At 41.5% G+C, this 51,014-nt stretch overlaps 2 protein-coding genes across 2 annotated transcripts; one reads left to right on the top strand and one right to left on the bottom strand.

Moving 5' to 3' along the window:
• Window positions 1-7,337: 7,337 nt before the first annotated feature.
• Window positions 7,338-8,031, bottom strand: LOC131269305 (tigger transposable element-derived protein 2-like). Its single transcript, XM_058271655.1, has 2 exons — window positions 7,608-8,031; window positions 7,338-7,351 (listed from the first exon to the last, which is right to left on the bottom strand). The coding sequence occupies exons 1-2, from the start codon at window positions 8,029-8,031 to the stop codon at window positions 7,338-7,340; spliced, it is 438 nt and encodes a 145-aa protein (XP_058127638.1).
• Window positions 8,032-20,719: 12,688 nt separating this feature from the next.
• Window positions 20,720-48,689, top strand: LOC131269180 (cholecystokinin receptor type A-like). Its single transcript, XM_058271511.1, has 7 exons — window positions 20,720-21,171; window positions 21,334-21,448; window positions 32,349-33,148; window positions 40,701-40,772; window positions 48,111-48,280; window positions 48,383-48,570; window positions 48,655-48,689. The coding sequence occupies exons 1-7, from the start codon at window positions 20,731-20,733 to the stop codon at window positions 48,687-48,689; spliced, it is 1,821 nt and encodes a 606-aa protein (XP_058127494.1). The 5' UTR covers window positions 20,720-20,730.
• The last annotated feature ends 2,325 nt before the right edge of the window (window positions 48,690-51,014 follow it).

Raw genomic sequence — 51,014 nt, 5'->3', positions numbered from 1 at the left:
CAACATAAGGGTTTAAACGAGGGAAAACGTTCCATTTTTTTTCTTCCCTTCAAATGACCAAATGAAAACAACTTTTTAAAAATGAATACTAAAAAAACACTGCTAAAAAGCACAGATGAAATGATCCTTTTCGGATAAGCGTGACGTCTCGGCCATCATGGATGCTGTACTTACTTGACCCTAGATAGCACCGGATGGCGAATTAAGTGGTTTACGTTTCTTCGAAATCACATTTAGATTTGAAGCAAATATAATTATCTCGTACACAAAATACCCAAAAGAAACCGTCGCAAAAGAGGTAAATTCCACTAAAAACTTACCGTAAGGGGCTAACTTTAACAGTAAAACATCATTAAGAGCAATGTAATGACATCAAAATGTGAAAACAGAAAAAGAAAAGTGCTTTAGACAAACCTGTAAACGGTAAATTTTGCCCAAAGATCACTAGATGAGATGTACCGGTTGAATGTCAATGTGAAAAAAAATTGCTCAATGACTTAAATTGAAAAAACAAAATGATAAACCACAAGCTTAGGATCAATATCAACTATTTTGAGGTAAAAATCGACCAACAGGTGATCGCGAAGGCAAAGGCAGAACAGAAAAACATGCCAAAATGCATAATTTTGTTGGGATATTTTTCGATAAAGCTCCAAGCAACTGCCTTTAAACCACCTGGAAAGTCATTGATGCATTTTTTTTTGGAATTACTAAACTTATAAAACTTTGTTTCAAAATTATTATCGTTCAATTATTTAGTGTAGTTTTTCTCCAATCGTCGATGAAAGTTCGCTCAGTTAGTTTTTTGGAATGCTTACGGGCTGATAGTCGTACAGCAATCATGAGTACGCACTTCTGTTCCTTGAGCTCTGTGTAAGTTACAGATATTCTCCCCCCCCCCCCCCCGCCCCCTCCTTTCTATGAAGTGTGGGCGCCGAGCGCTGTCAGCATCTTGGACGACCGAGTGTCTCGTGTTTCCGTTCGACCGGAAATCGACGCGAGCCCTCCTGCCGGTAAGCCACAACGGAGGCAAACGGGGCCCCTAATTGGCTACTTGAAGCCCACCACCATCCCAGCATACTTACACGCAAACCCCTCCCCCTCCTACCCGCGACACCTTGCCCACTCGCTCACCTTACAATTTTATGTTCGCGTCGTAAAAAAACGGAACGAAATCCCGCTTCGCGCAAATAGCGCTACCTCGGAGGGCTCCGCGATAATGGGGATGGATGGAGGGGGAGAAGGGAGGGAGAGAGGTGGTTGTAAATTTCCCCGACACGTACCGCCGATCAAGGGTGTATCAAAATGTGCCAAGAAATAGTAATAATAGCGATCCTTCGTGCAGATCGATTGTAGGTGTATTGGAAGATGCGGTAAAGAGGCCTTGAGGGGGGGGGTGAAATGATGATGGAAAATGGAAGGAGGCTGCCCGACACTATAGCACTATCGTTGGAGAAACGCACCAACGGAGCTGCTCGTTAAGAAACGCTCGGAAAAGGAGAAAAAAAACAAACGCCATGACGAGTTTATTTTCTTTTACAACGAAAACTATAGAATCTTGCCCCCCCGCTCCCCACCTCCTACGCCTGTTGATGCATTTGACCTTTTCTCGTCCCGGGTGGGTGGCCACCCCAAGGTGACTTCTTCAGGCATGGAGCATGGGAGGGCTGGGAGTGGGAGCGGGAGCGTGGAAAACTCCTTTAAAACCGATGCAGGCGAGCACGCACGCACGAAGAAAACGTGTGCTCCGTGGCGGGCAAGAAGTTAACGCAGCCTCTAGGTACTCCACGGTGACCATCTATCAAACTGGCACACACGCACACACACACACACACACACCAGCATTTGCACGCACACGCTCCTCGGGTGAACACGCATCAATCAATCGTGCAGACCGTGAGTGGATCGAGTTCGGGTCAGTCCACTTTTCCACCAGGATTCCATTCTGCTGCAGCGCCCTCGCCCAGTCGGAAAATTCCCCCTCCCCCCCCCCCCCCCCCCCCCACATTCAAAGCATAACGAACGGCTTTATCGGGACCCTTTTTGTGCTTGCTGCCATCTTTCTCAAGAGCGCACAATTAAGATGAACAACGTCCAACAAACGTCGGTGGCCGAACAACAGGGAAGACCGTTCGTTCCAGCGTTTGCCAGCGAACGTGACAAATGATCGCCTCCCCTCGTGTGTACGTGCGTGCGTGTGTGCCTTCCTTCTGCCTGCTTACCGGAAGCAACCGAATGTCTGTCAAGCGAAGTAAGCCCGGACGGAGTGCTGTGTACTTCCCATCTGCGAGCTGCGAGAAAAGCAGTGAAAGCAAAACAATCAAACAAACCAACCGAAAACGTTTCTTGCATGTGTGTGTGTGTCTGTGTGTGGCCGTAAGATGATTAGTTTAGCGATTCTGCTCCACAAAAGTTTCAAATAAAGAAAACAATCAGTTACACTGCGCCTCCAACGCGTCGAGTCGAGTCCGGGGGGGGGGAGGGAGCCGGGGGTTGGATGGTGGAAAACCCGGAGGAAACACTCTGGCCCTTGGCCGGGAAAGCTTCGTCGGTTACAGCTTCCTTGAATGGAACTTGCAGTAAACTTTCCCGGCCCTGTGAAACCATCCTGGCTGGCGGTGCTGGAAGTAGCGATAGTCTTACGGGATTAATGCTTTTTCGCTACTAACACTAACTACACGACCCTAGGCTGGTAGTGAAGTAGCTTCTTCGTATCGTGTTACCAGAGAAGGGAAATCATTAAAAAGTTCAGTAAAACATCATCCACCTTTAAACAGTTTGTTTCGATGGCTTTGGTATTTCCGTACCTAACTGTTAGGTCGTTACTATATATAGCGCAACAATTGCCCCAGGCAGTACGAGAGATTGCACAGCCCGACGTGAAACTCCGTGTGAAAAAAAAAACTAAAGTTGTGCAATTTAGATTCAGAATTATGAATATGAATGGTTTTGTTTTTGTTTTAGAGATTCATGAATCATTCAATGAGAGATAGGTAAAGAGATCCATTTCGTTTGTGTTTTGGTCGCATGATCCAGGCTAATAAAACAATTATGGGGATTCGTGAAAGATCCATGAAAGATGCATGAAGATTCATAAGGATTTCAAAGATTCATTAAAAATAGTTTTTTTAAAGATTCATAAACGTTTGAAGATTCGAAACCCAAAAGATTCAAGAATCCATCTGAACGAATCTTAGGTAAAAGATTCATATGAATGAATCTCGCCAAAAGATTAAAGCACAACACTTGAAAACCCAGATTTTGTTCGCGCTGTGTTTATAAACTGTGGAATTACCACTTGTGCGCGAGCTAACAGAATTGCTAAATTTCAACCAAAGTTTTTATATCACCAATTATATATTTTGTTTTTTTTACTCGTTTTACTTGATCAAGAAGAAAATAGCATTTGTTAACTTTATATTTGACCCCTTCACTGTTGAGAAAATGGTTCAAAAAGTTATTACACTGTTCTTCTAGTTTTTTGTATGGTTTTAGGCATAGAACCGAAGAAAAAATTATATTTTTCCAAAAACTGTTGGAGTTTATTGATTAAATAATGGTCAGTTTGAAAATATATATTTTGGAATTATGATCATCAATAATATACTGATAATAAGCGAAAATTTGGTTCAATTGTATAATTAAGTGTAAAAAATGACTAAAAGTTTACAAACGCATTAGAACGTGTATTCGAAGCAGATGCTCTCGCACAACGAAAGTAGTAAAACACGCGGACAAAGTAGTACAAATTCCATCCGCTCAAACTGTGAAGGGGTTAATTCACAATTTCACTTTTACCTGCTGCCGATTTCAATCATAAGTTCGTTCGTACTTTTTTTCGTTCGCGTCGGGCGATTCTCGCGCTGTGTTTAGAGTCTTACACTATTTCTTTTTGATGCTTAAACATTCCTCTATTTTAAACACTCGAACACACAATTTATCCACCCGTTCTTAAATCGTTATAATTTGAGCACTGTTCACGGTTGTATTTTCAATGGCTCCCGTTTATTTATTTACGCTATCGTTTTGCATCTATTTGTGCTTTGTTTTTCTTTTGTGAAACTCCTTTCCACCGCTTCGTAAGCTTCGGTGAAAAGGGAAACAAATATCAAAGGGAATTAATAATGTGTTGCATTTCAATCGTTTTTCGATTTCGAATAAAAAGCGTCCGCTTTATGTTTGTGGAAACTAATAATTTCCCTGTCGGGATAGTAGCAAATGTAAGCAGAAATAAATAATTAAATAATTGCAGAAGCAAATAAATAATTAAAACCCCGGCAAGTGTTTGTAAAAGTATTATTCTGTTGTCTCGACGGTGCGAAGCGAATAAATAATTAAAACCCGGCAAATAAAGCCCCTCGAGTGGTTCAGTGTTCAATAGGTTGCATGTTTCAATGTTTAACATTAAAAATTAATCATTGACAGCTTAAAACTGTGTAAATAGATACGGAAAAAAAACAACAAAAGGCCTTGTTTGCTTCCACACATTTTGAAACATGTACACGTTTCTGTAGCGATCAAATACGCTTGTTATTGTCGACTTTGTTGAATAATACATGTGAACGACACTGTAACTACACAATAAGCTCCTTTTTATCGGCTTGCAGAGTTTTGGGTATATCATTTTAATTTGTTGTTCTTCGCTTGTTGTGCCGTGTGTAGAGCATCTCGATTATTTTGCACCACACAGCACCTTCCATCCATCCTCGCTTGCGAGCGGGGGCTGATTGTTTTCCATCGAGAGACTCAATATTGGTACAACCTGCCCCTGCAAACATAATTTTTGTGTCTATTTATTGTTAATTTCGATGAAACGGATGTTTTACGGTCGGGTTTTAATCCTTTCGCTTCCAGCGATGGCGGGGTGCGGACTCGAAATGACGTGAATATTGGTTCCTATGCATGAATAATCCTTGGTAAATGTGTGTATGTATGGGTTGGTGTGGTTTAGGTTGGGAAAATAGAAGCCACACCGTTAGCAGTTCGACATTGTTTTTCTTCGGGGTACAGCTGGGTCCAAATAATCCTGCGTCGAATTTCCCAACACACCACTAGCTCCGGTGTGTGTGTGTGTGTGTGAAATGCATATGGGATGCAACATTCGGGATGATTTACAGGGAAACTTTTCCTCGGTTTTTCCGCCTGGTCAGTGCAAATGCTAGCCGAGGATTAGATGAGCGTGCGGTAAATCTGGGTTTTCAATGACTCTATGAACGAACGATCGATAGGACAGTGTGTATCTACGATGTATCAGTGTTCCATTGCTTAGCCTCACCCGGCAGCAGGTGCCGCCGTCCAATCGACCATCTTCTATCAACGAGCGAGCGGCGCTTTCGCTTCTTCAATAAAACTCTACTCTCAAGCAGTCTGCTCAACCGTGATCAAAGGTCGGTAAATTTTTCATTTCGTTGACGATACCGTCGTTTAGCATTACCGGTTGCTACATCGAGGGCGGCCAAAGTTATTCGCATTGGCGTTCTAAACACCCCCCCCCCCCCCCCCCCCCCCCTGCCACCGTATCTTATGCAAATCAACAGTGGTTCCCGGTGACCGAATAAAAGAATGAATGAAACTAAACAAATTCAGCATTTGATTAACATTGTTTAATTGCTCACCCTGGACCAGGGTGTCGGCAATGATTACCCGCTTTTCTAATTGACAAATTGTGCCCCGATGGTATGGTATCGAGCCGGCAGAGGAGCTACTCATAAATTATTCATGTCCGTATTGCCATTCCGACCGGGCTAGGGTCGATAGTAATATGCTGGGGATTTTTTAATCTGTTTATTCGTGCGCCGACGTGACGCTGCGAAGGAATGGTTCGGCGTACCAAGTCAGACGGCGCACGTGAGGGTAGTCAACCTATTACTGAGTGTGTAGATTATTGAAGAACTCGAGCTGGATAACAATCCATGGGGGACGCTGAATTTTCGTAAGGATTTTCAATAATAATAAAACTGAGCTCACGTACCATAACCCTTTGAATGGATGGCATTTCCGGTAAATCTGGAATATGATTTCCATTGTCTAGAATAATAAAGATGATTTCTTACCTCCATGGCAGCCTGATACCATACCATTTTTGGAAGAGATTTTTCCACAGCACTAAAATCCAACTGCGGTAAATCGGACCACTTTTTAGTTTTCTTTTTTGAACATTTCGAAAAAAGCTAAATAGTTTTTAGCTTACATCAGATTATTCAAGGTGGAGGAGGACTAAATCCAATACTTTTCTCGAGACACAACCCTACCATGCCCGAATTTTATTTTTGATTTTATTTCTCTAATAATTTTCTTATTGGTAAATGGCTTCTGTTTAGTTTACACGGTGTCCAATATATTTTCATGCATATTCAAACATCAATTATTTAATAAAACTTAGTTTGATTTTCTTGGCATGTTTTTTAGTTGAAAGCTTTTATATATTATTTTATAGATAGATCAATCACAAAATATGCTTTAGAATAATATCTCTATCATTTGTTTTAATTAGCTTCAAATTTTTTTTCAAAACCTTATTTTCTCTCTAAGTCGAAGGATTGCGGCATTGAACAAGGCCACAGTTGACATGTTTTGTATGTTCATATTTGATAGTATATACAGGTGAACGTCGATTATCCGGGGGTGTCGGGACCGAGAGGTCCCCGGATAACCGAATTCCACGGATAATCGAACATATGTCAAAAAACGTTTATAATACCTGGTTTGAGTCTAGACTAAATTTCAACATTATCATCAGTCAAAAACACCCACTTTTAAAATTTAAAGTTACAGTTTATTATTATTTTTGTCAAAGAAATCAGTTATTTTTGACTGAACTTTAGATTTTTGAATCATATGATTGATTTCAGCTCGAATTTTTCTTACAGCTATTTTATCAGCATAATCAAACCCTTTTTGGTCCATAAAATTTAACAGACCATCAGCGTAGAGCTTTGCTGTTGTTAGCTCAATGCTATCGCCAACGGTGTCGGATTCGTCGGATGACGAATTGTCTATATCCTGCTCAATCAAACTGTTCAAAATCTCTTCCTCACTTTTTGATTCGAACCCATAAACTTCTTCGTCAGCTAGAAGCCACTCTTCTACGTCTGCTTGAGCTAAATCTTCAAAACATGATAATGTTTTGAATTCTACAAATAACTTCTCCACAACATTATCGTTTTCTTCCTCTGCATCAAGAATAGATATTATATTTGGTAGGATCTTTTGCCATGATCGCATCAAAGTCAAAGATTCTATTTTATCCCAGGAGCTAGATAAAGCATAAATAGCATCTAAAATTGTTATTTTTTTCCAAAAGTCCAAAACTTGGTCATCTTGATCCAAAAGAAGTTTTACAACAGTTGTTCTGTAATTCCGTTTGAGTAAACTAATTATACCTTGATCCATAGGTTGGATAAGACTGGTAACGTTGGGCGGCAAAAATTTGGGCACGAGCATGTTGTTTTCAGTCACGAGAAATGATTCGTGGGGATGTGATGGTGCATTATCTAATAGCAAAATGGCTTTGGGAGGAAGCCCTTTTGAGGTCAAAAATGATTTGACTTCCGGAGTCCATTTATTTAGAAACCAGTTAGTAAAAATGTCCTTATTCATCCACGCACTTTTTTGGCTGTAGTACACCACAGGCAAATCTCCAACAACAATGTTCTTGAATGCCCTGGGCTTCTTTGATTTTCCGATAACCACTGGTTTTAATTTGTGTATTCCAGATGCATTCGAACAACACATAACCGTTAGCCTTTCTTTAGGCTCTTTAAATCCCGGAGCTGATTTTTCATTTCCAGCTGCAAGGGTTTTCTTTGGTAGGCATTTCCAGTACAACCCTGTTTCGTCGGCATTGTAAATTTGGTCTAGCGAGAGATTTTCTTCCTGCACAAATTTTTGAAAGTACAGACAAAAGGCTTCAGCACTCTCTGTGCAACCACTCAAAATTTCTCCCTGTGTGGTCAGCATACGGATGCCATATCTTGTTTTGAACCGTTTCAGCCAACCTGTCGATGCTTTGAACTCTTCTTGCCCACCCATTCTACCGTGAAAATCTTTTGCTTTTTCACTAAGAATATTGCCACTGATCGGAACACCTTCAGTTCTTTTCTGGTTAAACCACGTTAGTAAGGCAGCATCTAAATTTTCGTACACTGAAGTTTTCATGGTTTTTCTGTTTGACGGTCCAGCCGAGCTATCGCAATCGCGCACAAAGCATTGAAGCTTTTCTTTTTGCCTTAAGATGTCTCGAACTGTCTGTTGACCTATTCCGTATTCTATAGAGAGGTTTGTAGTAGATGTACCTCTTTCAAACTTATCTATTAAACTTAATTTCTGATCGACGGACAGCACCGTTCTTTTTCTTTTCCCCTGCTGTTGATTTAGCATTCTGAGTCTGAAACAATAAAATCACAACAATGAGTAAATCATGGTTTTGTGAACATAATAAACTTAAGTTTTACATGAATATTACCAAACAAATTAGAGTTTTTGGTAAAAAGGTCACAGTGATTTGCCACAAAAACCGCGCCAAAAGATGAACTGCAGGAACTTTCCTTTGTGTCACTGATTACAATTGTAACGGACTTTGCGTTGGCGGACGTTTCCCGAAGGTTGGTTCATTTCACAAGTTATGACGTTACGTTACTCCTTCAATAAATTGGAATACAAATTTTCCAATACATACGGGAATTTGTGTTTCATTTAGTTATTTAATCATAAAAAAATGTTCCAATTATTTTTTAATGGTAATTTTTATTATTATTTTTAATCCGACCAGTTTTATTTGACATATAACTGATGAACACATTTGTGAACCAACCTGATATTCATATAAACATGTCAATACGACAACCGTGCAGCTGTCAGTGCCAGACCCCCGGATAATCCGCCCCCCGGTTAATCCGGCCCCGGATAATCGACGTCCGACTGTATTAACTAAAAACATTTCAACGTTGTCGTGTATGGGTCAAATCAGCAGTGTTAAAAGGTGATTACACAGCTTATCATACTTTAACGAAAATTGTGTTATGTTTGTCTTCTCGAAATGCTGTAAAAAACGCAGTGTAGAATTTAATGCGTTGACCGTTACCGTTTCAGGATAAAAATAAGTATTTATTTTTAGCTACTTTTTATAATCCTTCGCTAATTTTTATTTTTATATTTTTTTATTTTTCTTTTAATATACGGAATGTCCTTTAAAATACCAGTTTAATCTGTCAATTTAATCCTTCAATGTCATTCTCGGACTTTCATTGGAAAAAAATAACGCAGTGCCAGTGTTTTTCCGTTTTTTCCCGGAACAGTCCCATATTTTTATCACATATGAATAATGAATGCCAATAATCCAACAACATTTTTTATGTCTTATATAAGCATACTAGAATATTTGATTAATACGTAGGAATTGTATGAACTGTGACGCGAGCACTACGGCTCGATGAGAAAAGTGTATGGCATATATATTGGACACCGTGTACACCGTGTGTTTTTTTAATACCCGTTTCCAGCTCGGTGAGAAGGAAAACCGGTTGGGTGATGTTTTAACTATTTTTCATTTACAAATATTGTCAAAAGAAACAATGTCAAGTCAGGCAAACAAGTGTGCGATAGAAGGCAAACACAAAACCACATGTTTAGCATTTTTCATTTTCATATATTTTCATACGAAAATATGAAACTATTTTAATCATGCTCTACTGTTTTTCCTCTTTTGCTTATTTGCACACAATTTTGCTAGCCTAGGATTTGTTTTCTTTTTGCCAGTGTTTTTGTTTTCCCGTCCCGTTGCTCTGGGCTGACAGTTTTCGTTAGGAAATGTCAAACTTTCGAGTCGATTTATTTTTCTTTACACCGACGTAGTGATGCGATAGAGGGTTTGCTCCACAAACAAACCCAGAAACGACAGAAGATAGTCAACCAGCGTACCAAACAGCAGCTGTTTAGTAAAAACAAGTTATAGAATGAAGATGTTGTAGTGCTGAGATAAACAGCACATCTATGTATTCTAGAGTCAAACACAAGGGAGAATGGAATCGGATGTTGCTCGATGTTTGGTAAACAGTTGTTCTGCGTTTGTTTTTGATTGTTTCGATTGAAAGCTGTCAGGGAACACCTGTTAGGATCTTCCGTAAATTGGCGATTGATGCGTAAGGACGCAATAAACGTGTTTATTGTCCGCCCAACCGCTGGTGGAAGCGATTGCCTAACGATGAGAGCGGGAAGTCACGTCCGTCGGGTCGTTTTTCCCGGGAGATGGAACGCGGCAGACGGGAAATGAACATTACACACATGATGTCCATGTTTTACCCGTTCGTTCCATCGTGAATATTACATTCCAGATTTCGTCTCTGTGTGGGAGGAGGGAAGGATTGTAATGCAATGAGCTAACCCGCTACTACCCGAATCCACCCGTGCGGTATTCGGTGTGCCCTTGTCGTACCGTACGTGCTCGTGCCGGTCCTCCCCAAACCCAAACGCAAGCGAAACGGTTTTACACTCACGGGGTGCATGAAATCCCCATAAATGTGCCCGGGACAGCGCTCGTAGACATTCTATTTCATTAACAAATCCACCGCTCCGACCGCAAGCTGTGGCCGGTGGAGCGGCACAACGGTCGGGTGAACCCCGACACACCGCGCCACCGCATAATCGAAAGTGTCACTCGAGCAAACGGAGCGGTAAAATATGCTCGAAACGTATTTAATGGAACCTTGTTGCTCGGTGTCCTGCACGGCAACTCCGATCACTCCGGCACTCCCGACGTTGCCCGAGAATGGCTAAAAGCTTCGCCAAGAGGTTTTGTTACCCCTAACCCGGCTCGTAACGATCACGCCCGTCCAGCGTTCGTCAGGTTCGCGAGAGGCACACAAGATGGCGCTCGCTCGACATCGCTTCGGTACGGTAGCGGTTTGCACAGTGGAATTAGGTACCGGGCGTAGCTAAGGATTACACGAAATCGCAGACGGACACGGTGTGGTGTGGTGTCCATTTTTGATCGGCAAACCGCTTTCCCACAACCCGCCGAGGGTTTCCGAGCCGAGAAGTAGTCTGAAGGGTACTCATACGCTCGACGGGGCATTTGAACGGGTTTCGTGAACATTCCAGTCTCACTGCAACGAGCATGTAGGAATGCTGTATATGGGACGTTGTAAAAACGGCTTCGACCTGAGAGTAACACCCTTCGCGTGCCCGGACCAATCCAATCAGCTCGTGTTCGGGTGTAAACAACCGCTTCCTTTTTGCACCCAGCAGAAAGGGGGAAGAGGGTAAAAAAAAACCCCGGAGTATAGCGAACAGCATGCGAAAAGGGCAAGGTCTTCGGTCGCGCGGATTAAGCGAATGAGCTGGAAAAACACCGGGTTTAATTGCAACTCCAAACACTTGATGTGCGATGTGACACCTGCCAAAAATGCTACCTTGATTGTGCTCTTCGTTGTGACATCGTCGCGTGCACTCCCACGTCGCTGTTTCGTAGTTGATTAGAAACGCTGGCTGTTGGCGTATGTCATCCGCGTAGGTGGAAGCGATCCTGACACACCCGTCACACGGGAGTTTTTAATTTCTCAACAACGAACCGAAGGTGGGCATACCTTCAACGGGTTAGACTTTGGGATTTCTGGCATCGTACGCAGCTAATCTCCACTAAGCTAATTAGTACATTCTTTTGGAGCTCCGCTGGTACGAAATGATCCCTGATTCTGACGAAAGAATGAAGGGTCAACCGGAAGCAGAATCAAAAACTCCCCAGAGAGTTGGCGCCTTTCCGTTTTCCGGCTTTCCGATGTGTTAGCTTTTTCCCGAAGACCTATCTCGCCAACTCCGATGCCCTAACCTTGAAGCGAACGGCCGTATAATGAGCTCGACCTTTCGGCAACCTTCCTTTTGCCTCCAGGGAACTTTTTCGCCCACCGCTTGAACCTGACGAATGTTCACATCTGCGAATGGACGCTCTTTTGCCCCCTTCGGGCCTATGATTTCGGACTCGGTGCGTGTTAATTGCATGGTTCCGAGGAATACCCTACGCTCGTGGTGTCTAATGGTTGGGTAATTCATTTGGGGTAAGTTACAATTTTATTGATTACCGTTAGATTTTCCAAATCATCGCACACCGCCAGAAATGTGGTCGTTCGATTCAATTACCTCACTCAATCACTTCCGTGTGGAGCGTGACCTCTCACCCAAAACCGCTGGAGCGTGCTACATCCCGCTTTAAGGGGTTTTAATGCGAGTCGATGACAGCCGTTACCACCAGGTAATGTTTCATTCCAGCCGGAATCGACATTAAATGAGCCATGAACCCGAACGAACGACCCATCCTGTCGGCGACATGAAGAACAAGTGATTTAGGAAGCTTGCCTTTTTAATTTAAAATCTGGTTGCAGATGTCAAGTGAACTGGACTAGGCGTTTTGCTGTCTTTTTTCATCTGTAGAAATGTGCCAAAAAATGTTTATAGTATATATAAACAAATGACACGATATACATATAAATTTGACATTACTAAATGTTATCTAAATATTGTTTTTTTTGTTTAAATGAATATTGTATCATTTGTGTTAAGTATCAGAACAAATAACCAGAGATTACTTGAGCAAGCGGCCATTTTGTTTTGTTCCAATTATTGAATCATAAAGAATGTAGGAATGAACCGTATGCATGGTCTTGTTTATAAATGGAGTAAGTCTGTAAACAATTCCCTTCAACTTCGTAAAGTAGACGCCCCACAAGGTATCGTTAAACTTTGTTACCGAATCGATAACTTCGTTTGGGTATCTTTAAGCTTTAAACTAGAGGTCCGTATGTTTTAGGTTTTTTGTACATAATCTGTCTCTGTACAAATCAAAGCAAGTACAGATATCAATCCTTAAATTAGCCAAGGGAGATCAACAATACCCTTCCGAAGTTAATCGATTCGGAACCGAGGGTAAACAATGCCCCGATGGGTTTTAACGGTGCACTAATCAGGAGTAACAACTCTTTTCCGATGTTTAAGGGTACACTCATGTTGTTTGTACTTGCCCTATCCATTTAAAAAACCTATAAAACGTTCTTTCCAAGACTTTTATCGATCGAATAAAATTCTTTATACTTGTTCCGGAGCGAAACAAAATGACGGTGGACAACCGATGGCTCTCTCAGTTCAATATCGTTGCGTTCAGTACCACTGATTATTTTATCCGGTTACTTAACACAATAACCATTTCATTACAGCACAAACAAAACGAGCACAGCCGTTGCCACTGAACTTTGGCTCGAAAGCAGGTGGTGTTGTCACTAAGCTCTAACTTTGTCTCTAACTCATCAACTTTTGTCTCTTACCAAAAACACAATTCAAATAGATGAAAACAACATAAATGAGGATAAATAAAGGATAATTGTACTATAACAACACTAAAAATCAGTTAATTTAGGCTTTAAAACTAACTTGTACCTATTACCATGATGTTTTATCGATTTTTCGAGAGCAGTTTTGTTTGCAAATTTCGACATACGCACAGAAGCGTTGAATTGAGAATAAACCATTTTTTTCATAGCTGCTATACGTCATATGTTGGGTTTGTTTACAATCGCAATCGTATATTTTGTAAGTTTTGGTCAGTGAACATGTTGAAATTACTAACTTTTTCCTTTTTATAGGCAACATTAAAATCAAGAGACAAAATCAGATGAGCACGAGACAAACACTGTTGAGCTAGAGTCAAAGTCAGCTGCGTTAGCTTAGGGACAATAAAAGATAGGTGTCGACAGGCTGCATCGTGACGCAAAGTTGCAACGCAATTTATCCAAAGCTACTGCAAACATTCATCAGGCTTCCCGTATATTGAAGCATCTCGAAATATTCATCAACCTTTATGATTCGTCAACGGTACATGAACTCCAGGTATCTGAATATGAGTCCTAACCTTTTAACCTCTCATCTGCGTCTGAATAGAATCACCCAACCTCCCGTTGTCGTTGGGTAACTCCCCTTGGATCCGTGCATTCCATTTGATTCCCGACGCCCTCCAGTCACAAGAGTCTAGGTGCACATTACGGTGCACTAAATATCACGCCTAAGCCCACCCGAAGTATCGGTTTCTGCTGTGTCGTTAGGAAAGGCGGGAGCTTTCCATTCATAAAGTGCGCGCAGGCGGCTGATCTGCAGCTACAATAAAGTTCACAATAAACTCCAATCGAACGTAAAGTGATTTCCAAGAGGTTGCCACTTGGTTACAGCCGCTGTCGGGCAAAAGCGTCAACCGAGCCGCTCCCACGCCTAGATTAATAACAGTCCCACGGCTGCACGAGCCTGTCCCGGATTGGTAGCGTCGCGGGGTGCCGGAAACGAGCCCCACCGTTGGGGATTATTCGACGTCCCGGTTGGTGACGGTTCATTTTGGCAGCCGGGCTTGGTTTTGTAAGTGTCTCCGGTGCGTATGTGTGAATGTTTTCATAAAAGTTAATGCAGCAGCGCGTGTCTGCCGGCGGTGGGTTTTTCGTCGTCCGTTCCCCAAATCCCAAGGTAACCGTGGGCCCTCGGGGTGTCTGTGTGTGTGTGTGTGTGGGATGGCAGCACGGGCGTACCGCAATCACGTCCCGGGAAGCAGATGCCGGAGGCGTAATCTATGGCGTTTGAAATTTGCTGGTGCCTGTTTTTTTTTTTTTTTTGTTTGGTTTGTTTCCCTTCGCCTCGCTGCCTTCGTCCGTTCGACGCATGGATCGAAAATAAATAAACATGCAAGTCGTTCGAGCATTCGGAGTCGTATGGAAATTTGCACTGGCTTTGGAACGCGCGGTAGTCCCACAAAAAAAAAAATATGCCAAGTACACAATTTCGTTTGCCCACCACCACACATGCTGGCAGTTGATTGTCTGGCGTGCATAGCCGGTAATGGCAGGGAAGCTAACAGTAGAACCCCTTTTCATGCGTGCCTAAACTTGGAGCCCTTTGTCTGGGCTCTGGCTTATCGGGTAGGCTCCAGTTGAAGCTGGAATCCTAGATTACGGCTCCCTGTCGGCAGGCTTTGGCACAACGCACGCGAGGACTTTCCCCCATCTCACCGAAACGATACACTCCCCCCCTCCGATGCCAGTCCGATAAAGAAAATAGGATAACGAGAGCAGACGCCAACGCGATCCGCCTGCTTACGCTAGAGCCACCGGGGAACGAGGGAACCATTTTAAGTCCGGTGGATTTAAAATCTTCAAGGAATGAAAGACCACCGAAATCGATCTCCCGATGGAATCGATAAGCAATGGAAACAGACAGTTGCGATCTGACAGTCGCAATATCCGACCTGAAGCTCACTACCGAACTGTAATCGGATCAGACAACATCATCAATTCTTTCTCCGACTTCCCGTTCCTGCTACGGGGGGGGAGGGCAAACCCCCGCTCCATTATGGCCCCATTTAGAGCGAACTGACCGACTCCTGGGTTTTGGAGATTTGATCCACCAGCCGTCCGTAGACTGTGTATCATCGCTTTGGCAGCGCTTTGTTAGAGCTTTTGAACTCCCGAACTCGCGCACAAAGTCGAGACAGGTCGGTGCGTTTGCAAAGCCTCTAGAGGGCGGGCAATGTATAGTCCCAGCTACTCACCGGTACATCAAAGGCAACGATTTGCTAAGTCCAAACTTCTCCGATGCCGGCTGGTTTCCCACTGGAACAAGTGTGATAAGCATCTAGTTTTTAGCAAATTAAGACATCCTCTGCGAACCTCCCGACCCTGAAACCTTACGGCTCATTAACCCGTTGGTCCAACAATTTGATCTTATCTGCGTGGCTTTACTGATGGTTTCAGATGGGCCCAGCTTACGCTCATCGTAGTTCCTTGGAAGACCCCATCCATCCTCGGACATCTTCACGCCACTTCAGCACCGAAAGGTCGGCCTATTCGTCCATGTATCATGCTGTGCATGCGTGACGAAAGGACTCGTTCCGTTGTTATTTATTAGTATCATTTCACCTCGGCCCGCCCGACATTAAACCCGACCTCAGGTCAAAACCATACACTTGGGCTGACTTTCTTACAGGGTTTCGACCTGTATAATGGAAAGTATCAGGCTGGTGTAAAAGCTTTACCGTGTTAGGTTTTGAAAGACGAAAAAGTATGGGATTTGACAGCTGCCGTACGGTTTTATCCTACGATAAAATCGAACGATTTTGATTCTATCGGATGGTCGTATCCGATTTTATCTGTCAACAAAACTGGAGTTTCAAACCCAAAATTGAGGCTTTCATCTAGCAAAAATAATAAAACTCATTTAACTTTCGTACAAATTTTAAAAATAACAGAAACACTTATGATTCAGATGTCCGATAAAATATCGTGAGACAGTGCATTGACCCCAGCCTCGGATGATAGTGAACTCATATAAAGGAATAAGACAAATAACTAGCGGAATCTTGCAAACCAACCAAGGAACTTTGCTTTCGATCAGGGGAGCGACTTGCTCGTTTCTCGATCGTTTCTTGTTAATAAATGATGCTCCTATTGATAATAAACTGTTTAAAAACCGTCGTTTTCACCCAAGAAAGTTGTTTTCAACTAAAATACAGAAAAACTCTCCTATTTCACCTTAGTTGTTAAAGTTCTGTCAAACAACAGATCGGTCGTGGTAAACATGAAATGTCACGGCGATGGGTAAAATTCGAAGCGAGGTTCCTCACGTTCACCGTACCGAATTCGTTGATGAACAAACGAGTGTAAACAAGATGTAAAAATCGAAGTAAAAAATTCAATTGAATTAATATACGAGTAGAAAAAAACTGTCATTAATTCACTATTCGGAACAAAGTAAACAAACAAATGACAACAAACGAGAACTTCTGTAACGTTGACAACCTGCTCCCCGCAAAGGTCCCTGATTCGTATGCACATTTCCCTTAGCTGTCTTACACATTCCTCTATATGGTTGCTATGTTCTCTCTATCGATTGAAGTTATCCCCTATGGGTTTTAAGTGTTCACCCATTTGAAACATTCCATTATATTGATCGAAACCCTGTATCCCGGGCGGCGGAAGATGAAATGTGACACCGCTCCCGGGCACACCGCGAACACCCCGCCGTCCGCCAGTCGACCTAAACTATCACGAGCGCCACAAAGCATCCATTTCCCGCCCCCTATCTCGCCACGGTTCTTCCCTCCTCCCTCCCCGCCCCTCATTTAACTGCGAGTTCTTTTAAGAGCCATCATACTTTTTTTGCTGAATACCGGTTGGTTGGTGAAAAGTTTCATCGATAGCAAAAGTTTACTCCCCCCCCCCCAACCCTTTTTGCCGGCCCTCTCTCCCCCTTGTCCCCCTTGTACCCTTACCGGCAAACACACAAACAATCTGCCCGCCCCGGGACGGCGTGAAAAGGCCCGTAAAAATTCCGCCCAACATTTGATGACTTAATGGAACAGATTCCCGGAGTGCGCTTCCCGGGGCTTTCCCTAACACCGAGGTGGCATTAACAGGGGGACGAGCGGAGAGGCATCCGGGGAGCGGGAGCGTGATAGAACGCACCATCAAGCCGGAGGATCATTATTGTGTGGACATAAAATAAATATATTGGCAAAGATACGACATCGCACCGGGTTTCGTCCCCCCCTTTTTCTTTTGTGTGCGAGCAACCGAAGACTTATGAGATATGTGCGGTTCTGTAAGGGCCGATGTTGGTCTCTTGTGCCTGTCGAGGTGGGTCACATTAATCAATTAACTATAGATTTGCAGGGTGGAACAGGCGGGGGAAGCGCCAAGGTAGTAGAACTCAGACGAGCGGTAGCCAATCCTTTCTCTCGACCGCAACATAACGGTTTTACGTACGTGTGTGTGTGTGTGTGTGTCCGTTATTGTTTCGTATTGTTTCTTTTCTCCGGTGAAACCAAGACAAATCGAGATTCTTGTTCATGTCGACAGGCAACCGCAACACAGCTGGCTTCATTCATTTTCCACCCGGGAAAAAGGGTCCCACTTCCATCAAAGAGAGGGGCGGGGAGGGGGGACATTTCTTCCCCATGGATTGCGCTTCACAAAGCAGGTCGGTGGGGTTGGGGGTGTGTTGTGCCATGGGTTGAAAGATTAGTCCCTGGAATGAGCGAGTATAAAACAGATCGAACGCTACGATACGGGACCGGGCTCTAGCTTCGAACGCGCCGCTAGAACGTTCGTCTGTTTCGGTGATTTCCTACCACGATGATGCGTGCTTTTCTTTTCTTATCTCCCACCGACCCTCCCGCAATGGTATAGCATACGGCCGAGGGTACCGAGATCCACTTTCCCATTCCAAGACGCGGAAGCACGGAGAATTTCTTCCACAACGTCAACGAAAAATTTTTGCAGCTCTTCTTTTCAGGGGGAGGGAAAGGGGGGGGGGAGGGGGGGGGAAGGGATCACAAGGAAAACTTTTTGATCTCGGGCCCGAGTGGGAAATGAGAAATCGATGCCGACCGACTCTGCCGCTTGGCGACGCTGCGTCCGACTGTCCCTGCGCAGGACTTTTCGCAGAAAATACATTAATTAACATCGATGAGCAGTGGCTGATTGGTTTTCCTCCTGACGTCCGGTTTTCTTCGAACCAAATGGCTGGTTGTCTTGGAAAAAGAAACTTCTTCAATGATAAAAAAAGCCAAGCCCAAGGCCTATGAAAGAAAAAGGCCGGCAGGGGGTTCTGAGTTTACATTGGAAAGTGTTGCTTGATGTATCTACAAACCTATAGCAATATGCAAATTATTATAAACCGCGGTAAGTGTAGAAACAAGTTAATTCTGCAAACAAGAAACAAGACAAAAATATCTATCTATCTATCTATCTATAATATATAAAATTTTAGCAAAGTGAGCTTACAACTTGTAAGGCTTTACGTTGTACAAGCTCAGCTTGCGTTCAAGTTTCATATCCAACCAGTAACCTGCTGCTGGAATAGGAAAAAATCACAACGAACAGTCCAGCAACAGATGAACAGAATTTTCCCCTTCATTGTCGGTTACGTTGCGCTTTGTTCTCGCTTTGAAGTCACTAATTTGCGGATGATTATTATTTTCACTTTATTCACAATTATGAAACAGGAAGCAAATAGCTAAGGGCATTTACTTTTAGCAAAAATTATCAAACAGCCTTTCTCATCACATAACAATGATTGCTATAGCAACCAGCTTAATACTTGGATTACTAAAATACTTTACCTGTTAGAATTTACTTTTGAAACAATGTCAAATTTTCGAGCGCACCGGGCCAGAACCTTATGAAATACGTTCAAATGAGTCAAATGAAGGTTTTCCGTACAATTTAACAGAAAAAAATCAAAACATAATACAACACACACAATAGTGACAGTACCGAACTGGAGAATATTGGTTGAATGTTATTTTTTACTAAAATTTCATACATATTTCACTTCCTGGAAGATTCACATAAAAAAATACATAGAGTAGCATTTGCATCTTCATTGTCGGTTACGATGCGCTTTGTTCTCGCTTTGAAGTCATTAACTTGCGGATGATTATTATTTTCACTTTATCCACAATTATGAAACAGGAAGCAAATAGCTAAGGGCATTTACTTTTAGCAAAAACTATCAAACAGCTTTTCTCACCACATAGCATTGATTGCTATAGCAATCAGCTTCATTGGGGGAAAGTCACTTGGATTACTAAAATACTTTACCTGTTGGAATTTATTTTTGAAACTATTTAAAATTTTCGCCTTATGAAATACGTTCAAATGAGTCAAATGAAAAATAAATTGCTCGACACGGGGTTCTTCGTATAATTTAACAGAAAAAAAGGTAAAAGACAATTCAATATAAGCAGAAGTTCTTGAATTTCAAAGAGTTTCAAAACACGTACCAAACACCCATTTTACAAAGCACAGTCACACAGAAAGACATTTTTTTGCAACAAAATGGTTACAAAGTAACTTAAACTTCATATTTAACCTCCTAGATAGCTTTCACAAAAAATAAACATAGTACCACCCTTGTAATCGGGCAAATAAGCTAGTATTTATAAAAGAAACCACTGCCTTGACGTTCCGCAAGACGAAACCCGCCCGAAACGGGGATAAAACTTTGGGATGAAATGGTTTCGAGATAAAAATGTCGTGATAAACCCGACCACATCCTGTTTAAAAACTACGCTCGACGGATGTATCTGCGGGATGAAGCGGTACGAGCAAACTTTCACGAGCTTCCATTCCAAGCAAATCAGCTGCAACCTTCATCCGAGGAGGAGGATTATTTTCGGAACACTTTATCTCTATCATTGTGTTTTAGCACTTTACCGAAAAGCGGTTCGATTGCCGGTCGGGCGTGGGGTTGGCCCACCCTGCTCCTGGTTGTCGAAAGAATTTCCGCCATTTTCTCGTAACATTCTCAAATGTTTAATAATGCCTCGTCACATTGTTGAAGCTCATTTAAAACGCGCGGGAGACTAAGGGGTTTTGGGCGACGGGGCGGGTTTAAGAGATCGTCTGGCGGGGAATCTTAAACGGTTGTTACGAAGTTGTTGCCATAGCGCGCCAACGGGTGACAACGAATATTCTCAAGGGAGTGCGCCTAAATGTAGGCTTTTGATCGTCCAAGACAAACATGGAGGGTTCTCGCTTTTCGCTCGCCTGGCGCGAAGTAAAAGAAAAAAAGGTGGAAAGCACCCGGCTGGTCGTTCCGGAGGACGACTTCTCCATGAGCATGTTTTTCTTTTACCCCCTCCCACTGGCTTTGTGTGTTATGCTTCCTTCCCTTTTTTGCCTACCCTGCAGGTGCTGACGGTCGGAGATGACAGACAATCCGTGCGTGTACGGCGTGGAGCTGCGGGAGCCACCGGCAACCGGTGGCCCGTCCGCCACCAGCCAGTACGACCTGCTGTTCCACCCGCACCATCATCCGGCGCCGGTGACCTACTACTACGACCAGTACTACGCCGCGGATGGCGTGCAGTCCGGCAACCTGTCGACCGCCCTCGGCGACATCATCCGCGAGAACGTTTCGCTCATTGTCGACACGTACAACTACACGGCCGGCGGGGGCGGTGGTACCGCCACCGGTGGCGGTGGCACCCGCACCGGTGCCGGTGACAGCTCCTTCCAGAACCAGCTTATCATCCCACTGTACGCCGTCATCTTCCTGCTGTCGGTCGTCGGCAACCTGCTGGTGATACTGACGCTCGCCCAAAACAAGCGGATGCGTACCGTCACGAACGTCTACCTGCTGAATCTGGTGAGTACTCCCGGGGGGTCATCATGGTGTGCTCCTGGTGGCTGAAAGGTAAATAGATCGAGAGGCCACGATTAGGCACCCTGTCAGCTAATGCTTCCGGGAATCCAACTTCATCCGCTTACTTATTCATTCGCCGCCATTCTTCTGGGCTCTCACACTCAGGCCATCTCCGACCTGCTGCTGGGCGTCTTCTGCATGCCGTTTACACTCGCCGGTCAGGTGCTGCGGCGGTTTATCTTCGGCAGTGTCATGTGCAAATTAATACCGTACTTTCAGGGTAAGTAAGACCGGGCCGGGGCAGATTAGCGGTGTGGCGGATGCCTTATTTATTGATCACCCTTTGTTGAGCAAGTGGTGGGAGGAAGGGGAGGGGGGGGGGGGGGCGGTGATGAATCAATTTCCCTTTGACGCGAGCGAGAAGCCACCCCCGCGTCCCATCCGGTTCCGCGGCAGGTGTTGGGTTTCCCATCGCTAACAACAAGCTGGTTATTCCGTTTCTGTTGCTTCATCTTCATTCGTTCGTTGCTAACGTTCACTGTGGAAGTCAGTTTCGTGTGAGTTAGGATCTTAGAGGGGACGGCAGGGTGGAAAGAAGTTCGTTCAGACAGAAAACGAACGGAAGGCGAATTAAAAAAGAAAAAACGAATCGCGCTGGTTCGCATTCCAGCGGCAAATAAGAAAATAAATCACCTGATTAAGCGAACGCTCGCTCGGCACGACGCAGAAAAGAAGCACAAGTGGTCGTGATGTTTGCCCCTACCCCCCTACCCACCTTCCCCCCCCCCCCCCCCGGTTTCGTGATGGGTAAAAGTCGAGATAATCAGATATTTGTTGCGAAAACCCCAAGGTCCCGACGCTCGGCGCTCCAAGCGACGCCGGCCATATTGCCTTTTTTGGGTGGAACAAAACATTTACCGTAATTTGACTACCAGCTGCCAGTAATCACTGGGCGCCTTTGTGTGTGTGTGTGTGTGTGGGTGTTTTTTGTCTATAACGTAAAAAAAGGGGCCCTCGACAACAATCTGTTCTCGTCACGTCAACGAATCTAGATCACTCGCAAATCGATTCGTACCCCCAGGCAGGCGACGATGTTCGGCGTCGTTCGCAATCGAAAACAAAAACAACGTTTCCACCGTATCACTATGGGACGCAACGGGGTAAAGTGTTAGGATAAAAAGTTTACGACTGAGTTTATCACAATATAAACCTTATCGGTGTTAAAGATTTAAAAGGGAAACGGTTATAAATGTCCGTTTAAAGTTTGAATCTAGCTTAGCAACAACCTAAACCCAAGAACCCACCCTGCGACCCTTTGACAGTTTATTCCGCTTGTGTTCCGACATTGTGCTTAAGGACCGCTTTCCATCCGGTCTGTTTGTTGTGCCTGTTGTTCATAAGTTTTACCGTTTTAAGTTTGTTTGGAAGTTGGCATTTTCAATACTTCTCGGTAGTGTTCGTGCGTAGGAAATGGAGTACGGTATTCTTGAGGTTCGTAGTAGTGCAACCCGAATCAATCGCCAAACTCGATGCTGGCCCTTCCGAGGTATATTTAACCCCCTCAGCATATTTTGACAACATGGATGAATAGGTCTTCCGTTTGGCAGGTGCACAACTCCTTGATGGAGCCTTAGTGGGCGGATCATTGAGCCACCCATTCATCGGGTGCTTCGCAGTTTCTCTTGGTAGTGGTAGTGGAGGCCTTGTGCTTTTGAACAAACTTTTTACTTACATTTATTCTAGGCAGACCTAAATTTATTCGATATTTTAAGCAAAACTGAACTTGATTTTATCATTTAGTTAATGTATTCAGTCAGAATAAACGCAAAAACGTATATTAAATTAATTATGGAGGCGCCTGGTGGTAGTGGAGACGCCTGGTGGTAGTAACAGAACCAATTTGGAATTATTGTTTACATCCTTTTTTTTCATTGGATACGCAATACAAAAAGCTTCCGTAACTTTGCTCATTTAACATGCCTTTTTTCACGATAAGTGTAAGTTCAAATTAAGTGAGAAATGGAGGCGCCTAGTGGTAGCGGAGGCGCCTGGTGGTAGTGGAGGCGAGCTGTAATTCAGAACGAATTTGGTATTATTGTTTACATCAATTTTTATTGAATAAGTAAAATAAAAACAAGCATAAGTTTGTTCATTTAACTTGTTCTTTTCTGACAGAAAAAAAGTTTAATAAAAACTAAGTGTGTTATGCTTGATTGTAGTGAAAGCGTCCAGTGATTTTGCACGATTTTGGAATTATTATTTACGTTTAGTTTAGGTACAAGCAAATATATTCGATAACTCATACAAAAAAGTCTTTCAATATGTCCATTTAACTTGCTATTTTCAAAGAATGACAAAGTAAATGCAAACAAATTAAATATGGAGGCGCCTGGTGGTAGTGAAGGCGCTTTGTGATGCTGAACGATTGGTTTTGTATGTAAACAATATTTCAATTTTGGGCATATACAAATGTATTGGATAAACAAAATAAAACTATCGATTGGTTTAGTTAATTTACTGTTTTCATGTGGTATGCCTAACAGAATATATGAGGCAAAGAAAATATGAGGTGAGAAATGGAGGCGCCTGGTGGTAGTGAAGGTGCCTAGCAGTAGTGGAGACGCCCAGCGCTGCACGAACTTTGTTTTCCTGCGTATATCAATGTCGAAACGCCCTGCGTGTTGTATAGGTCCAAAAAATAAAACAGGTCCATGAAATTCTGGCTCAAAGAACCTCTTTGTCACCATCGTTGCTCTTGTACTTCCAAAAACTTTCAGTGTAAGCACTTGTGTTGCAGTGAAGTTTCTGATTTGGCTACGGAATGCTTTGAAAATCTGATACAAGAATATCAGTTTTAACACAAAGCATACCGATGTAAGGTGGATCATGGAGGCGCCTGATGGGTGATAAAAAAAATGCACCGGAAGTGGATAACAGAATACGTTTAAATTTGAACGAATGATAAATTTGGCATTTTAAAACGATAAATGTAAACTTGTTGATCAGTGGAAAAATAATAAAACATAAAAGGAAATGTTAGTAAAAAATATTTGTTTATTTGTATTAACACTCTTTAAATGATCATTTCTTTCTCATTTGTAAACTTGAACATTTTATGAAAATATGGGTTTGTTTTAAGTACTTACTTGTGTAATGTTTTAAGTATTTACTTGTGTCTTATACTTACAAAAATGTTTTAAGTACTTACTTTTATATTATTTTGGTCTATTTTAGACACGTGGAAGCATAGTTGAATCGATGCTACCGGGGCTATCCACTACAAAGTCAGCGTGCTGCCATTATTCCAATTCTTCCCGAGCTCCCAAAGCGCTACTCCCCGAACACATTTGCTAGCATCACCTCGGGGAGGGTTGCTTTCCCGCACGCCGTATCCCGGTTGCCACATCTTGATTTCGCCGCCAGAAAAGAACGTACCGCTTCACTCCTCGAGCCCGGCGTGTAATGCAATCACTAATGTAAGGATAATCGCCGGTTTTCGTTGCTTTCGCCTCGTCCTTCGTGCATCATGATCCGACAGTTAATTAGCATCCCGGCTCGGCTCGGCTAGGAGCAGGGAGCTTGGTTTGTGAGGGTTGAGTTATTTACATATCTCCCTCCACTTGGCGTAATCCACAGCTCGACGGCACGCATTCGTTGACTCGATCGGGGTTCCGAAATCCGATATCTTGGTCGGTTGGTTTACCCAACGCAACTCGACTTTCCACTGTTTGTGCATCAATCAAATGCCAGATTGTGTGCCACTTGCGCTCAATTGACATGAATGGTCGCCCACAGAGTTAAGTGGACGATACTGGACGTTGATCTGGCAAAAATAAACAAGTAAAAATAGGGTTTGACAAAAGATGATTTATAGTTTGGGCAATATATAAAAAAAAGCAAAATATTGTAGTGTTGTGCTTAATGAATCTTTTGGCGAGATTCATTCATATGAATCTTTCACCTATGATTCATTCAGATGGATTCATGAATCTTTGCGGATTAGAATCTTCAAAGCTTAATGAATCTTTCGAAACCTTAATGAATCTTCATGAATCTTTCACGGATCTGTCACGAATCTCCCCGATTCTTTCATAGACGTGGACAATGCAACCAAAAAAAAAAAAAAAAAAGGATCCCTCAGCCCATTTTTGGCTGGTGACTTTTCATTAGTTGGTGTGTCTTTAGGATTCATGAATCTCTCGACGAAAGATTCATGAATCCCTTATAAGGCAGAGATTCATTCAGATTCATGAATCTGAATCAGATTTACACAACTCTAAAATATTGTCCTCAACAGTAAAAGTAAATAAAAAGAGGATATCTCCTATCCCATTCTTTGAAATAGCTTATCAGTTTTTGCCTCTCAGGTATTTGAATTTGTCTCTAACTCATCAGCTTTGGTTTCGTGTTTATTTGGTCTACTGATTTTCCATTTAATCTCGGTCTAAAACATTGGTAATCCAGAATGAATGAGATTATTTTATAAAACTGTCTACAAAAAGAAAAGAGAACAAATTTATTAACAAATAGAGTGTTTTGTACTGATCAATATCTGAAAAGTATACGTAGCAATATGCAAACTAATTTGCATACACTAATATGCAAACAAATTATAAACAAGCAAAACAAGTCTCGTTTATCCGCTATACAAATGAGTTTATATTCCTGTATTCACCACATTTGTGATTATTTCTAAGAGGACAAACAAAACTGTAATAAAAACATCGGTAAAAAAAAAATTTTTCCACGATAGCTCTTGGTCACCATTTTCCAGTGTACGTTTTAAATTATTTCACGGATTACTTCTCCACATTATTAGCTCCACATCTATACGCTTCTCCATATCATTTCGTGGTATAATATTTACACATTCTTGTGGCATTCACCGGCATGGCGTCGAAATAAGTTGACGCAAACGTATTTTTAAAAGCGTGTTTTTGCAAAATAATTTCATGTATTCAAACGTAGTCTTACGTAGACTTCAAGCAACCTCATGGTCTAGCGAAAAGAAACACTGTTGCTGAACATCGACGAAGCGTTTGATTTGGGAGGCCAAATGAAGTTATGGTCGAAAATGGAAAAGTTTCGTCTCTACCGGCATTACCATTAACGATGTGAACGAGAAAAAAATGTCTGCAAAAGCGCTTGCTACCAGCTACAAGAAGTCATAACTCTCCGGCTCTGTTTTGGCTTGATTTGGCCTCTTGTCACTGTGCGAAATCCATCCTGGAATGGTAAAAGGTACTACAAGGCAATTAAGTGTCGAAAACAGTCGATTCTCCGAACTGTTTAGAACTTCGTGGGCTCTAGTTGGGCGGAAACTCTTAAGAAAAACCTAATGGTGCCGATGATTTCTAGAGAAGATAAAGAAATGGAACCAACGACTTTTCTGATGGTGGGTGTAGGACAGACAGGTCGAGAGTTACATAAAAAAAGGATTACCATCTTAATCATCTGTTTATCTTGTTTCTTTTTATTATTATTTGATCGGTTGGTCTAAAACAGAATTAATTACAAAGTACACTGTACATTAATATTACAGGGTTTACCAATAGCTTTCACACGCCGAAAGAATTTTTTTTGCGATGTTCAGTTTTGAGTTGGCTATCTACATAATGATAGGATTTTAGTTAAATTATGCACTTTCAATATTGTTTATATAACACTTTTTTTTATTACTTCAAATGTTGGAGACGTGTTTTGTGCAAAGAAATTGTTATTAATCGTATCTATTTGTACTTATTGGACTTATAGATTAGTGATTTGTTATCGGCTTTCAACAGAGCGACACTTAGTTCTTAGAAATTTCCAGATTTTACTATTGTTGTTGTTTAGTGAGTTTAAATTTTGAACCGTTTTTGACCACTTATCATTTCGTTCTTGTGAGATTCTTGTTTCTATTTCCTGTTTTAATGAGTGATACTGTTGCTTGACGATCCCGCTCGAACGGTTCCGTTGCCAATTCTTTCTAAACGTTATTTTAGGGATTGAATTGTTCTAAGCAGTTTGTATATGTTTGTTATATTGTTAATTATTTGATCAATATTGGTGGTTGAACTTATGTTGTTTGCAAGATCTATTTTGCTTTAATTTCACCACTGAATTCATTCCGATTTGCATTCTTGTAATACAAAATTTTTTATTTTTCTATAATTATTGTTACTTGCGTTTCCTATAGGCAAGATTACTGGTAGGAAGTCTGACGATAAATCTATGTATGTTTTGATAGTTGATACATATACTTTTTACTATGGAGCACTATGGTGTATTAGTGTCTGATATTTAACGTCATAGATGACAGAGACAACACCACTTGCTCTCTAAATAAAGTTTAGTGGCAACGGCTGTATTCGCCTCTGAGCAAAGTTCATTAAAGTAAACCTTGAAAATTATGACTTCCTGTAGGTAGATATATAAATAGACATTAAGTATTTTAGTCTACATAATATATTTCGCATTCACAAACGGTGCACCGGTAACTGAAAAGAAAAAATATCACTTTGCAGAACATACTTGAGATGTTTAACCGAGCCCGTCCCGCTAATCGAAATATTTACTCGGTGGAAAAGATTGTTTGAACCAAACGTGCCGTAAAGTATCGTTTGACGAGAAAATTTATTTATTAACCAGATTCTTCAAACTGTGCTCGAGCGCTTCTGTAGCGAAAAGGATCGCCATTTTCCACGGCCCCCCCCTTTCGTTTTTCGCGAATCCACTTGAGTGGCTCGAGTCGCAAACCATTGACAAAAAGAGATTGGCCATTGCAATCGGAACCGGCGCCTCCCGGGGTCCTCGTCCGGGTTCGCCCGGTCGGAATTCCGTTTATTGAAATACACAGAATTGATAACGACAGTCGCCAATCTGCATTAATTTGCCCAAAAACCAGCGCCGGTCTTAAAATGTTTTCCGTATTTTTTTTTTAAGCCTGGTTTTTTTTTTTGTATGCCGTAAACGACCGCCTCGAGGCCGAACCCTAAAGGCAAACAGCGCGTCTCAGAGCGATGTCGAAAGGAGTAGGAAATCTTGAAAAAAAAAATGGGAGGAAGGCAAAGAAAAGCAGCCGAAGAAAATAACCATCATTTCGCAGAAGCGACCAAATCACACGCCACGTCGGATGGTGGCCTTTGGAAAATGGAAGCGCTCACGGAAGGCATAAAGGGCTCCGTTTTCCGAACGCCGTACGCGTGGCGTTTTCGCGACTTTCACCCGACCGGAAGGAAATGGGTGAAAAAGCCAGATGTAAACGTACCCTATCGACGGGCACGTAAAACCATACTTGGGGCTTTGGGAGGTTTGGGGGTGCTCCATTTTGCACAAAGCATGTCATTTCCGCCGTGGGTGGAATATTGCGTACAGGCACTCACGGACTCCCTCCCGGGAAGGTGGGTTCGATTTGGTTTTTTTTTTCACGACCACCGGAGCAGTTGTTTTTCGACATCCTGAGCCCGAGTTTCGTACCTACCTTTCGTGTCGCGAGCAGCAGGTGCAGGTGGACCGTATGGGGGTATGGGACCTGTCAGAGGCCAATCCGGGGGCGCTATTTATCAAATCGCCCAAGAGGCAGAGTGGTGACAGCTCTCGCCGACAGCTTTTGGTCCTGCGTTTTTTTTGCCGATGGTAATTTGTTTTGTTGCGCCGCACCATCTGCAGGTTGCAGGATCTTCATTCATATTCCTCAGCGATAGTGCAATCGCACTCTAACCCCTCGAGCTGGGGGAGGGGCGAAAAGACATCCGTAAGAGCCACGGCGGTTTGAGCTGACTAATGCCAACCTTGTATGTCCTTTCGACGCGCGACGTCGCTGTGAGTAATAAGGGTGTCTTGCGCGATTGCTGGCGAAAGCGCAAAACCCGGCGCTCTTTCAAAAAGGAAACCGTGGTAATCCCGTAATCTATCTATCGCATGTGCCAACCAGTCGGTCGTGGCATCTTCCATGCATTGCCAGCCATTCGCGTGAGCGAGTTTTGATTTCACTGCCAAAGATAATAATATTGGATTGCAGGCTTAAAAGACCCGGAGGGCAAGAGGACGCAGCTTCAAAACATAAGATTTATTTACAATCCCCTTTGTTCGACCTACCTTCGAGTTCGTTACCTCTTAGGGGAACGACATCACCACACGCCATTCGGGGGTTCGAAACTTCCCGAACTTGGCGTCACCTGGTATTCTCAAAACTCAGAAGTCAGAAACTCCACTCGGAGAACGGGTCCCAAGAATGTTTTACTATGTCTTAAAGAAAAAAGAACTTAAGCCCCTTTCCGAAGCCTTGCGTCCAAAGCACCCCAAATCGCTAGTTCTCCAGTCAGTGAAAAGCTCGTCAGTGTACTTCAAACCAACTGTCACTCCTCAGTCATCTTGGTACGTCTCAGCTTAACATTGATTATCGACTGCTACTCGTACCGTTTGTCGGTCTTCAGGGATGGATTTTCGCACGACATTTTGATGATTCCCAGCTAAAAGTGTGAAGTATCCAATTTTCTTAGTAGTTTTGCACAAAAGATTGGAAGTCAAGTTGAGGATAAAATCCGTACCATCCATCATAATATTCCAATAATTGAACAAATTCAAATAAGATACCCTCGGATAGTCTCGTTATCAAGGTCTCTTATATTAACACCAATTTTGTGCACACACAGTTTTGGGATGAGTTTTGGAACATAAATTTTCCCACCCTAATCCATCATGTCCCACAGTGGGATTAACAAAAACCTTGTCAAGCTATCCTATATTAAACTGTAATGTTGAAAGATGTCATTCGAACTTATTTTGCATATAATATCAAAATATTATCTAACACTATTGTTCTCTTCAATACACTCTGCGAGTTACACTAAGACCACTTTGGTTTTCAAAACTTTCATTGAAATTTCATATTAACATTGAAATATTGATAAATAAGCTCAATCTTGATATTTTTTACAGGTAAATATGCTTAAACAAATACCGAAACTATTAGTATATCATTGGCTGCTAAACATATTGTGATAAAACATTGAAAGTCAATCAATTTAATCTCTGCTATTCATCGTAGATAAGATAATGGCCAGTTCGGGTGTGAACACTGAACAACAGCAGCAAACGTCTATTTGGAAATTAATTTTCTTTCCTCCTCAGACCTCATCAATATTCATTCAAACTATTAGGAAGCGGTCTAGTCCTATTGTTTTTTACCAAAGTTCTGTTTGTTTCTCATGCGTTACTGTGTCAGTAACGAACCGCAATAATGTTTCTCACCTGTACGGAAGGACAGTTGATTTACATTTGTGGGTTCGTTATTCAAAAAAGGTCTAACCCTTGTTTGCTACATTTGTTCTTTTCAAATACTCATGTGAAGTCTAAGTAACTTAACGTTGTTTCAAATAGAAAACTTTAATTGCGAACAATTTTTTTTACAGTTCGTTTTAGACACTTTACAAAACAATTCAGAACGCCTTGAATCGATCAACACAAAGAACAGCTTGCCATATCTTACATCTCAACATTTTTTGCTCAAAATGACACATTTTATGCTTTTACCAGCTCAATTTAGAAATTTTCTTTCATCACCAGTAGTTTTTATTGGACTGGACTATACTTGTTTAAGCAAATTTTTCCGAAACATATACATTCATCGATATTTTTTTGTTTTGAAAATTACGAAAATCAAGGAGGCTTTATAGTAACTGGACAGAGTGTATTGCTTCTACAATCACTAAAACATTGTCTCTTCTGCAAATCAAAATAAGCAACGTTATGTGATTGAGCTATTTCTTAGCTTTACCCAAGTATCACTCAATTGCTAACCACCATCAAGTGTTCGCGCGTGTTCCATTCGAATAGTTCCAGCATTTTCATCAATTTGTTCTAGCAAAGAGCGAATGTTACGGATTCATCTGCAATGCCAGTTTGTCGGTAGATTTGTCTTTGTTGCTCTGAATTACTGAGCCAAAATATATCCATCTTCAACTGGGATGCTTGCACTTACGAAAACGTGTATCATTTTGCTTGTTTGGTATTGAATTGATTGTGATTGCGCTGCAAATCACGTTTGCTATGCCAAGCAAATTGTATCTCTGCTGTGTATAATTTATCCCGTTTTTATGGCAGTTCGTGAAATAGAAATATTCAGAACTAATACTATACACTGAAGGAAACAAGAATAGCACCACCCCGTGTTGTGTCAATATTTTTTTAATTTCCATAAGTTAGTTTACATAAAAATGGCTTGGAAAAAAACTTTGGTTTTTTTTAGCAATTGAAGATATTCTAACAAAACAATTGACATAAAATTTAATGATGCGATTAGTAAGGATACGAGTCTATGTATCTAATCTTATAGCTGTAGTTTTTCCCACTTGTTCTATAATTTGCTGCAAATGACTTATTGACACCTTTTGTTAAATTTCGCATGATTTATCCATGCTGTTCTTTACTTGTTCACTACTTATTTGTCAATGATTCGCTTATTTATCACCGTAAGCTGGGTTTTATTCCCACGTATATGTACCGTAATACTACGATATGTAATTGAAAGATTTTTGAACCGGTTTTCAAGGGAACAAAGGGCTACATCATGATCAGTTTGCTTGTTTACCTTATTTTTGATGGAGCGATACTGTACCTGACCCATTTCTGCTAAATAATTTTGATAATCGAAGAACTCACAACTAATAAAATTTAATTTCTCAAGTTTGGGTTCTCTACTAACTACTGATATCTTTAGAAACCCATTTAACACGTTGACTGCTATGGCGATCATTTTTGATAGCAAGCTGTCATTAGTTCTAAAAAGTTTTTATCCCATAAATAAATGAAAATGAAAGATAAAAATTTTAGTAATATTTACTATCAATTCTTTGGGAAGCTAAGACTTTGCCTAGGCTTAAAAAACCATTGGTTTAATAAATGTTATAAATGAATTTTACTATAAAAGATTGTACTAAAAACATGTACAAAACGCATGACAGTCAACGTGTTAAAGGTATGATTGGTTAGAATACATTAAATTCCTGAACAAAACACCAAAGTGTTGCTAATAAAGTTTCAAACTGGAAAAAGAACAAGTTTGAAGGAAATGAAAATAAATGTTGGCAACAAACAGGATGGTGCTACCGTTGTTTCCTTCAGTGTAGATGTAGTGTGCTGCTGGAGCAAAACAGGAAATGCAACTGATTGTGCCTCTTTTGTCGACATCCCGACAGCGGTTTCCGTTTCGGTGGCGGTCTGGACGCTGGTCGCCATCTCGCTGGAGCGCTACTTCGCCATCTGCCGGCCGCTGTCGTCGCGCCGCTGGCAGACCCAGTTCCACGCCTACAAGATGATCGGCCTGGTGTGGACGGTGAGCTTCCTGGCCAACTCGCCGCTGTGCTACGTGCAGCGGCTGCAGCCGGTGCTGCGGGCGGGACGCAGCACCGGCCAGATGAAGTGCCGCGAGGTGTGGCCGGACCGGGTGTCGGAGAAGGCGTACGTGCTGTTCCACGACGTCGGCCTGCTGGTGCTGCCGCTGCTGACGATGGGCTTCGCCTACTCCATGATCGTGTCGAAGCTGTGGCGCGGTCTGCGTCACGAAATCAAGCACTCGTCGCTGTACCAGCAGTCGAGCAAGCTGTGTCAGGGTGCCGCGGCCGGCGTCCAGCAGTCCTCAGCGGTGTCCCAGAATGCCCCGGGGGGCGCCTACGGGGGCAACACAACGCCCACAGGTGGTGGAGTTAAGCGCCCCGATCCCGGCTCCTTCCTGCACCCGTCAAGCATGAAGAAGGGCATCTTCAAAGCGTCCCAGGGTGCGACGGTTAACTTTAGCAGCAACAGCTACCACAACAGTGGCTCCGGGAATGGACAAGGAGCGGGAGCTGGTAGCAGCGCGGCCCAGGGAAGTATTGGAGGGCCAGACATTTCCGGACACTTGCCCACCGTCGGCAACAGCGGAGACCAGATGGTGGAATGTGAATATTGCGACACCAGCGCCGGAAGACTTCGCAGCGTTCGACATTTCTTCGCCAAGGTAAGCAACCTACTCTCTAGCGATTCGTTCCCCTTCCCATATAGCAGAAGATGCTCAACTCTATAAAACATGTTTACGAACTTTTAGTAAAGGCTCTGGTATAATCTGGCTCTAGCTCTGGTCTGATAACCATAGTAGAGCGATACCTAGCTGAACTCGAGCAAGAAGTAATAGTTGCGGAAACTAAATTGTAATAGTAGTATGTCCATCCCAAGTAACATTTCCAATACCTAAAAGACTTAAACAGGTTTTAATAATGTTTTAACATGGGAGTACTAAATCCAACTGGTTTAATTGAGGCTTTTCATTATGCAAAACAGTATGAGTAATTTTAACACCTTTAAAACATTTGAAATTAATAGTAGTATGTCCATTCCAAGTAATTTCCAAGGCCTAAAAGACTTAAACAGGTTTTAACAATGTTTTAACATGGGAGTACAAAGTCCAATCGGTTTTATTAAGGCTTTTTATTATGCAAAACCCTTTCAAAATTAGTTATAAATTAAGTCTAAATTCTTTGTCACATCCTTCTTTCAACCTTCCCTAAGTACCATATCGACTTAACGAAGTCTTGTGGGAGAATCCTTAAGAGTACGAAGAGCTACGAATGTTATTGAAGTGTTATTTTGTTGGGGCAGTTTGTTTGTTTCTCTTTTGAGTCGTAAAGAAGTGGAACAAAACCAAATGTAGTGGACCGTTCAAATGAAAAACCATTGAAAACTGTTTTCAAAAGATATGAAACCACAACCTATCTAGATAATGGACGCAGAGGAACTGATGGATCATCCATTATCAGATGGAAAACCCATTACCGGTCTGATTGGTTCTGGAGGTAAATAGCAGATGTGAAGAAAATGTAGCTACGGATGACCAAATACCACAATCTCAAAAAGATGCTCATGATAATACACTGCATCCCATAATGATAGCCTCTCCTAGTTGTTTCATTCATATGCTAATTTATATAATCGTAAGGAAAAATAAACATCAAAAGCAAGGTGATTCAGTTCTGTTTTATCAGAAAAATATGTTAGAATATCATTAAGGTAAACATCAAATAACTTGAGTGTCCCATAATGATCAAAAATCATTCCAATTAACAATGCGACCCAGCTCCTAGCTACGTCACCTGTTGGCAAAATTAATTTGTATGTTCTCTTTCTTTCTTTTGTAATTTATCTTGAACATGGGCCGTGGAAAACAGCTCACGGAGGTCGCTGAGAAGGTCGCTGCTTATCGCTTTAATGCTGAATTGATGCTTATCGCTTTAATGGCAAGTCGAACCGTGAGATTGGTGAGCTGAAAAAAAAGCTTCACGAACGTAATTAATAATTATATGAAAGATCCCAGATCAAATGGGCCTCAGAAGTCTCCCGGACGTCCTCAAAAACTTTCCTCGCGTAATAAACGGAGATTTTTCTAGAGTCTCTTCCAATTCAACCAAAGGTTGACTGTAAGCGAAAATACTGTGTTGTGGCACTGAATTCTCGTCCTGATATTGTTAGAGAATCCATCAAGAAAGTTCCAGCACTCAAAACTCACCACAAAGTCGTTAGCTTGGAGTCTGCTACAGAGCATATGACGTGGAGGAATGATTGGAGGAACGTAAGTTGTCAGTTTGCTATATGGTCCAGGTTTTAAACTATTAATCTAGTTTAGGTGGTTTGGAGCGATGAAAAAAGTTCCATCTTCCGGATGGTAACATCCACTACTGGCGAGATGTGAGACGTGAGCTACGATTTTTCTCTCGACACAATTTTGGAGGTGATTCCGCCATGATTTGTGGTGCGTTTATGGCGGTCATGGTAGTAGTGAATTGACGATTGTACCAACACAGCGATATGTACATCGACATCCTGGACAATCATTTGAAGCCTTATTTGGAAAACCACAACACTCAACAGCTCATTTTTCATCAAGATATAATGCTGCCGTGGACGCTTGGACGACAACAAGAACTTACAATGTCTTGGCCAGCCGTTTCCCCAGACCTCAGAAGACGGGAGCCATTACGAAATCATACAAGAGTTTGGAATTGCTATCCATAATGCTTTGCGTTCCTTATCAGTAAATACGTTTGGAAAATTATCACACAATATGCCATCAAGAAATTTCCATGTTGTAAATCGTAATGGAGGACCCACTGATAACTAAATCATTACTTTTTTTTATCCATATATGCTATTTCCGTTGATTAAATATTTAATCAAAATCCTTAGTGAGGCTATCATTTTGGGACACATCTGTTTTCAGTTTCTTAGTGCAACAGAGATTGTTTTTTCGTTTTCCCCAAAAATATTGATTAAAAGTAAAACTAGGCGAGTCTACCATTTTTATGACGCAGTGTACAAAGCTGTACAACAATCCTCAAAAATAAGTCGTAAAACTTACCGCTAAACATGTTTTGAAGAATTCTATCACCTTTCTTGTTTCGACATTTCATTAGGAGTTTTTGGTCTACACCAATGCTGCCTTACTGTCTGTACTTTACGGAGTATTTGGGCAATAGCACAAAGTTATAGAAGTTTTATAGGTTTTTTTTTATCTATATTTGTTTAAAAGGTTGTCCCCTCAATATACTTCCCAATTTCGTTTCTAACTAATCCAATCCTTACATCTTTCATTTCAACCATCAGACTCATTGAAACATTGGATATAGTTTACCATTTTTGCATGATTTCTTTGTGTTGTTTCGAGGGAATGCTTCGGGAGAACATTCATTTTCGGGAGAACATGTTGCACCGACACTTGAGAGTGACTGCTTAATAGCTTTTGATGTAAACTATAATATACAATAATCATCAACTATAAAACTGTCAAACCGAATAAAAACAAAGGTACATCAAAATCGGGCTCAGACTTTCTGCAACACGCTATACTCTCACCTCACTCAAGAAGTCTCTCTATGCTTGACTTGTAAAGATGAAAGGAAAAACAAAACGACCCTTTTATGTTATTAATTCATGTAAGGATCACATAAAACTTACATCAGGGTTGCTAGACCAAGGAAGTTGCTGGAAACCAAAAAATAAAAAATACACTTCGAAGAATAAATTAAAAAAGACAGGGACAGTCATGTGGATCTTTTAAAGTATGAATAAATTAATACGGCCCAAAACGCGTGGACCGTCCGCTCCTTTAGATATCTATCGGCAAGGGGAAGTAATTTTCTCGCCACGCGTTAAACATTAGAGTCCACCTGAGGTACGCTCGGTAAATCATGGTGATTTCCCCGGAGGTGATCCAACATCGACGGTACCGGCACGGGATGAAATATGGATGGATGGCAAAGTTTCGTAGTGAGCGCAGCGAATACCTGCTCGCTCCGGTAGCGAAAAGTGGGGCAAGCACCATTATTCATTTTAGAACTACATGAAGTATCACAACATACTCACGAACGTGTAACATAGATTCTTTTGTGTTTTCCACGCCTCCACGTCAAAATTTGTTACAAAAAAGAATGAGACGAAACAAACAGGGAAGGAAATCATGTTAAAAGAAGTTTCAATATTGCGATGTAAAATAGATGTTGTCGTAGGACATTTGTTAGTAAATGAGTTCACAAAAGTAGGTTCAATATTCTAAATCTTTGTACTTTATATTTTTTTTACCATAAATGGTTTATTTAGTCTTGGAAATTAATGTCAAATCAAATCTTTGTGCATCATCAACTCTTTTCAAAAAGTTAGATACAAAACAAATTACAAACTATAAAGTTTTCGTTTAATAATAAATTCAATTAAACAAAATCAATTAAAAGTTAACGTTTAATAATAACGTTTGGAAAAGAGTACTCTTCAAAATCGTAGTTTAACTTTTTAGAGTTTTTTAAATGTTGATTTGTTGGAAATAAATGTTAAATCAAATGTTAGCGCATCATCACCTCTTTTCAAAAATTTAGATACAAAACAAAGCACAAACTTTCGATTAAAAAGTTCTCGTTTAATAAAAGTGTGTGGAAAAGAGTAGTCTTAAAAATCGTAGTTGAAGTTACCTTTTGGAGGTTTTTCATGTTGATTTATAAGAAATAAATGTCAAATCAAATGTTTGCATTAACAAAAAATCAAAATCAAAACTCTTTTAACAAATTTAGATACAAAGCAAATAACAAACTTTCGGTTAAAAGTTCTTGTTTAATTATAATGTGTGGAAAAGAGTAGTCTTGAAAATCGTAGTTGAAGTTACCTTTTGGAGGTTTTTCATGTTGATTTATAAGAAATAAATGTCAAATCAAATGTTTGCATTAAAAAAAATCAAAATCAAAACTCTTTTAACAAATTTAGATACAAAGCAAATAACAAACTTTCGATTAAAAGTTCTGGTTTAATAATACTGTGTTTAAAAGAGTAGTCTTCACAATCTTAAAGGTAACTAACAACGTTTTGGAGTTTTTTAATGTTGATTTGATATGTTTTAGTACTCCTTGTTATCTAACCAAGTGGACGTTAATGTGTTTCGTTTTAAAAAGTGCATACTGCCTCACCTAACCTTACTCGGTTAGTTCGGTGCAGTGCTGTAAAGGCGTTCGCTATCTTTAATATCCTGCACTCATTAACCTCTGGGCAGGCAGCGGCACTCGAGTCGAGATTTTAATGTTGGATTGGTGCGGTCGTAAAACCGGAAGGCAACGCTGGTTTTACTGGCGTCTGGATGGTCTCGCTCTCTCACACTCCGAAAAGGAGAGAGATGAGGGAAATATTTGCGCGATAGTAAGCAGAAGCTCGGAGGGTATTTGAACGAACGTTGTTTTTTCGAGCAAACATATTTAAAAGTATTTCTTGACTCTCCCCACGGTTCACTCATTTGGTGGTTTTTCTTTTATCGTTACTGTGTTTGTTTTTTCTTCCGTGACCTTAAACAGCGACACCGCGGGGATCTGGGCCGGAATCAGTGATATCATCTGGGAAGTGGGTCACCGGACGGGCTGCCGGAGCTGGCGGAAACGAAGTTTGACGAATGCCATCAAACGCCCGCGCGCCAGCAACCTCAGCAGCAGCAACAGCATGGATACGGTCATCATTATCACCACCACTACAACCACCACCACTCGTACCACCACCACCTGCACCATCAGCATCAGCACCGGATGCAGGCGGACGGAAAGCACGAGCTTGGACCGGGCGAACCGGCCGCCCACGACCAGGCCCGGGTTCTGCTTTCCGGTGCGACCGGCAACGCTGTCACCACGAACACCACCACCCCCAACACCACCACCACCATGACCACCACCTCCACCGCCACCACCGCCACCGCCGACACCTCCAGCGCACCCGGGACCACGGATCCTGCCGACGATGGGGCGCTCAAGTCCGACCCGAGCTACCAGTTCTCGCGCCACGCAATCCGTTCCACCTACATGGACAAGAGCATCGAGGCGAAGAAAAAGGTAAGCAAAAGGGTAAACTGGCAACTGGCCTTACCCTGGCCAACCGCACGAGCTGGTCTTAGGTCGGGCCGGGCGATTTGTTAGCCAATTAAGGTATTACCACACGCCATCACTTCAAACAACAACAACCCCCCTCCGGTGCTGGGGTTTCTGCAACAACACAACAAACAAGTCCCGTTTTCTGCCGGTTATGCTCGGAACCGCCGTGGGCTGGCGTGTTTTCCCCAACCCATTCATCGATGACGCCACCGTATCCTTACAGTAGCTTTTATTAACTCACATTAAACGGTACTATTTCTCTTTCAATTTAACAGAAAATTGTGAGTTTTCTTCTCCAGAAAAGGTTAATTTGGTCACTGACAAATGACAAATTACATTTCTTCATTACCCCGGAATGTATGCAACAGTAGGGTACACAGTTGTGTAATTCCGATTCAAGTTCATTGATCTGAAAGATTCTTTACATCATTTTAGAGATCCATGAATCTGTTCAAGAGAGGTCCATGAATCCCAAAGATTCAGTAACACGTTGACTGCCATGGCTATCATTTTTTATAGCCAGCTGTCATTCGTTCTGAAAAGGTCGTGTCCCATAAGTTAGTGAAAAAGTAAAAATTATAGTAATATCAAGAAATTAATACTTTTTGAAGTTAAGTCCTGGCTTAGCCTTCGAAAACCGTATGTTTAATAAATGTTATAAACAAATTTTATTTAAAAAAATGTACTAAAGAAATGTTAATGTTAAAAGAACAGAAAATTAAAAACCGAAAAATTGGTATATAGACCCTTCTTTTTTTTTGAGTCGCATGATCCACTCCAATAAAAAAATCATGAGGATCTGTGAAAGATACATGAAAAATTCATGAAGATCCATAAATGTTTCGAAAGATCCAACAACGTTTGAAGATTCGAATCCCAAATAAATCTTAGGTGAAAGATTCATATAAATGAATCCCGCCTAAAGATTCATAAGACAAATCACTAGTTGACACTAATTGTACCTCAAAATTGTACACCCAATCATACCGGACGCGTCAGTTTGCTGTAAGTATTTTTGACCTTAAGCAACTTTTTATCTAGCGAAGATATTTTATTTTCTCAAAGTAATTGAATTCCTACGAAGAGTTGAGTTATTTTCAATTTGTTTGGATTAATTTGGGGCGTCAATTATTGTCTTACTGTTATGAAATTTTGGGTTTTGGAAGGTGCATTTACAAACTCCATAATTCAATTCCAGCGCACACTTTTCTTCTGCGGTCAAAAACTTCTAAAGTTATAACACAACAAATTTGGTTTTTCCAAGCGGATATGTTTTCCTCTAACACCAAGTGTTAGAAAGTCTGTCATAATTTGAAAGAGTAAAAATTTACCTTTCAAATGTGCTTGGAGGGATACAAAAAAGCTTCATTTGATAACAAGGGCCAAAATCACTTACAGCTGGTAGGATAAGATGAGATTACAAATTAAAAAAATATGGAAGACGAACTAATGCACATTGTGCTTTATAAATCATTATAAAATATTCTTTCATTTGAATCTTTCACCCTATAATCATTAAGATTGATTCATGAATCTTTCACGAATCTTCGTGGCTCTTTGATAAACGACCAAATGAAAAAAGAGGACCAAATAAAAAAAAGTGGATTATCTTCTCATTTTTATATGTTTTTTTAACCTTCTTATATCTTTGGAATTCATGAATCTCTCATTAAAAGATTCATGAATCTCAAAATCTAAGCAAACAGTCATAAATTATATATCTGAATCAGAATTACCCTAATTTTATGTTTTGTTTTTTGATATATCTACAATTTGTAATATATGAAGAAATGACATCAAATTGACTCACTGGTACAATTAGTGTTGATGTAACGCCTTGTACACGTGCAGTGTTTTTCCCTTTGGGTGTATAAGCTATAATTCCATAATGAACATCGCCGGCCACTCCATATCGATCGGGCCGATTCAACCGACCTGAAGAGTCTTCCGAGTGACCTTCAATTCGAAACGCAATGATGTGACAAACTTCCGCCGCATTACCTCACGTACCGATACATGCGCGCTTCCATCGTGCGGATCATTAAATGTTACTTCCATTTGTAACTGATTTTCTTTTCTCTTGCTGCTCTGTCTTTCTGCGTCCCCGATTGAAACCCGTTCGACCAGGTGATCCGAATGCTGTTCGTCATTATCGTCGAGTTTTTCGTCTGCTGGGCGCCACTGCACATCCTCAACACGGTAAGTGACTTTCTGGAAAGGAGCAGCTCACTCACGTTCGATTTTGCTTTACGTTCCGATGGTCATTGACGATGCGTGCACTTATTTAATGGCGTATCAGATGGAAGTTGATCGGTGGTCTGTAAAACACTTCGACCAATAAATTTCTGTTCCAATAAATCGCACGGAAACATAATACAATACCGCATACCTCGCATAGTTATGAGCAATTCACTTCGAAAATGATTTCTGATGGCCAACGCTAAGCGATTCTTAGACTTTGATGTAGGGGTGGCTGAGGCAATATGCATCCCTGATGCAAAACCAATTTAGCAACCTAACAAATCAAAAGTAGCAACCTAACAAAAGTCAACTAAATTATGGTCTCACTGTGAAATTGACAACACACTACATCAACAAACACGCTAAATAAAAGGAAAACAAAACCATCACCTCTCGGCTGGAAAATAAACAGTGCCAAAGTCGTTGTTTTTTCACATGGCATACAAAGTTCTTTAAATTTAAGTCAGAGCTTCAAAACGCGATTCACTCATAGTTTAATTACAAGTGTGTTTAACTATGAACTATATCGGGCAAAATGCATCAGTTTGTAAACAAACTAAAACGAATTATTAAATTCGTTTAAAGATGGAAACAAATATCAAAATGAAGAAGTTGATTAATAAAATCATTGATTACTGGAATTTCATTTACATTCGGTCAAACCGCACTAAATGTTCATCCTTTTAATTGTTCTAAACTTGATTATTGTACCTTTATTTTGTGGTGCATTTTGCCTTTTTGCTATAGTGCACTTTGCCTCAACCAGATATATAATGGTTTTAGCAAAATAGGCAAAATTTTCCTGCTGCTAGTTTTAACTCCATTGAAACAAGTCAATTAAGAAAAATCAACCATCGCTAGCAAAGTTCTTGGAAAACTCTATCGTATTGCTTAAAGAGTGCATACTGCACCATGATCCCCTACATTTGTGCACAAATAACGGAATGGAGCAAATCGTCGGGAGGCGCCAACACTATTCTTGCACGAGATATCACTTTGCCATTTGCAGTCGAGTGAGAATAGTGCTCATATTTCCGCAAGGAAGCGTTTACAAAATGCGGAAAAACATTCCAGTCCCGCTGAAGAGGTATGTTTGATGGAAATTGTTCCAATACAGTTGCAGTGGGTAGATGGCTTCGCTGAATGTTGGCAACATGCCCTTCTCAGCCCACGTTATGACGAATGAAGAGACACAGAACCGCGCTGAACCACTTCAAACAATCACCTGTTTTACTCTGAATTTTTGTTTTGTTTAATTATAGAGACTTGGACCATCTTGGTCGTTCGTCTCTGTTTCACGCTGAATAATCGAAGTAGTAGTTATACTAGTAGTTTGTTTATTCCCGGATCACGTTGTTAACTTACAACAGCGGATTTTAATCATTAAAAAGTTTGTTTTAAAAGCTAATTATTGTTGGTTTAAGCTGAGTTTTTATCGTTTTTGAAAGGTTTTTTGGATGTTGAAAAAACTAACAAAAAAACCCTCGATGAAGAAATTAAATCAATCTTAAAACTAATCTAACACTAATGAAATAAAAAATACTGTACAACGAAGCCTAACTATGATACAATATTAATTAGGCTTTTTAGTAACAGCTTGCTGTGCTTTCTCAAAATGAATAGTATACGAGTGCCTTGTGCAGTGCAGACGTACTGTACCATGGAGGAGCTGTGTAAATTGCCATCATTTTACCAAATAAATTGCGCTAATGAGGTTTGGACTTTCACAACTGGATTCCTCAACCCACAACCTTGCATGCTCTCTTCGTATACACTCCCTTCCAAATAATCCATTTCCGATTTAAATATTTTAACAAACAAAAGCGTACATTAAAACCAGATCATGTTCACGGTCAGAACAAAAGTAAGTATAAGGATAAAGGTTGAAGTTAATAACACATAATTTGTTATGCGATGAAAACAATGCTCATTATGTGGATTTTTAAATTTAACAATTATCCCACTGAACTCCACCAAAACGCTACCTAGGAAACACACAATTTCAATTGATTATTCACAATTGATGAGGAAAGATGAGATCGAAACCATTAAAAAAACTCATTAATACAAGGCTTTATATAATCAATCTTTGTTTACGAACTTTAATTTAGCTTTTTTGTTTTGGAAGCAGTAGAGTAATTTGAAAATTTATTCACATTAATAGCAAAGGTTGTCGTTGAGGTTTTCAAGGATTAACCTCTTTTCTAAGAATAGTCCCAGGTATGAAATTGGATCACTCCACGTAATTTTAGTATTTATAAATCAAAGTCTGACATCTGATTGTTTGCGCGAACTAGTGTTTCGGGTGAAAAATACAGCTTCCCATTTGAACTCGTTCACTTTAAGCATCCATTTCGTAGAATATCGCGCATGTGAATATATTTGTTCAGAGCCAGATTGATATTTTTAACAATTATTTATTCATTTGATATCATCATTCAATTATTCTGCAAATGAGATTGGAAATTAATTGCTTAGAGGAATTGTTAACAGTTGCTCATAGTTAAAACTTAAAAAGTAAACATATTAAAAAGTAAAGGGGATATGACCCTGCCTTGCGGCACTTGTATTTGAAATGACCAATAATTTTATACCAAATGATTCAGAAAGTGTGAAAGGGATTTATGGCTAACAGTTGACAACAAGAACAGCTATTCGATTTGGATATTTCTTCATTGAAGGAAACTGATTCTTGTTCGGGTGAAAATCGACTGAATGTTTTCAGATGAGTTAAATTAGTTTTACTTAAATTAAACTTCACTTTAGGAATCACTTACCATCGTTTACGACATTTTTATTTCCTTCTCTTTCAACAACTGTCGAATGTTGATGGGTTTTTTCTCTGCCTCGGAGCTGTTTGCGCTCGCAAGTAAATGATTGATAAAAAATACTACCTGCAAAAGCAGTATTCGATTAAGCTTGCTTTAAAAGCGTGTTAAAACAGGGATGTGATAAAAATCTCGATTTCTTCCGGTCCCAGCTGGGCCTGGGTGTTATCCAACCTTTCAGCAGGCAGATTGCCGAAAAATACTTCCAGCCCGGCTCAGGTGTCGGGCGGGCACCACACACACACGCTCCCCCCCACACACACACACACAAACACTCGAGCAGTGATCCCTAAACAGATTGTGTTTCAAATTGAATTATCCTCGCCGACGATGATAATCCGACCCCGGGTGAAGATGATATCAACCAGCTTGCCCAAGACACCTTTCCGCGCCACTCGCACATTTCCACCGGATTTTCCGATTCCGCACCGAGCGCGGTAAACCAACCTTACGTAACGCACGGGCGGGCAAATAAAACACGAAATTAGCGGCGAGATGCCTGGTTTTTCGGCCTGGTGGCGGTTGGGTATTATTATGCCGTGATGTACCGCTTTTTACATTCCGCGGGAACAGATTGTAGATAGGCTGCGTACGTGGGTGACAGGTTGATAGCGTCCCCAAGGAGGAGGAGGAGGAGGAAAGAAAAAAAGCACTTCCGCCGGTAATTCGATCCCCAAGCTTTGGAAAACGAGGAACGCATAACAGAGTTGTAATACGCTCCGAGAAGGGTTGCTGCGATGCTAAATTAGGGTGGTAAATAAATAAAACAATATACACTCATAACAAGCCAGCATCGAGCAACGGGAGGTGGAATGCTGGAGTGTTTCTCCTCTAGGATCATTGTCGTTCGGAGGTCGCAAGATGAGAAAGTGTGCTTTCGAGAAAGTGTCGAGGTGGAACGGCCCCCTTCAATCCGGATCAACCGAACGGCGTGAAGGAAAACAGGATTTTAGCTCTGGAAAAACGTGATGGCGGTGCGGGCAACAATTTGATCAATGTTTTATGCATGCCGTGCTCGCTTTTACTGGGCGTACGGGAAAAACCATTTACCCACATACTAGGTTAGCCAATAAGTTTTGAAGGCGGAAATGAAAATACAGCTTTTTTTTGGAGGTTCCCATTTTTATTGCTCAGTACATATAGTCTTCCAGAAGATCAACTAGGACTTGGTCCAACGATCTTCTAACTTTGTTATGCTATTACGGAAATGTTTTTTTGACTCTACGCAAATACTCCTCTATAACAGCTCCTCGTTTGTTAAAAAATGCTTTCCACGAAGGAATTTTGATTTTGAATTTTTGAGGTGTGAAAACAGTCAGACATCAGTGGGAGTTAAATCAGGCGAATGGGGTGGATGTTGCAACAATTCAAAAACAAAAAGGAGAAGACTTCTTTAGTACTTTTATCATCTTTTTATCTCAACGTTTGTAGCCAAAGTATTGAACAACGAAATTGACTGTAAGAAAAAATAAATATTTCTGCACATGAAAGGGCTCTAAGATTCAGAGAAGGTATCAGAGTTCCACATACAAGTACGGCATATGCTAGTAACAGTAACGCACCGATAATCTCTATGTGCAAAATGTTTAATGTATTTAGCGGCCAGCATGACTTTGATGTTAGCACGACAAATTTTAAAAATGGCATATTATTAAGATGAACGTCTAGTCTAATTAAGAAATAAATAAGTTCAGTTTGTGATTTTTTTTGTGTTCCATGAAGATTGTAAACATAGATTTAATATTAGTTTTAAGATCAATCAGATAAAATAGTCCCTTGAGCAGAACGTAATAAACGAAGGATGAAGGATCTCAGTCGCCGATAAACCTTCCAAAACAACAACTCAACTTCATAACGCTTGTATACACGAATGAGTTGACGGATCAAAATTACATTTTGAGCAAGTGCGTATGAAAGATGAAATATTAAAATTGCAAAGGAATTTTGGATTTTAAACAACTCGAAGGTTGTCGCTTTTTAACACGTTGACTGCTAAGCGTTTTTAACACACATTTTTAGCACAATCTTTTCAAAAAAATCTCTTATAACTTTTATTAAACCAGCAATTTTTGAAGCCTGATCAAAAACTTAGCTTCCCGAAGAATTGATATTAAATATTACTGTAATACTTGTGTCGCATTTTCATTAATTTATGGGGCAAAAACTTTTTAGAACTAATGACAGCTGGCTATCAAAAATGATCGCCATGGCAGTCAACGTGTTGAAACTTATTGGCCAACCTAGTAGTGCACGCGAAGCCCCCGCTTCGTACCCCTTGCCAGTTCGGGACCGTTTGTCGCCCGGAACTTCGCGCGACGCGAGTAACTCGTTGATGGGTTGAGGATGGGGTCGTTTTTTATTTATAGTCATCCCCCGTTTTTTGTGCGATTTGCGGCTTGCGAAACCCCGCGTTGCGTGCGTGGTTTGGACGGTGAAATCTCCTTGCTCCTTGCGCTCGTCGGTCGTAAAAAAAGCACGTTCACCCGGTTTTTACGTCAAAAGGGCGTCACCTTTCCAGCGTGCACCACCGGATGCCGGAAGGAGATTGATTGAATACTTGTTGCACGCACACTGCCCATAAATACTTCATTGCGATTTATCGAAATAATGCTCCGCAGCTCGTGAAGCAATGCACCACCGCTCCTGTGCTCGGGAGTTCGCGCGAAAAATCAGCGCTACCTGTGTTTGCTCGTTTAAAAAAGAAGAGAAAAAAACAAATGTCACCGATAAGCCTTAAAATAGCGCCCTTGAACACGTCTCAGCGACCTGAGCGGAATCGGTACACGGAAAAACGTTCCCCGTTCGCCCGTCCCGGGGGGGCTTTGTTTGCGGCTTAATGGAAGGAAGCATCCCGGAAAGGTGACAGGCATTGCATATGACAGTCAAATGAGGGAAACATTCTCGTACGTGTCTAAGAGGAAAAGCCAAAAAAGGGGCCATCGTTATTCGCCGGAATCGAACGGAGAGCACCTTTCCATCAACACCCCGAGGGCGATGAACATTGGGTATTTTCACGGGTGTTTCTCGCATTTTCCACCTTCCAAGAAAATGATTCGGGTATTATAGAATGAAAACGGATAGATCCCTAGAATATTCCTGTCTTGTCAACAATCGATTACCACTCTTCGTTTTACAACGCCGAATCGAGATATGAAAAAGCAAAATAAATCATTATTATTTCCTGAATTCCTTTCAACGCGTGACAAATTTTAGAGAAGCCTTACAGAATGGAGAACCCTTGGTTAAAATTGAATATCAAATGAATACACCTGAAAATGTCATCATACCCTTTGACAGATAATAGAAAACCGAGAAATTAATTAACTGCAAGGACCGAGTTTCAAACAGAATGATCAATGCCAATACAACATGTAGAATTGTTGAACAAAATTGCTGATAAATTTTCATCAACTTTGCGTTTTCATATTATTTCATAATTTCATTAGAAATCATAGAGCCTACAAATGGAATTTTGACGTCATAGCAATAAAATTCATTTCAGGGAGAATGAGGTGTAGGTTTTATAACGAGAATGTTAACTGAGCATGGATGTGAATTTAAAAGCTATTTAGGTTTTAGGAAAATGATCGAAAAAGTTTCGTTACAGCCCCATAAGTACTAGGCGCCTCCATCGATGGTTAGAACTAGAGTTGTGTAATCCAAATTCAGATTCATGAATCTGAATGATTCTTTGAGGTTTAGAAATTCATGAACCTTTTAATGAAAGATTCATGAATCCCAAAGATTAATCAAATGATGAAAAGTGATGAGCAAATCCCAAAAGATTCATAAATCCATCTAAATGAATCTTCGGTGAAAGATTTGAATGAATGAATCTCGAGAAAAGATTCATAAGGCACTACACTAATTATAACAGCTTGTAAGAACGATATTTCAGCACACGTTTCATTTTGTTTTCAAAGTTATAGTTCATAAAACTTCATTATTATTTGTGTCTCTGTCGAAAACTGCTTGAACAATCCTAACCTTATATTTATTGGGTAAAATCGTATTTCAAGCTATCATGCCTTATGAGAGCATAAAATTGAGCCATAAAAAGTATCGATAAAATATTTGGTGGGATTTATGTTTTGAGGATGAATTTAACGTTGAAACCTGGTAGCACACTATACGGAGGTTTATGCCACTATTGACCCCGAAGGCGCCCACCGTGCACTGGTAAATATTCAGCACGGTTTTGCTTGACAGCCACGGGAACAGATAGCAGAAACGGTTTCCGCACGATTTCGCCAGTGCGATCGAAGGTTTTTCTTTTATCGTTTTGGGCTTTCAAGTCGAACGTTGATGGTAGGTGTCATATAACGCTTATTTACAAATCACCTCCAGCAGTCGGTGTTGTTTTCCCCTGTCAAATTACGACGCACGCAACGTTTACAGCAAATCATCACGCAAAACACGTTGACACGTTGTTTTCGTTTTCTCTCTTCCCCTTCCAACGTACCGCCAGGTGTATCTGTACTCACCCTCGTTCGTCTACCAGTACGTGAGCAGCAGCGGTATCGCGCTGGTGCAGCTGATGGCGTACATCAGCTCCTGCTGCAATCCGATCACGTACTGCTTCATGAACCGCCGCTTCCGGCAGGCATTTCTCGCCATCTTCAGCTGCCACCGCAACCGGTAAGTAGAGTGTGGTGTGGCACGCCTGCCAGCAATGGCGCTGTTTGCGCTGCACTCGCCCAGTAATCGGCTTCAGCGATCTTGCTCCCTCTCCCTCTCAAGCATGCCACTATGCTGCTGTATCTGCTGCGCCACGCAGAAGGCGGCACCACTAGACGGCGGGGAGGGCAAGTCGGCGGCCTACCTGCGCCAGAATGCGGTGAACCACTCCGGAGCGGAGCGCAACAACTCCGACCTGTCCGGCAACGACTCACTCGTCTACGTCGGGCGCGGTATCGTGCAACGTTCCGGTAAGTGAGAAGAGAGCGAGAGAATAGAGAGAGAGTGGGTGACTCCATTACTAATCCGCGCTGCTTTATTTTCTCATCCCTCAGAGATATTGATTCTGGAATCCGAGGATCGGGTTTAGCACCGGTTCCGATCACGTGAACAGCTCCGTCTCTATCGTGAACTCGATCAGCAGTGCACGAATCGCACAAGTAAGTCCAAACGAGGTGACACATGTGTTGTTAGAGACCTCTCCCATCGGTATGCTAATATAGTTACCTATTTTCTAGAGCTGTGTAATTCCGATTCGATGAATTTTGTTGACATTTTATCGAAGCCATAAACTATGCTTTAATCAGGAATTTTTGTCCAGACAGCCTTATTACACATTCCATACAACTAAAACCGGTTTTCCATTTATCGTTCCATAGCCTACAGTATCACGCGTAGTTTGTATGTGTGAAAAAGATGAAGGGAAACATACAACTTAAACTACTAAAGTCGAGAGCTCCTACAGCCAAGTTATTCAGCACACCTTTCTAAGATGTTATAATTATGCCCTGATATAGTCCCAACGAGTTCCATTTGTTTCCAAAAATAGGCTGACTTATGACATTTAAAGCACAAGTTTTTAGGGGTTTTTAAATTTACTTTTGAAAAATTTCTAATAACTCTTTAAAATTAGATTTTTTTATAAATTTACCAGATAGCCAATAAAACATACTTTCCAACGATGTATAACATGTGTAGGAAAGTATTTTATAAATCTCTCAAATTAAACTTGAAAATCGAAAGAAATATTTGAAAGAGTCTCTCAACTTTTCTCTTATCAAGAACCGTACCTCTCACAATAGTGTATTCAAATAGATAATGTTCTAAAGATTTCTCACTAAACCATCCTTCTTTCATGTGAGATGGAGATTCTGACAATTGGCTTTACGAACTGTCAAACCAAAGGACCGGACCCTAAGCCCCGGTGTGCTGTTTTATCTGTAATCTGTACCACTTTTCAGCCTAACGCTACTTTGCCGTCGTTCTCTTTTCATTTTATTCTTTTTCTATCTCCCTGCACGCTAGATCATAGAGACGGACCCGGATGACGATTCGTTTCGGTTGCGTATCACGTGGTCGAAGCCGAGCTCGGCGGCTAACTACTCAAAGACTGCGTCCGGTTGTGATAGCGAGCGCTACTCGTAGGAGCAAAGGGCAGGAGTGCCGGCATGAATCTGAGCTGGGTTTTTTGGGATCCCCGAAACCCCGGCATGGATGGCATGACTCCCGAGGGGACAACACTTCCCACTCGGTACCGTCGGGCTTTATGTCTTTAACCGTTCAGCTGAATAATTCACTCGATGTTCTCGACCCGGGGACGCCCATATCTCGACGCCCAGGCTCGACCGTTGCCTTCGTCGACCGGCGTGACTGTGAGGCCGCACAGCGGTCATTAAGGGCGAAGCTACCGTGCACATCATTGCTCTTGACACACGAGGGTCAACAGGTTCGTCGGCCGGGCATCGTGGTTAAAGGTTCGTCCCCAATTTGTTCCCTGCCCAGGAAGGATGCGTGAAAACCCAAACCAAAAAAAAACGGAAAACAACTACAACTCGCCACGACGTCTTCTGGTAAGGTCCCGACCTTCGGGTAAGGTTACGAAAATCGAGCGCACGAAAAAAAAACACGCCAACCCGCCGCGTAATGGAATTCGATTTTGAAAAGACCATGATCTGCCCGAACGGCAGCGTAATATGGCACACCGAAAGGCGAGTAAGCAGCCACGCCACACTCCAAAACACACAACTCGCTCACTCCTTTCTCTTATGCGGCCCATCACTAGCAGCACTGCTCGCTTCGCGTTCCATAACGCTTCAGATTTAATCAAACCATTTCCGATCCCTTTACAAGGGCCGGCGCTCCACTCGAAACGGTGACGAACAGGCGGAACAAAAGGCGTGCACACAGCTGAAACGCATAAAACATGTTGTTAGTTTAAGAAATTGAAAAATACTCTTACGAAAAGATAATAAAAAAAAGAAACCCCCGCTTCCCTTGGGCTTTGGCGAAGTTTTAAGCCGGCTAAATCTAATCACCCTGATTGGGTCGGACGAACCGGGCTCTGGTGCCGACCGGATCTTGGAGAGGGGGGTTGGGGGGAGGTGGGGGGGGGGCGAAGGCAGATACTTTTACTCGTCTCCCTTGCAAATGACTAAACTACATGTGTATAAATCAGTTGAATGTATCCGTGTCGTCACCGGATTATCGTTTTTCACCAGCTCGTCGTTAAACTTAAGATAAGCTTACTCAGCTCTGCCCATCCACCATCGATAGGCGACACACACCACCAACGCGAGTTTTACGGCGTCGAAGCGAACGAAATGCTTGCGGTTTGGCCGCCCCCAAACATGAAGCAATGGTTCTACGCCTCGCAGATCTGAGTCATAACGTTAAGGTGTTGTTTGCAACGTGTGAA

Source organism: Anopheles coustani, chromosome X, assembly GCF_943734705.1.
Source record: "Anopheles coustani chromosome X, idAnoCousDA_361_x.2, whole genome shotgun sequence".
Taxonomy (NCBI): domain Eukaryota; kingdom Metazoa; phylum Arthropoda; class Insecta; order Diptera; family Culicidae; genus Anopheles; species Anopheles coustani.
This window is presented reverse-complemented; position numbering and strand designations above follow the sequence as displayed.

Excerpts from the sequence above, each read along its gene's own strand:
- LOC131269305 (XM_058271655.1), bottom strand. The coding sequence starts at position 8,031 with ATGGGTGGGCAAGAAGAGTTCAAAGCATCGACAGGTTGGCTGAAACGG.
- LOC131269180 (XM_058271511.1), top strand. The coding sequence starts at position 20,731 with ATGACAGACAATCCGTGCGTGTACGGCGTGGAGCTGCGGGAGCCACCG. Across the intron at positions 21,172-21,333 it reads ACGTCTACCTGCTGAATCTG|GCCATCTCCGACCTGCTGCT; the intron begins GTGAGTACTCCC and ends TCTCACACTCAG. Across the intron at positions 40,773-48,110 it reads CACTGCACATCCTCAACACG|GTGTATCTGTACTCACCCTC; the intron begins GTAAGTGACTTT and ends ACGTACCGCCAG.